The 72,089-nt window shown below is 36.8% G+C and overlaps 3 protein-coding genes across 5 annotated transcripts in view; 2 read left to right on the top strand and 1 right to left on the bottom strand.

The window, feature by feature from the left end:
* LOC111035440 (pro-neuregulin-3, membrane-bound isoform-like) overlaps nucleotides 1–17,301 on the top strand; it is a 68,661-nt gene extending 51,360 nt beyond the window's left edge. For both annotated transcript variants that reach the window (XM_022317056.1, XM_022317057.1), the window contains exons 3-7: nucleotides 8,539–8,710; nucleotides 13,200–13,261; nucleotides 15,060–15,204; nucleotides 15,355–15,451; nucleotides 16,418–17,301. In XM_022317056.1, the coding sequence (XP_022172748.1) occupies nucleotides 8,539–8,710; nucleotides 13,200–13,261; nucleotides 15,060–15,204; nucleotides 15,355–15,451; nucleotides 16,418–16,492 (551 nt within the window). In that variant the 3' untranslated portion in view covers nucleotides 16,493–17,301. The remainder of the gene's footprint in view (nucleotides 1–8,538; nucleotides 8,711–13,199; nucleotides 13,262–15,059; nucleotides 15,205–15,354; nucleotides 15,452–16,417) is intronic.
* A 19,053-nt stretch (nucleotides 17,302–36,354) lies between these two features.
* Nucleotides 36,355–44,380, top strand: LOC111035437. Of its 2 annotated transcripts, XM_022317050.1 has the most exons (7): nucleotides 36,355–36,465; nucleotides 36,687–36,762; nucleotides 36,875–37,034; nucleotides 41,265–41,483; nucleotides 42,976–43,070; nucleotides 43,485–43,596; nucleotides 43,812–43,867. In XM_022317050.1, the coding sequence occupies exons 2-7, from the start codon at nucleotides 36,703–36,705 to the stop codon at nucleotides 43,865–43,867; spliced, it is 702 nt and encodes a 233-aa protein (XP_022172742.1). In that variant the 5' UTR covers nucleotides 36,355–36,465; nucleotides 36,687–36,702. The 2 variants fall into 2 exon arrangements, with proteins under 2 accessions (XP_022172742.1, XP_022172743.1); XM_022317051.1 differs by lacking the exon at nucleotides 36,355–36,465 and having other exon boundaries at nucleotides 36,703–36,762; nucleotides 43,812–44,380.
* A 9-nt stretch (nucleotides 44,381–44,389) lies between these two features.
* LOC111035436 (epithelial chloride channel protein-like) lies at nucleotides 44,390–63,685 on the bottom strand. Its single transcript, XM_022317049.1, has 9 exons — nucleotides 63,521–63,685; nucleotides 48,390–48,823; nucleotides 48,098–48,295; nucleotides 47,893–48,001; nucleotides 47,592–47,825; nucleotides 46,938–47,504; nucleotides 46,540–46,816; nucleotides 46,278–46,445; nucleotides 44,390–46,198 (listed from the first exon to the last, which is right to left on the bottom strand). The coding sequence occupies exons 1-9, from the start codon at nucleotides 63,683–63,685 to the stop codon at nucleotides 44,811–44,813; spliced, it is 3,540 nt and encodes a 1,179-aa protein (XP_022172741.1). The 3' UTR covers nucleotides 44,390–44,810.
* Between the last annotated feature and the right edge of the window lie 8,404 nt (nucleotides 63,686–72,089).

The following is a 72,089-nucleotide window of genomic DNA, read 5'->3' as shown; positions in this document are numbered from 1 at the left end:
AATTTAATCGAATCCAATTGTTCGATCGTCAGCCGTTGACGTATAACACCGTTGTTCGGTATAAGCTCACGACCAGAATAGCTGCCAGTTCTGCCGGTGTTTTGACCGAATTACAACACAAACGACTGTTGGTTTGAGGCCTATACCGACTGCGGAGATTTCTAGGTCAAGCCTTTTCTTTCTTGGAAATAATAATATACGTTAACACTACGCGCGTACAATGTCGGTGTCTTAACGTCGCCGTTGCGTGTACGTGTGTAACTCGATATTTGTCGCCCCACTCTTCGCCATATTATACACTTAAGAGTTGTATTTTCGATGTTAAGTCCGCGGGGGGTTGCGGCCACTATAGAATATCGAGCTATACCGCCGCGTACCAACGAGTCGGAAAATGTTTTTGAACAAATAATAATATTATTTTCGTCCAAATTTATATCATAACATAGGTGTATGATGATTTGAAGGTACCAATACATTTTAACATTATACTGTCGGGCGAACGCAACATATTTATCTGACCTAACCATTATTAATAAGTAATTTATTAACAGTGGTTTGGTTATAAAAAAATTGTTTGTTCATTATATTATGCTGTATCTCCCCCGCATCTCGCACCATCACCACTCTCCCACTCTATCACGCTTTTTATAGCCCATGTAACAGGGAACTCTAAGTTTTGCAGTATATTTAGTACGGTATTGTGGATATGGGTTAGCAATCTAATCTGTGCGCCTAGAAAAGGTTTCCCGTCGGCCTATTATTTTATAGAAATTATGAGCTATATATATGGAGGTTAGGTTAGGCGTGTGGCAGTATTCGTGTTTTTTATGCGCGCTTCGTCTAAAATATTATTTTTATTTTGTCATGTAGGTATATATAACGTTATCTCGCATCGTATATATTATAATATAGTATAATGTATAGTGCGTTTTTCTTTCGACCGAAAGTAGTCTTTTACGTAATATGTTTCCAGACGACATAAAATAAAATTATTATACTTAACAATGTATAAAGTATCAACATAAACATATATATATATATTATATATATTATATATGTATACTATAAACATTATACACTGTTCAAAATGTTCTGTATTTTAGTTCTTAGAAACCATTATTATTATCGAACGGGAAAAATGATTTTTTTTTAATACATATAAACGTTAACATAAATATTATTTTTACGGTTAAATAAATGAAAATGAAAAAAGCATATAAAAAGCTATCGTAATAAATTGATATTCGACTACGATAATAAACGTATTTTGTTATTAAACCATTATACCGAATAACATAATAAATACTGTATACATGCAACAATATATTACACTATTTATTATCGAGTTTAAAAAACTCAATAAATAGTACGAAAAATACGTTGACCGCACATAATATTACAGCAACGGACACATTAGTAGTTTATCGATTTCTGAACATAATTAGTATATTATTATTTTAATGCTATATTTAAATAGTTGGGACTTATAATATTATAAACTCTCGCATGTTATTATTTTATCGTTTAATGGCATTCGAGTGCGTATAATGACCATAAAATTGTTTGATAAAAACGAAAAAAAATGATTAAACCGTATTTTAATACGATGTATTATAATATTTTTGGTTTTTTTAAATTTATTTTAAAGAATATTTACAATCTATATATTCTATATTGATAATAGCGCAATAGGTAAATTAGATGCATTATGAACAGAAACAAATAAACATAAAGAAACGTGGGAAGAAGGGGCAACCCATTAGTATGGCACCGTTGTGATTTTTAACAAAAATTTTTTCTTTGCTATCATTGTACTTTTTTTTCTTGAGAAAAAGTCACCTTCTTTTCAGCCTTTCTTTTTAGCCTTCTGGGGGGATTTTCCGGAATAATTTTAGAGAATAAGTATATTTTTAATTATAATCTTTAATCTATATTATATTATATTTCGCATACCTACGTGGTGCATGTTTTGTGAAAAAATACCGAAAATGCTACAGATTTTTTTATGAAATGCAAAAATGTACAATAGCTAACCATGTATTATAGACGATTTCAAAATGGATACTTTCAGGGTTAATTCAGAAAATATATTATTTAATATCACAACATTTCAATCATCGAACATTAAAAAAAATTCAAATAACGAGTAGTAACAAAAGTTTATTTATATTTTTTCAATTAAGAATGATAAATAGCATAATTAAATGTAGAAAATAATTTAAGATACCTAATACTTACAATCTTCAATACATTTATCTGTATTGTATAGCTTAGCAGAATATTGAAGTTTAAAATTGTTCAATTTTTATCGTTGAAAATGTCTATAAACTCATCAAAATGGTAATGTTTTACAAGTGTTTATCAATTTCAATAGGTAACAAATCTGTGAAATATAAAAAGAATTTTCAATGACAAATGCACATCGATACCATTAATACATAAACTCATGTGTGTAATGCCGTTCGATATGTCCCTATATTACACCGGTTTACTGTGGATGGGAAACGTTTTGGAGACGAGTGTCGGAGTGTGCAGTGTATGTACGTTTATCATATTATAACAGCGACCCCGAAGTCTTACGATATAATATTTTACTGGCGGTGGATTTGGTATATTTGTTATTTATTTCGAATTACCGGTGGAAATCGTCGTGCGACCGAAAGACAACAAACAACTTTATGATATAACCACATAATCTCTGGGGATCTAATCATTTCACATACACACACACACGCCGCTCGCGCGAGAGTTAATCACACGTTTGGGGGGTCGACTGCGGGTCGGATAATGAGTAATGACAACAAAAACACACTCGCACACGTGAAGTGGGTAGGCACTTGGCGTTGTTGGCGAGTCGTCACTCCGTCCGGAGCGGTCGGTATATGCACCTACCCGTCTAAATAGACGTCCGCGGTGCGTTTTCCCAGATTATTAACCGACGAAAGGAGCGATGAACGAGAAGACGAAAAACAATTTTCGATTTGTCCGTCCATTTGTGCCGCCGCAGCCGCCGAACGATCCTTATAAAAAAAAGCGCCGGCTCCGTGTAATTACAGAGCCCACTGCCGCCGCGTTTTCGGGAGGAGCTCAAAAGCGTCGTGTGTCTTTCTCTCTCTCTATATATATATATATATATATATATATATATATATTATAGGTAGGTAAGTACCTACTATATAGCCAGTAGATATAGGTTGGTAAGTAGGCAGGTTATATATATATACCTTCGCGTTTTGTGTCGCGGCGCGGTGTTTACTTTGGCGGCGGTGTTTTTCACGCTAATCACGCGATACGCGCGGCCCCGACGACGGCGACGGGGGAGGGGTTGGAAGTACGCGGCGCGGGGCAAGTAGAAATAAAGTAAAAAAAAAAAAACGCCAATGCACCGCCTCCCGACCGCCGCCGCCGCCGCCGTGTGGTAGGTCGTGGCCGAAAAGACGATATTGCGCTATTATTATTGCACTCGTTCGCGCACGGTGTATATATCCCGCTTAAGTGCACACCACACCGGTGCAGTCGTGTGCACACCGCGAACACTAAAATATGTACACGGTCGGCGGTAACCGGTATGTACCCGCGACTGCTGCCGTAGCTGGTTGCGATAGGTCTCTCTAATTATATTTATTGTTTTATCCCCGTAAATCTCGTCCGGCGGCCGTGGAATATAATATATAATATTATATAGAGTGCCGGCGTTTTCGTGCTGCCGTCGACGATGCGCTCTTCTCTCGCCGGTCGCCGCCGCCACAGCCACAGCCACCGCCCACTAATTACATTATTTGACCCGCACGCCATACGCCGCGCGCGTATATAAAAACACACACACACACACACACACACACAGGTAGGTTCGACTACCAGTGGCGGCGCGTGTTTTAGTGCACCACTCTACATTATACTCTGGGCGGTCCGATTTTTTCATTCGTGTTTGTATTTATTTTTTTTTGTTTTTTTTTTTTTTGCCAGCTTTTATTAGTATATTACGTTTTTATAAATAATAAGTAATAATGAGTAATAACGCATTACATTAGAGCGCGAATATAATAGTATCGTATACCTGTGCCGCGCACGTATATATATAACATAATATAATAAGTTTGTGTACGAAAAGAAAATCGACGTTTTTTTTTTAAACGGACACCGACAACGTAGTCGAGAGGACGACGACGCCGACAGGTGGTGGGGTGGTGGCGAGGAAGACAGACGAGAATCTTTATAATACATATAACTAGAAGACCTAACCACCGCCGACGGTCTGACTTTTACGACCACCGGCCGTCGTCTCCCTGCTCGTGACAACACAATTATTTTTATATCTTACCTGCCTACCCATCATAATATGGATGTGTAATATAATGTGTGCTGTGTGCGGCGTCGGGGGGGGGGGGAGGGGGTTGCCACGCGGAGAGGAGACCACCGCAATTTTCGCGGAGACCGTTTGTCGGCGGCACGTCTCTTCGGCCCGCGTGTGATGTGTGTATACTGTATACAGACAGCGTCGTCCCTTATATTGTTATTACAACATGCTTTTCCGCTCCATTTGCCCACGCGGCCCACACGTATGTAATATTATCGCAGTGTGATGTAGCCCTCCGGCACTGGTGCAGAGGCACCGGCGAGGGGTCACTACTATATATTACCTATAGTCACGCGCAGTTTACACGTCGTAATATTATTTCACGATTGTCTCCTCGTCGCATGCGATGTTGTCGTCCCCGACGCGAGCCCCCCCGTCTCGCGCGGCGGAATTTCGGTTTCGTCTGTACTTTGGATTTTTATTTTTCTCTACACACCCATTTCTGGAACTACGGATACTATATCAGCATTGAGTTATTATATTATTCATCTCTGTTCGCCCGTAATAATATGATAATAGTAATAATAATAACGATAAACAGGTGCTGTAACTCGAAAAATACCAAAACTCGGTTAATTGGCGGTTTCTGTGTGTACACGTACGAGCGTATGCCGAGGAGTTTCTATATTATGGTCGTAGGTATACGTATAATACGACGATATTTCCCATGGACGAGAGAAAAAAAACACCGTTCGACGTGGTACTATGTATAATATAATAATATAATGAATCCAGTTTTAAATAAATTACCGTATATTAATAATATTATAAGAAATTGATACGAACAAAAATGCGGATAAACACTTAACGACATATTTTCCCTACGAAAATTACTATTGCATGACACAATGTACATAACATACAGCATGTATCTAATCTATCTATGTATAAAAAGCGTATATACCTACGTATGTATATGTACGTAGAATTATGAACATTTATTATTTATATAGGTAGGTACCACTACGCGCGTTTTACCGACCGTCACCGCGTCCTCGTCGATTATACTTATTATAATGTACTACACGCACGCACGAACACACGCGTTTACCGTAATATATAGGGAAAAACACGGAACGTTATCCGTATTAAACCCAGGAGGTACCTACCTATTTTATTTTCCTCAAAACGACAATTTTTCAAACACCCTGCAGTATATAGGTACCTATACGCATATACGTTTAATACACCTTGTACACTTATTTTTGCGCATGTAGCGATATATATATATAATATATATAGGTATGTATTGCAGTACACCTGAGACTATCTCTATTCGTGATCGTGTCATAATATTAGTCGAGAGTCGGTATGCACCACCGACTTAATACTTGGTTACGGTTCGGTACGCCACTAGACAAGCAAAGGGTATGTGATGGGAACGCACGAGAATGTAGAATGTCGCTTTTCGATTACTCGTACGAACGGTAGTGATGGTTAGGTTGTAGCAGGGTATAAGACATATATTATAATAGATTATTGCACTTTTTCGTAAATATAGCGTACATCACTGCGGGACGTTGTTATACGTAATGCCATGTATTGTTACACTGCATAAGGTCTATTCTATACACTGAAGTGCACGACGGCAGTACCTACCGCTGTTTAAGACGCCAAGGTAGAGGTAGGTCTTGTCCATCAAAGCCAATGTGTATATCATAGGTCTTAAACCATGGTCGGATATCATGTTCTGGACGGTCGATTGGTACCCGCGAATATTGTTCGGCGTATATTATGCGTAGTATACTCGCGCGTTATTTATGTTTTTGATCATAATATGTATTATACCATTTACGTATTGTGTTACCGCGAGAGAGTCGTTATTATTACGTTTCGAAATTCGAACCGTTCGATGACGAATTAATACAATTATATGGTCAGTGACGATAAGTTCCGACGTAATTTCGTGTACGGTATTATCCGACGCTTGACTAATGTCTAGTTCATACCATCACGGCTTTCGGCTAATGCGACAACATTTCCGACTTCACCCAATCAAAATATTAAGCGTTGTCCGACGACACACTGTGGCTATAGTGATTAAATGCTGATAAAACGTATCAATATAATGTATATCATCTATATATATATTCAAAAAAAAATATTATTTCATGTAGAACACGACGATGCGATTAATGATAGGAGCTCGATACCTGTAGATACCTGGGCTCGTCGTGTAATTTAATCATTTTATCGCTACATCGTGAAAAACCGCTATCGATGAACGCATATTTTGTAGGTGCTTGTAACCTAACTGTCGTAATTTACGGTTCGTTATTTTGATTATCAAAATTGATACAAAAAGCTGATGTGTCAAGTATACTACATAGTTTGGAGAAGCGTTTCTAATACCGGCTGCAACATAAACTAGAAATGAAAACGACTTTTAAATAAATGTTTTGGGTACCCTGTCTGTGCAGACAGAGAACATGCCGATTCTGCGCATTCCCACGTGACACTCTGCCATCGAGACCACCGGGGTTCCACTGTGGCAGAGTATCACGTGGGGATGCGCAGAAGAACCCATTTTTGTCGTTCTCTCGTCGGACCGAGTATGTGTTTGTCATAAACCGACGTGATTTAAAAAACGTTATAGTATATAATATTATACTAAAAAATCATAAAACGTAAGTGTGACCTGAGCATTTAAAGAAGAAAACAATGTTAAGACCGCTGAGCAAATGTGCCAAGATAAAATACAACACTTTTTGCGATTGATTTGAAAGCTCTTAATAATATATATTATTCACATTTCGTCGGCGGGGTTCCGCTTAAAATTAAAGTAAAGACATTTAGCTTTATTATACATCGCATGATATCGCTTTCAACGCCTGCAGCAGAGACGAAAAGCTAGCGATCTCGTCGAGCGTATAAAAACACACACACACACACACACAAACACCCACCCACGCACACGCCTCAAGAGGTGCATATGGTATAAAGACATGATATTATATATCGAATCGAAAAACAAAAAAACGGCGCACGCGCACGCGTGTGTAGACGCGATGATCTCGAAATGAATACAAATCGTACATCCGTTTCGGGTCGCCCCGCGCGTTACAATATACGTATATATACATATATTTATATAAATATAATATCTTCGTCGTCGCCGGCGCGTCTCTCGATACCGGCAAAACCATTGTCTGTGAGCTCGCGCGCGTGTGCTTAAACCGCTGCACCGGGGCGGACGGGCGGAGTGCGCGACCCGTACGCGTATTACGCAACAACAGCGTACGACGCATGGCCGCCGCGACGTTGGCACGCCATTATACGTCGTCATAATGACGACACATTACAATGCAATGGTCCCTTCCGGCTCCGTTTTCGTACATGAGTGTACCATACATTATAAAGTGTGCGTGTACCGTTATCACGCGCCGAGCGCTCCGACAGATATCGGATGTCCGGGCTCGTCGCGCGGGAGGTCCCTTATTTTTTTTTATATAGGTAGGTGTGCTGTATGCGCTCGCTGCCATTGTTCTTGTATACGACTCGCGTGTACACGACATACGTACACACGTATATAGATAATAGATGTCGTCTTGTAGTATTCGTCACCATCGCACATGTTTTTTATAATATTATGGTTGTTACGACATTATGTGTATACCGTGTATAGATGACGGAGTGGATTTAAGGGCTGCACCTGCCCCGGGCCCCGCGTAATTTTTAGGGCCTCCTGCAGTTCTTATTAAAACACGGTATATACACTGTAATTTGGATCCCAGACTTTTGTTTAAGAAAAAAAAAAAATACTCGTGTTTTCGAATAAAAATGTCGATTTTAAATAATTACAATATGTATGTGTGTCACCGCAGGACGTGACTACGTATCGATTTTCGTGTACATGTATCAATAATTGCAGGCTGTGGATTGCGCTCAACTGCAGTCCTTAATTTGTGTATCTATATTTATAATAGGCGTTATGTATAGATTCTATAAAATTATCGCTGCAATTTTTCAATAATTTTAACCAGCCGATAGAATACGTTTGAAGTCTAGCACCGTATAATCTTTTTCGTCCTGAGACCCTTAAAGCTTAAACTCGGCCCTGGCTAGGTGGCACGTCGCTGGTGCACCTGCACAGCGCGATCTCGTATTTTACGTTTTGAAATTATAATCATTTACAGTATTGTTTCGGTTTTTGATTTTTTTTTTTCTTATTTGTGTTACAGACGCGTGTTCGAGTAGGTCGACGCCGAAACCGCGACCGCTGCAGCCGACGGAACGGCCGAACATCACCTTCCACACCAACCCCTGTCCAACCGTATACGCCAAATGGTATTGTCTCAACGAGGCCACGTGTTTCGCCATCCAAATAGGCGAATCTGTGCTGTACAACTGCGAGTGAGTATAATATTATAATTAATTAGTTGTACTCGTATTACACCTCTTGTGGGTATTATAATTCATCAGCGATTGCGCGTAAGACAAAAGTTAAGTACATTTCGTCGGAGCAACGTGCGTTCGATAGTAGGTACCCCTTTTCGAGTACCGTGTATTCGGTTGGTTGTTAGTTGTTACCAAGTTTATGGTGAGAGCGACATTGTACCGCGATTATTATTTTCCGTTGTAAACGTGACTATACTCCCAACGATATGCTTTTACGAACATTTATGGTATCGAACTAATAAAATAGTTCTCGTTTACCCAAATTAAATTTGATATGATTAATTTAAAATTGTATTCAATTGTATTCGACCATACAAAATACTGAAATGACGTCACTATTCACTGTACCATCAACGCACGCTTGTGTATGAAAACAAAAATGAAACTATCACGATTTTGTCGACACTGACCCATTTGATATTGTTTGAGAATTCCTTTACAGACAATATTTTTCTGACTAATGAAATAATAATATAGCTTGTATTGCTTAGCGTCCTTACATATGCATATAAAAGTAGCGATGATTGCACCTTGCGAATTATTTTTAAATATTATGTTTCGGTACCTTACTTACTTTATGTTCAAGATAAATCTATAATATATAATTGACTTTCTACCCCTATGTCATATAGGTGCATCTGTATAACATAACAACACAGTGGTGCACCCGAAGGAGTAGTCTTCGGGTTCGGACACTCTTGCCCTATCGGTGTGACGTGTAAAATGATCAAATTATTCGAAGTTTATCAGAAATCAACATTTTCTGATAAAGATTTGATGTGTATTACATGACATTTAATAGTAGGTAGGTACCTAAAATAAATTCTAAAGCAAGTAATTCTTTCGGCTGCAGTTGGGCCCCAAAATTAAAACTCCTATTCTAATTGGATCCCGGGTTATTTTACTTAAATATTAGACGAAAATGTTAAAAATCGATTTAAAAAATCTCTTTTGGGTTGATAAAAATGTATGAGGCCATTAATTTTCCGAAATCGAATCCACTAGTATCTTTTGAAGATTATACTTACTCGACTCAAAGTGAAAAATTTACTTCATAAACCAATAATTGAGGAAACGATTATAGATTCATTTTGAATTATACAAAAGTGGTATTTTTAAAAACGTTCGTAAAAGATGACAAAATATTTAAGTGACCGTTAAAACGATTTTCTAGCATTCCCCCTCCCCCTCCCCTTAAGAATTTCCCGGTCGTGCCACTGCAATGATACAATATATATATATATTACATCCAACTTCCAGCTACCCACATAATATTACACTTATTATATCTATGTGTACATAAGTGTATCGCGTTTTGTCGACCGCCGGCGCTACGCGAGCACACACACTCACACAAGCACACACACACACACACACAACCGCACACGTACCTAAGTATGCATTATGCACGTACCTTTGTCGCATATGAAAATATATGCGGACGAACGAGGTGTGGGGGGGGGGGCGGCGGACGGGTTATAATATATGTGAATAGGGCGGCGGGAGGACGAGGTGTACGCACTGAACTCACACACGCACACACACACACACACACACACATACACACACACACTGCACACTGTAGCATATACATAGGCGTTATTAAATGCGTATGTGTACACACATAATCCCCGGGCCGCATTGCGGGTCACGTATCTGTTTAATGCCCGAGCACGGATATCCTTCGGACCTCTTTCTCGCTCTGCCGCCACCGTGCGAGTCGCGCGCAGCAGTACACGCCGGGGTCGCAAATATTTCAAAAATTCCTACCGCACACCCGAAAACCCGCCCGCTGCAGCTGCGCGTCGCGGCCCCACCGACGACGCCTGCACGGAGGAAAACTCTGTATAGGCACCTACATAATAATAACGTAGGTATGTTCGACGATGATACATACATTATGCAGGTACGGTGCAGTAATATTGTGGAGCGGTATTTACCGCGGTCGCGGTTATATAACCCGCAGCCACGCTGCGGCCGGCCGATCCACATAGTGGACGTATGAGCGAATAGCAATAGCCATTGCTATTTTTCAGTTTTCCCTTCTCGAATAGTATACGAAATGTCACGTCGTACGGATGTCGGGTGGAACACCGCTGCAGGTCGGAAATCTCCGGATCGACAACCGCGTAATATGTTAAAGTGAATTGTTGTCGACTTAATGACGAGACCAATCATCGTTACTGCAACATCTTATTTCCGAAGAGCGTATATTTGCGTGCGACGATCGTTTTCGTCGTCGGACGTCGATCGAAAAACGTTTCGCGTGCTGTTCTGTTGGAAGGGAATATATTATTAGTGTTTATGCGTGCGTATACATGATATATACATAGGTATAACGTACGAGATTAAACTTTGGAGTGTAACGTTCCGAAACGGTCGATTCGGGCGAGATTAGATGTTAAAAATAAACGTGCGAAATACACAGCGTATTACACATATGCATACAGACATTATGTACACGTATAATATGTATGCGTTGGCCTTTTTTCCATTGTGATATTATGTTATAATAGTCGTTTTTCTCCATTCGTAAATTATAATTTTTTTTTTCTATCGGTCCATCCGCTTCCACTACAATGGTTATTAGCTTAAAGTATCTGTGATTAGTGTAGAGTATTTTCTTAAATATATTTCTAAATCAATTTATATAAATCCGATTTTTTCAAAAAAATTATTATTATGTTTATTTTTGCTCGGCGTCCTAAGATGTCGGAGAGGTGTTCTGGTAAATCGCATTTTTTTCTTGGTTTTAATATTTAAGAAAGTCTGTTAAAATATGTTTGATTGTAATTTGTGTTCCGCTTGTGGTATACTGTAATATTGTCGTGGACGATTTTGCAGTATTGAAACGTTTCATCAGATGTTTTGTCGTTTTTCGTGTATAAATCTCCGAATATAGTAATAATCGTGTGCACGTCATACGCTGTATATAATACCCATGGCGTGCAGTACCTATATATGCACCTATTTACGATTTTTTTTCCTCTTTTGGTTTCTAATTTAATTTCGAATATTAACGAAGAAATAAAACGAAACTTTCCACGGAGAAATCATTTGCTTATTAATTACGATGACGCTGAAAAAGGAAAAATCCATTTGAATTACTCATGCATAAACATAATTCAGTCGGAGAGTGGAATATACCGAATACACATGCATACACTCTACGCGTATATATATGGAACGTGGGTTTCTTGTGTGTTGGGAAACGATTTTATAGTGTATATACCGTAATATCATATATATGTATATATATATATATATATATATATATATACTTATGTATGTATATGTGTGTATATTTATAGAGAGAGAGAAGGAAACGGTTCCATAAATCTTCAGACAATGTTCGAAAATTGTACACGTTTACTTGGAAATCGTATTATATTACTATTATATATTTTATACGTTTAAAAAGAATCGGATTAACGAGACACGCACAAACGGCCTTTGAAACAGAAATTATTACACCCGCGGCCGTTACACAAACGAAGTGACTTGTTGTTGATAAAAATCAATTCGGAACAAGGTCGAGACACACACAGCAAATACTTACTGCTGCAACGGGCATCGTAATTTTCTAAGGAGTGCTTTTGGCGCAGAAAGCGAATTTAACTACACACACACACACACACAGGCATATATATATATATATATGTACATAATAATATGCTGTGCTGACTTGCAGTGTATTATAAACGTATAACAACACGATAAATACATTTTGTACATACTTTAATTCCGTAGTACTACTAGACGGAATTACAAATTTTATCGCGATAAGGTTGCTTTTTAATTGTTATACTCGATTTGTCCCGGTCGATTTGACTCCGAGCGCCGTGCCATAGAGACGCACGCAACACGGAGAACACCACACGACTATAATAATAACTAATAATAATTACTATTATTTCTGTAATGTCGCATTTATAATATTATTTTGATCATATATTATTGTACTCGGGCCGTGTCGTAATAACTCTATATTTATTTATTTGTTTTAACGGATCATAAGATCCAAACTCAATTTATATAATAGACTGCAATAGTGCAATTAATATGACGGTAATAAAGCTGATATTAATAATAATACGAATGATACAATAATATAAATACATTAAATACAACAGATTATATTCACATATAATTACATGTATTATGAATATAGTTACTAAAAGATTCCAAAGAAGTAAAGTTATAAATAATTAAATTTTTGTTTCGTTCGCTAATGACATCGTTGTATCGATGGGTGAAGCTAAAGCATAATTTGGTCTTTGTGAAAATACATTTAAAAAAAAATATAGTATTAAACCTAGTTCTACACCGAGGGACGTTAAATCGAGAAAACTTCGCAGTTCTGGACAATCGATACAAGTTTAAATAATAATGTAAAGTCGTTTATTTGTCTTCTATATATTATAATGTGTTTTTCGTGTTTCAGATGTACCGACGGTTTTATGGGACAGAGATGTGAGTTCAAAAATTTGGACGGATCTTACACGAGTAAGTAGCATAATACGTATGATATTACACGTATATTATAACGTATCTACCTTATACACACGAAGCTCGTCTATCATTATAATATTATTTTAATATGATACCGAGTTAAAAGTTTTTGATACCTACCGAAAACACTTTGGAGTGTCGGATATAAAAATTTAAACACACACACACACACACACATACGTATACAGAGCGGTTTGACAGACTAAACCCCCTCGCCATATTAAACTTATATATATATACATGATGTATGTGATACTTGCGAGTGGTTGATGGACGTCGTTATTTTTACGAACGGCATTTTTTTTCCTTCTAAAATAATTACTGTTGCTCAGTAGCGGCGGAGATGACAATAAAAATCTGTGTACGAGTAAATCAACACGCGAAGCCTACCGATTTACATTTTTTTTTTCTTTTTATTATTATACGAACGCGATTTTGGGCGCCGTCCAAGAAAGCGGAAGGTTTATTAAATCCGCCGAGCACACCACTCACACGGTGCACACAATCGTCTGCGCGCGCTATTTTCAAATTGTAAAACGAACGAACGAACGAGTAAAAAATATAGAAAAGAAAAAAAAACTGAAAACCAAAAACAATAAAAACGATGTCGTGTTACTTGGGTGGCCGAGGGGGGTGGGGACCCGAGCGCAGCGTATAATATGGCTTTTGACGAAATCGATTGATTGCCGTCCGCCGCGATCTCTTATTACCGCCGCCGCCGCAACATAAACGAAACAACAAATCCGTCGGCGGCGCGAAGGCGGTGGTGGAGGTGGTGGTGGAGGAGGATGATGAGGAGGAGGAGGTTACATTGTGTGAGTTATTTTTTTTAGTTTTTTTTTTTTTTGAAGGCGACCCGACCGTCGTCTCTCCGCGACCTCGTCGTCTGCGTCGCCGCCGTCGCAACCGCCCGCCGCCGCCGCCGCGCCGTTCGAGTTTGCCACATTTCGATTTGATTTAATATTATCATTACGATTACTATTACGACGTATTGCTCTGCTCGCGCGCCATCACGTCGAGACGATGACGAAAATTCACCGACCACGCGAAAGAGACCTGACCGCCGTCCGAACTGCATCGGACGCATGAATGGGCCGTGGGGACACACTCACACACACACACACACACACACACACACAAGCGCGATCGTAATAACAATGTAGGTTTATATGTGCGTGCATACATACCTGTGTGTGTGTGTGTGTGTGTGTGCTTATATAACGTCTTGTGTAGACTTATATGCGCGCACAGGTGTAGGGGGAGGCAAAGAAGAAACGAGACCGCATACCAAACCCGCGCTCGGTCCGGCATACTAATGATTTACCTACTATAGGTATGCGCCATCATCCCTCCTCCTCCTCCTCCTCCTCTTCCATCGCTGCGTTATTAAAATAATAATAATAAAAAGAAAACGACACCGCTCGATTATACTCTTACATACGTACACACACACACACACATACATATGATACGTAAATCGTATATACGATTTTTCTAGGTCCATTATGAAAATAACGATAAGATAATATATATATATATTAAAGCGTGTCTACAAAGTAAACGCTCGAATACTATTATTATAATAATAGCCAATAGGCATGACGTATATATACCCTATACACAACACACGAGACGGTAAAGTTTGACCCGAACTATTATGACGTGCTCTCTGTATATGTGTGTGCGTGTGTTAACACGTTGAAACGTACACGGACTAGTGGTCCTGTGTAATATCAATATTGTAGACGACGACTTTCGTATTTTGATCGTTTCGATTTTTGATTTTCCACAGCAGCCCGACGACAAGTGATGCTCGAGTCGGCCAGCATAGCGTCGGGGGTCAGCGTGGCGGTACTTTTGGTGTTCATAATCTGCACCACGTTTTACGTCAGGTCCAAGAGACAGCGGAAACTCAAGTTGAACGCAGCCGACGTCTCGTAAGTTACACGGCCGACCGCTGTGTTGTCGCGCTTATAATATTATAATATCTCAACAATTATTGACATGATATAATATATTGTTGTTGTATACGCACAACAGTATCGTCTGAATTCGTGCTTGATTTTTTTTTTTCATCTTGTTCACAGAATGGTAGACGGCAACTGGACGGACGCGGAAAAGCGGCCGTTCTCGTATCGTCCCAAGCACACGATCATCACAATTCCTCTGAAGACAGTAATCACAGTGAGTGTATATTGCATAAATATATATATTATTGTGGGGTATATAGGTACACCTCTAACTTCTAAGTATAATACTACGAGCCCGGTATTCTATTGGACGAAAACGGATTATTTTTTTTTACGAATATAAAACCCACGCGCTTATTTTATTTTCCGTTTTTCGGTTTTAATCATTTAGGTCGTCGTCGACGATTATTGTTGCTGCACACGTGAATACATAATAATATAAATGCCGCCGCCGCATCTCGTTTAATTAAAAAAAAAAAAAAAAGGAAACGCTAATAATAATGATAATAATAATAATAATAATAATAATAATACACTATGTGCGCCTTAAAGCCCAACATATAATAATAATAATAATATATACTCACACAACCACCACTGTATAGTTTGTCCAAATATGGTGCAGGCGGGTATGCTAAACAGCACAGGACACACACACACATGTTAAACGTATACATATATAGACGAGTCGGATGCGAATTTGATCTATACGTTAATATATAGTTTTTTACGATCTTTTTATATGCTCGTCGTCGGCGTTCTATTCTTTACGAAGAAAGAAAATATATGTACGGCGGCGGCGCGTATAAAACTATATACTCATTGAAACCTTTTTTTTTTTTATAACGTCGGGAGGGAAAGAAAACATCGTGTGCGTATACATTATCATTGTTATTATAACTATATTATATCCTCTACCGTGGTAATTTAAGTACAAATCGTGGGCGAAATCATTGTAATTGAGACGTGAGGTTGGTTATAATATATTATGTTAATGTCCGAGTTAAAAAAAAAAAAAAAAACACAGACGCGCGTTTATTATAAACTTACTACTACTATTACTACTACTACGACGACGACAGTATATAATATGGGAAACGATATTGTTAAAAAATGTTGTATAGGTACTTAAGATAAAAATAAAATACGATTTTTACGTTTGGTTTTTTTTCCCCCGCAGGAACAGTCGACGCGATCCTCCGGCGACGGCCGCCGCCCCGAAGAGAGTTCGCGACGAGAACCTTTGATCGTATGAGACGACTGCAGCTAATTCCAAAGTTATTATATGTTCAGCGCGGGTATCCTTGCGAGGACGACAAATGACGATTTTTTTTTCACGGGGAGATCAATAATATAATAATATTTTGGTGTCGAGCTGGACGCCGCACAACACGCCTCGGATACCACTATACACACACGGCGGCACAACAGTCGGTCAGCAGCAGCAGCAGCAGCAGCAGACACGCGAAATATGATCACGACACGAACACACACACGCCCACACACATGATAATGTCTCAACGTCACGTCCCGAGAGCCCAACGCCGAATATATTATACACACACACACACACGCGTGCGCGAAATAAAATTTGGAATTGAAAAAAATTTAATGATCAAAATCGAATGTAATAAAATTTCAAAAAAAAAATTGTTTTTAAACGGACCGATTCAATCATACAGTAGTTGTGTGTCGTGTGTATTATGTTGATAATATTATCGTGTAGTGAATATCGCCGTGGCATATTATATATATATATAATCGATGACGTTTACTGACACATATTTCGACTAGTTTTGATGTGAACGCACATCGATTTTGTGATTATTATTAATTTTTACCGTCGTCGTCGTCGATCCCTCCCCCGGCGTGTGCATGTGGTGTCACCGTCGCGTTTTTCTCAAATTTTGCCGCCCCCAAAATTATTATTAACGGAAATACGTGCCGCTATAATTGGAAACGCACTCGAAATTGATCATGTTATGGTGTTTTATATTGTATAAAATCGTAATTTTCGTGACATTTTTAACCTCAAACGTATATATTAATATATAAAAAAAAAAATCGTCTGAGCCAATATATATATATAATTATAGGTACATATATACATATATTATATATATAAATATATAATATGGTCGTTTGTGTTTCGTTTTCGATAACAACAAAACAGCAAAACGCGTCTGCTTTTGACGAGACTTTTCAACTAGTTATCTCATTAACGGCTTACACTCCCCCCTCCCCCCACTTAATATATGTATGTGTATGTATATATTTATACATATATATAAATAAATGTATATGTATACATATTTATATATATATATATAATTCTGCGTACCTATCTATGTGTGTGTATCTCCACCATAATATATATATATATTATTATTTTTTTATAATTTTTAGAATCATTGTTTTAAACTGTTTTGTTTTTTTTCCTCCTCCCGCCTCATTATTATTATTAATAGTGGGTTACCATTTTTTTCCCAATGCTTACTAATGCGTAAAAAAAAATTATAACTAAAAAAAACCGATTGTATTTTGAAAACGAGGAATTGTGAATATTTTTTTAAAAAAAACAAAATGTCTTTTCGATTTATATATAAAAGAAAATTGTGTAAAGTGGTAAATTTGAAATTTATGCGTTTTTATATTTTATATTATTATAGTTATTTATTTATTATTATTTTTAATGTAAATTATTGCTGTTATTCTCTGTTGAAAAAGTAGATTTGTATTATTGTTTCTTCGAGCGCACCTACTACCAGATTGTTGTTATCAAATTAAGCTTACTGCCCTGTGCCCCCTCCCTCATCCCTCCAGCCAGTGTGTAGTTGTATTTATGTGTATAATGAATTTTAGATACGCTAAAATAAAAATCCTTTTTTGCAGTATATTGTATGATATATATATATACATATATGAATATTATATTATTATAACTGTTGTAAAAAAAAAGATTTTACAAAAACAAAAAAAAAAAAACAGAGAAATCTACCAGTTCCTAATTTTTTTATTGTAATAATTTAATATTAATAATAACAATGGTAAAAAAATGCTATAGTAAATTTACGATATTTTTTAGTTATTGTAAATAAAAATAAACTCAAAATATATACCAAACACTTGTTGTTACTGAATACATAATATTCATGTTTATATTATAGTGTTTACATGTATTATTGTATAGATCCACCGAGGTGGGTGCCGGGTGGGCGTTTTCGATAACTTGTAATATGTGTAAGACTAATGATTTTTCGCAAGCTTTCCCGCGGCCGACGGACTGGCCGTTGTTCGTTTGACGTACTTTTTTCATAATATTTTCTCTCCTAGCCACGACTGGAAATCAGCAAAATTCAACGAGTTAAAAACGTATAACTCGGTATCGTCCGTCAGCGAGAGTTGCGTCAGTGCGAGAGTGTGCTTTTGCATCCCTCTCCGGTGCTGTTTATTTTTGTCGGCCGTTGACTCTTTTCTATCCAACAAAAATCTCTTGATGGTTTCGTACATTTTTAACGACGAGAGTAATAATTTTTTTAATTTTAATTCTTATTGGCTAATGTTCACTGAACATTTTAAGTGCGTACTTATAAATACTAACTGTCATCTTCTACATTTTATTTCGTTCAATCATTTTTAATTGAACAAACAATCATAACCATCTCTCCTCAGGTACCTTTATATTCCTGTTGTATATTCGTTGACATTAGTACTAACGATAAAATAACAACAAAAGATTTTTAGAAATTCGTAATGATAAAACATAATCATTTAGCTAGCGGCTGTGATCGTAGTAGGCTGTTGATAACATTTTTTGCACAAAGCCTCTATCGTCTGATTTACCCAGCGCTATGTAGCTGTTAATTGGAGCCGTCGTCAGAGAGTAAGAGCGTTATTGTATTTGCCCAAAATTCTTCAAAAACTACGAGTGGTATGAATCGTTATTTTGATTTGCTGTTGTGTTTCATCGTGTGATCAACAATATAATATAATGAATCAAAATATCATAAACCATGGTATCCAATCACTGAGATTTCCTATATTGTTGTCGTATGTCAGACAACCATAACCCAGGTATAATGACTATATTATAATGAAAATAACATGTAAGTGATGTATCCTCACTCGAGCGGCTAAGACAAAAATGAAATTATGCATATATACGTTAATAATTTGACACAATGTACAAAAAGTTTTGATTTTTTTAAATGTATTATAAATTATAATTATAATTAGCAATTAAAATACTTGAGTCCGAAACTGCCGTAAATCCTGTAAAAGGTAAGTAACATTATATTTCACTGTTAATGGGATCGCGTTTTGTTTTTTTGATGAAATCGTTGTGATAGCGTCACAGTTGTAATAATTTTCTTTTTCGTAATAAAATAAAACAATACCATAAAAATAATAACAGTGATTAAAATAAAACATTTATTAAATAAGTATACGTTTGAATTATAATAAAAATTTAATTATAACATATACCTATTTATTTCGACGCAATGTGTTTTGACAGCCAATTATTTTTATTTTGTACAAAGTCACGAGTCCTATACTTTTTTTTTTATCATAATATTCCAAGAATATTTGATTTGAATCGGATTTTGGTCGTTTCTAATAATATATAATAATTATGCGCACAACAAGCTAGCTATTCAATAGCAGTATTCAACTACACAAGAGAGACCAACGTTAGAATCGATGGATTGAAATGTTCCTTTTTTGTTTACGATGATGGAAAAAAAGTGGTTGAATCAAGGTGAATGATGAGCACGGAGATATCTGTGTTTTAGGTTTAGACAAGAAAATTAATTTCAAGCTTTAGCAGTAATATTAATTATCTCCGAGTTGCATCGTTACAACTTTATTGAACAGTCAGCTATAGATAGACCTATAGTATCTATATAGATACTGTTTAGCGTCATAATTGTTTGATATTAATTACTACGTTTTATGATAATGTGTAGTATATATTGCAGTAATAGGGAGTGGGGTATAATATGGTCGGGTAGAAAAGCGAAATTTATGTTTATCACCATATTTCATTACACGGATACTCTCACGCATTAAAAATCCGTTCTGTTCGGAAACATAAGAACTCTTAGTGGGCCTGTCTTAACTTTCATCTTTCAAACGGTAGGTACTGCTCACTTCTAAAAAAAAATTAAATTTCTACTTTTGATGGTCACATGGTATAATTTTATTAAATTTAAAAATAAAACTGCGAATAAGTCTATCGAAACAAGTATGTAATTACTAAAAACCCAATAAAAACTGATAACTCGCCTTGATAATATTTTTAAAAAAACATATTAAACGTCATATACACGCTATTAGCTCACAATAGCTCATATTTTCTCTAATTTACACATTTTATCAAATCGTTGGCAAACATAAATGTACCAAAAATACATAGTTTAATAATTTTTTTGAAATTTCTATTGAATGTGTTCATTAAAAAAAAATTCTGGGGCCCGGGATCATCCGGGGGCACCCTCCTGGCTCCCATGTATCTGCAGGTGCTGAATTCAGTAAACCTAAATACATCCATACACAGCTGGAATATGGAATGTGCTTCTAAATATTTTATTTGCAAAGTAAATTTCATTTTAAATTGACCCTTTTTTATTATTCCAGTCGGTTACTGTTGTTCCTGGCGTCCTGCATCAACCACATACACCTCTTGAATTCAACGCTGATAAGTGTGATCAAGGGCAAATTTTAGTCTGTTTTATAGGAGATATTTTCTCGAATGCGATAAAACTGAGGTTTCCACCATTGGATTTTTCGACAATAAGTCTAGTTGGACGGAGTCGTCTATATTCTCTTCTTCGTGGATTACACGTGAAAAAAACACATCGCATGCAATACCTCGTGTGACTTTAAATAGACATTAAATTTGTACGCTATTAAAGAGCTAAGGCGGTGAGGAAATGTGCAATACTTCAATACAATACGCTGATTATATACTGAATAACCTGTTAACCTCACCAAATATTCATGATTTTTCACTGGAAAACGAACATCAAACATCATCGTAATTAAGTCCGTATGGTTCCTATTATGTCGTCAAAATTAAAAAGAATATTATAATGCATTAATATGATATTTTAAGCGAGTAAAGTAACATACCGCTGATATAGTAGATATTCGTCATTCGTCCAGTAAACTATTTTACTCGCCCACTCAAAAACAATTTCAAGCCGTAAAAATCTCAAACGCACCTTTTCAAGTACGTAAGTTATGCTCCGAGTCACTTTTAACATTGTGCAGATGTCGAAATCCGAAGTATAACTATATGAGCACATGGATATAACTACAAAAGTGAAATATAAAAATCTTGAAACAATAGACATACCTATACATACCTATAGTTGGTCGTCATTATGGGTTTACCATTCGCCACATTAATTACCCACCTGTACCATTATATACTTTTCAAATGTATTCGGAATACGCATTACGGTGTCCTTTGTATTCGAAATACGTATCCGAATACTGTGATCCAAAACTATTCGAATATAAATACAAATACATTTTAAAAGTATTCGAAATATTCAATAAGTATTTTTTTTTCTCAGTATTTTCAAATGGTTTAACACAAACGTACACTTAATATTTAAATCAAACATTCAATCATTTCAGATGTTACCTGGGTACCTTTTATACTATTGTCGAGTTAAACTTCAGCGAGGTTATGAATATACATGCATTTTAGGTGTTGTGTCATTTAATGGAATGTCAACATTTTTTTGAATAGCGTCGTAAAATATTATTCTAATATTATGCGAAACAAAAGTTTTGTTCGTTGAGAAATGAGGGTGAAAAGAAAAAAAGTATTCTGGAATAAAATAAAAATAATTGAATAACAAGTATTGTTAAATACTATTGTTGTTGATTGTTATTTTTATTGACAATAATAATATAACTCGTCATTTCACACGCAAAGTGTGGGTGGGTTATAGACGTTTATTCGAATGGCAAATAGTCACACTATAAGATTTACTTTACTTGTCCATCGGATTTCAATGACGATATTTGTCAATACACCTATATACGAGTTGATCCAATTAATGCTAAATAATTATTTCGGAAAACACTGACGATTTTAAAAATATTTCTTTTACATAGTTTTAAATCGTAATACTGCAATATTTTCGGGGAAAAAATACAATTTTTTAAGTTTGGTTCCCTTTCAAACTGTACAAAGATTTTGAATCGCAATCTCCGAAGCAGAACATTATATTCGGACAGTGTTTCGATCTATACAAAAATCATATTCCTCTTATCTTAACTGATAACTGCAGTCATTAGTCATACAGGTAGTTGCATATTTCTTAGGAAGCTGCATATTCAAAATCTGATTGGTCACAAATTTGTTTCATGGTAAATATAATCTAAAATGGTCAAAATATCATATTTTTGCACATCTTCCAAAATTTGTATGATTTTTCAAAAAGCAGGGGAAAGCCTGTAGGAATTTTAAGCAAATCAACGAATTATTTATGTGGTCTAGAATCCTCCTGGCTACGCTACTGCTGCATACATTTGAGCTTTTTTTGTTTTATTTGCAAACGCATAATATGCACACACATATTTCATTGCAGTTTTTTAGCTCGCATGAAATTCCGCTCCTCATGACGAATATCCTTTTAAATTTTAGACGAGCGAAGCTCAGGATAAATAATTCTTCAAAAACATTAATGTCTCCTGAAAGTGATGTTGCGGCGTTATTCGCCCCTTATATACAGGGTGAACTACCCCCCCCCCCATATTGTGTTCTTCAACAATGCAGTTATTCAAAATATGATTTTTTTTTAAATTTTTAAATATACTTTAAGACCATATTTTCAAATTCTTGATATTTTTTGTACTACCTACTTGAGGAGTGTCCTGTGGAGGTACTAACTTCTGTTTATCAAATGAGAAGACCCTTATTCAATTATAAATTATACAGTTGATAATTTTTCTGAAATTTTTCAATTTTTGACGTATCAATACCAATATTTAGTACGAATAATGTACTTGTAGTTTATAAATTATTTAACTTTCCGAGGATAAGAGGTTATGAGTTTATAGGATTTATTGCCAAAGTATTAAAAATACTATATCAAATTTTACGTCTATTTTATACTTATGTATTACCAGTTTAAAGGACCATTTTCCTTTATACAAATATTTTTATAACTAAGAAACCACTGATTCGAATTTTTAGCGTTTCACATTAACATTTTCAAAAAAAAAAAACGTATCCACTAATTGATTTTGCAGTAAAATAGGCGGGGGGGGAGGGTTCCCATTTGAAAACACGGTCTACGAGTAAAATATGTTTAAAAATCCCAAAAATCAGAATTCGAATACGAATTCGTGATCGAAGGGAAAAATCGCAGGGGTCAGTGTGCTTGGCGAACCACCCTGTATATATATATAATATCGTATACTGCTGGCGACTATCAGAGGCTATCGACCGTCGTCTGTCACTCTGTCGTTTTTTATGTACCCACACGCCGTGTGCGTCTGCAGACACAATTGATATTACATGCGACCCGTGCGGCGGACTCGGACTCGTGATCTACCAGAACCGCGGTTGGCGCGCGCCAGTTCCGCCGTCAAAACGGTATCGCCGGTTATCGCGTGTTAACCTCCCGAGCGCGTGTTCGCGATAATAAATCGGCGCACGTACATGGGCAGGCACTATATAATAATAATAATAATATAAACTATATATACATATTATTTGTATAACCAACACTGGCGGGCAGGTACCTATGGTGTGTGTGTGTGTGTGTGTGTGTGTTGGGTGTACTAGGAACGATTTTTACGACTAAACGAAAGCGAACGGCCGGGCGGAAAACACGTGTAAAAAAGAAATAAACGACAAAAATATATATAAAACGCGAAAAACGTATGTCGGTGGGTACACGATATTTACGCGTGATATACGCACATGCGGCGATTATATATTTTTATATACTACCCATGTGTTCGGTCACGTTTTATCGGCTCGCGATTTCATTAATCCGCCACTGCAGCGGGGTACTATATATAGGTAATGAACATATATATATATATATATATGTATATCGTTTAATAGGTTAACTACCCGGCGTAATTATGTCGCCCCGTCAACGCGCCCAGGGTTGTTTCGATATGTATATATAAGCGCACTATATAGTTTACTGCCGGAGCGATTATAAAATCGTGTTCGTGCTGCAGAAAACACGAAATAAAAATACACCCGCGGTACACCATGCGATGTCATCGATTACACCTGCGATCGGGGGCGTACCCGTGCAAGAAGGGGGGGGCGATCTGGACTCCCCCGCGCACTGACAGAATTCAAAATGTATAATAAGGCGTAGAGCGCCACTGATCGCATGATATTTGTACACGTTAAAAAAATGTGGACCCAAAGTTTTTAAAAAATTCCTGGGTACCCCCCCGCCTGCCTATAATAATGTGTACTGCGAGAGCACGGATTTAACGTTACCCGCTCTGCTTGTTGTTTACTCGTTATGCAGCAAAACCTCTTTATAACGGACCCCCATTGTGGCCCCGCAAGACGGAAATCTCGTCACAGCAGAATATAACGACAGTCCCGTATTATGATATATATTATGTCGTTTATATTTTAGTCTCTCTACAACGGAAAATCCTCCGTATAACGGACAATCAGTTGGTGTACCTATATACCTACCGATTCCGTTATGAGGAGGTTTTACTGCACACGGGGTGATCCACCGGGCGTTTTTCCTTTGATAAGGTGGTTATTCAAAACCAAAAGGGGGTGTATACCCTAGACAGGGTTGTGACATTTTTTAGATGTTTTTCCGCTGCGGCCAGTCTGCAGCTCATATAAACAATGGCATGTGTACACCACTAGTATAATACTGTTGTATGTTATAGACAGCTGCCAGAATAATATTATTTAATATATGTGTCATAAAGGTGGGGATATTTTAAATTGTAAATTATTGAAGTAGGTCAGCCCCGGGAAACAAGATGTGCTGAGGCGACAATAATATTTTCTATATAACGTCGCCGTAAGCGCAGGCACGAGAGTCCGGTCGTCGCTGGGCGTCGTTCGGCGAGGACGCGGGTACGACGACCGTCCGTGTGGCGATCCGAATTTGCTAAGTGTTTTATTTATGTTCATTTTTAATAAAAAGTGTTTCCGACCCCTGAAAATTATTTGTTCTGTTTGAGTAGTCTCGCAATTCTACCGTACTCTTTATAAAATCCGATCTAGATTTTAAGGTTTAAACGGTGAAGGTAAATGGACTTGAAAAGTGCATATACGACAATACAGTCTCCCGTTTTTAAAATGAGAACCCTACCTCTTTCCTACTGTAAATTATTTACAGATAATTTTGCGGATAATTTTTCTGAAAATGTCGACGTACTAAGATGTGAAATCGAACAAGCGGTTTTCGAGTTTTTTAAGTTAGAAAAAAAGTTTCATGATAATGGGAAGTTGTGATGTATATTATAAATAACGGCGATCAGTCAATTTTAGTTACTAATATATATTCAAATTCATCAGTATATTTTATGACTTGTATAAAAATTATTCATGTATCACTTATGTCGAATATCACATATATTTTATATATTTTTTTTAAACCACCGTTAAGGACTTTTATCGTTAGTATAAACATGTGGAAAACCACTCTTTCGAATTTTGAATTAGGTAGGTTGTAGCCTTGTAGGTACATGTACATTTAAACAAAATATTATACACCAAATAATTTATAGAACGAAAGGGAGGTGCTCATTTGAAAACCAAAAGCCTGTACCACCACACGACACTCCTGTTAAAAATGTGAAAGAATAAAAACCTGAAGCGTTTTAAAATATGTATATTTTAAATTTCAACAGACAAGAACGAATTGGTATAGTGAATTCATGATAAAACGAAAAAATTGGAGTGAGCAACCTCTCTTGTTATAATCAAAATACCTCCATCACACTGGTATATTTGACATTTCGTACTTTGCACGAAGGACGGGTGGAGAGACTCGATGGTTATATCGGATTTGAGATTTTCGACGATTCGTCGTGGGCACACGCGACTAATAACTACTATATAGACCTAGAAAATGCCGTCACCGATTTCGTCGGTCGAAAACTCGTAAACGTTTCTTCGGCGATTTACCAGTTATAATATATTATAATATGCGAAGGAGTCACGAAATACCACGTGCAGGTACACCTAACCTAACCTCTCTACGTTATTTATAATAATTATGTGCGCTTATTGTAAATATTAGTTATTACTAATGTTCGGTATTGTTCCAGGTTTTTACCGCAACGTCGCGTCGTTTATCGTATGTCAACGTGAAAAATTAGCCTACCTATACACAATTATTTTACTGCACATATTATACCTATAGGTACATATTTTTTATGATTATAATAAATCGACCCGCAGTTAACTATACGTCGTGCGCTTTGCGTGTTTAAAAAAAAAAAAAAATGAACGGTTCATTTAAATATAATATAAAACGGCACGTCGTAATGACAATATATGTACCTATATATACACCAGCCACCACACTCGCATAAACGTACTTATGTATATATATATATATATATATATGTATGTATGTTTAATGTACAGGTACCTAATATGTGGTATATTAAACATTATATTATTGTACCTACGCCATGGTATTAGACCGCGACGGCTGTCGTTAAATTTCAAACAATTTGTTTCCGCCAGTCGTACGTCGTCGCAAATAATATGCTCACACACACACACACACACACACACACACACACACACACACACATACTTAAATACAATATTATTATTATGTGCGTATCGTACACACATTAAACGTACACGTACCTATATAATTGTCGTATAATAATAATAATAATAATAATAATAATAATAATATTCCGAGTCGTCGTCGTCGCTGGCGCGACGTAGGTATATTATACCTATACACGAACCGGGTATCTGGTATACGCAGCGACCGTTGCGGTAATAATATAAAGTGTATACCTACACGCGTTGTTTATTAATTTTTTTATGATCGCATATTGCACGTGCCCGACCTGTTCAGGTATACCTTGTACGGTACGCGTACATAATGCACGAGTAAATACAATATACGCGAGTTTAATGGGACGCGAAAGAAGAAAAAGTAAAAAACTACCTGTGATGATAATAAAAAAACAAATAATTAAAAAAAAAAAAATGGCACGTCGACTTTGGTACAACGCTGCAGGTACGACAATATTGCGGAAAAACTACGACACCAGAATATAAACGCATTGTACCTATGTATGCAGACCATATTTATTATGTTGTAGGTATACTCGACACTCTTATTATTGTAAAATGTATATAAATTATATTTCTGTATGAACCTCGTAATTAATACTATACAATTTCAGTGTAACGGTTTTGGATTTTTATCTCATTTTTTAGTATGCAATATGTACAATGTACATATACATATAGTACCGGTCATTGGCCAGAAAAAACATTTGAACCGTAAAATCGACACACTCTAAAATATTGAATTTTTCAGCACACACACACACACACACACACAGTTCGGTAGGTATCGGAATTTGTGTGCCCGTCTCCTTTTATCCGTATGAACGTTTTGTATGGGAAAAACTATTATTTCCTTTTGTTGTATATGATGAAAAGGTTAAGTATCGCTGCCTTTTATATTTCGTATTGCCCGACCTCGACCGGGAACATATTTTTATTGGAAACATTTTTTGATCTTATATTACTGGGCCCCGTCGCTGTTTTCGTATTTTCATATACTTACCTTAACTGCACCGTATCATGTAAATAATTTTGTTGTGTGACTCTACTCGGCATTACCCTGCCAATGAATGCTTCATTTTGATTTTTAAGTTTTGTTCGTATAAATAGGTAATTACTAAAATCTTATGTAATAAGTCACGAAATTAAAAATTGTGAACTCTCTGCTCCCACCACATGCGCCACTTAAACGGAGTAGTTATTGAACGATTCTTATTACATAATGATGTACACATTTAATTAATGTTTGTGTTGAAGTTGTTAAAGTTGTTTTTGATTTCAAATAAATAAATAAAATAGATACGCATACAGGGTGATTCACCAAGCGCGCTCATTGCTCACCCCCATTTTTTTCTTTAACAGTGAATTTATTCAAATTCAGATTTATGGAATTTTTTCGTACTACTTAAGAAGTGCCCTGTGGCGTCCTGTGGTGACACAAGTTCTGTTTTTCAAATGAGTACCCCCTACTTTTACTCTAAATTAATTAGTGAATAATTTTTTTGTATATTTACATCATAACACATTCAAAATTCGAATGGTTAGTTTCTTAGTTATCAAAATGTTTGTATTAAGGATAATACTGACAATAGTCCTTAAAACTGGTCTTACATAAATATTAAATAGACATAAAACTGGATCTAGTATTTATTATACTTGAGCCATTTTTACAAATTATTAATATCGATGGATTAATATTAATGACTACAATTTTCAAATCACCATAGCCCCAAAATCTTATAAACTCATCAGTCGTTACTATGGACTTTTTATGCCCAGAGCACAGGGTTAAATACCTCGAAAACTTCCATTTTGATTTTGATACGTCAACAATCTTGGAAAAACCATCTACCGTCGAATAGTGGTGTTCTATTTTGAAAAACTGAAGTTTATATCTCCACGGGACACTCATCCTCAAGTAATACAAAACATCTCGAGAATTCGAAAATATGATCTCAGAGTATGTCCAAAAATTAGAAAAATCAGATTATGAACAACTGCATTGTTGAAGAAAAAAGAGGGGGTGAACATATGCTTGGCGAATCACCCTGTATGTATCTGAATATTTCCTCTGTACTGCACATATGTATATTCAAAATAAAATCATGCGTATTAATACATATATATATATATATATATGTAGAAATATATAAGAACGTGTTCGACTGTAATATATATATATATATATATTATATGGGTATCTAATCTATTTCGTTTCAGAAACACGCCGTATGTTTCCCCACTTTTTATAGATAACTGTTATTGCGCGTACATCTATTGTACATTGTTACATATATATAGGTATACTTTATACACACAGGTATACGAACCTTCAACAACGATTTACGAACTACAACGTGTTATTATGTGCGGCGTGCACGTCCAAAGTTTGGAGCTCCTATCGATTAACGTTCTGAGAAGTAAATGTCTCTCGATTGACATGTGGTATCGGAACTGATTTCGTATCCGATATCGTATATGCACGTCACGTTATTACATAGGAAGTTACATAACAACAGTTGCATGCGATGTATATTATAATATGTATTATGTACGATTCAATATACCCAATAACGGTACTCCGTGTTGTGTGTGCGTTGCACGAAAGCTGTGCGATACGGACGCAGACGATAAGTACCGGACGACCGCGACGCACTTGACGCACGACGACATAGACTTATTTTGAAATATTTCGTCGAGGTGATATGCATGGGTATAGGTATATCATACTGCTACTTCCCACGTGCCATTCCGCACTCGGCCATCTTGCGTTACCGACGTTTCAAACACGTCAAACCGCAACGACAAGAATATTTTTCATTGTACAACTGTCATTGTTTTATCTAGTATTATCGATGTACTCGCAAGTAATAATCATTTTTTATCAACGACGATTACTTGTCTTCATTTTGGCGTACACGCTTTTTAGATGTATTATACGCGTATTTCGTTTCGTCAACTTACTGCGGAAAAACTAATGACTTATTTAACTTCTTTGTATGGTTACCGTAATATTATATTGTTGTTGAAAAAATAAAAATAAATCGTCCACAGAAGTCAACTTCATTTGGTATTCAAAAAAATATTTCTTGTACATTTTCATTAGCCGGGGAAATGTCTATACATTTTAGTGGACTGATTCAAACGAATAAAAAATGTATGAATTGAATGGTCATTAAACTGTTCAACTGTAAAACAATTATATAAAATAATTCTGCGGGTACTTGCTTAATGTTATTAAAAGAGAATAATAATACTTTTTAATGATTTTTTTTCACTTGCCACGTGCGACATGCATAGGGACAATATTGGGACATGTCGTAGTATCGTACTATTTTATTTGTATGAAATTAAATTTTTTTTACCCTAGTTCTAATGATACTATAACAATATATTATCTGTCGATAAATTAATCTATGTCTATTATGTATATTTTTAAATTTTCAATAGTACAATAATTATGGTGAAACGGCGTTACGGATAGGCTATTTGGGTACACACATGTCATAATGGGGAGTGAGTTCATGAGTTAGGCGAAAGAAGTAACTGACAAGTGTTTTGTAGCTCATAACGATCAAATGCAATTTTAGGCGACTGAAAAAGAAATAATCAGCTATGGTCTGAATTTTAAATGTCAGCATTGTAATTTTAATTACGATACTTAAAATGTAACCACTTATACATACTATTTGTACAAAACAAACTAATTTCTACCAAATTCTACTAGTTACCTATTTTAAATTGTAACCAAAGGCAGCTATATTTATAAACAAAAAAACAATTTTAGATTTTCATAGATAATCTCAAAATTCTTGCGTGGCTGTGCTGACGCCTCTTCGAATGGAGAATTTGAGAAAATCCTTACTCATTGTACCATTACGTCATAGTGGTACGAAGTTACCGGGCAAATTTCAAGCTTTTAACTAGTGCATAGCTCCACGTTGACCTGACAGTCAGGACACGTTCGATTGTTCATTAATTATTATGAACTATGATCCTAGACAATAGTCAAATCTTTCAAATTAATAGTATAACATAAAAGAGTATGAATAACTCTATCATTGCCGCATCTATGTCTCTAAGGAACCTGTGAATAAGTGCCGTAGATAAATTGGTTCATATTTAATAATGATTACATATTTCAAAAACTCCCGTAATATGTTCCTAGCTACGCCACTATAGTGGATATATAATACTATTTTTTTCATTCATATTGATGTCAATTATTTAAACAAGTGTTTTAAAAAAAAAGATTCTCAAATTGTATTTGTTATATGTCTTTTAAAGCCATTTTGTGGCCACGATAGGCGAAAATACAATTTCTTATTTGATATTTTGGGTAGGACTTAAGCCCCATTAACAATGGCACTGTCGTAAATAATGTGTAGGTCACATGGTGTGTACCTTACTTGGACGTGCCCTCAAGACAGGAGAAGCACATTTTCACTTGAATATCACCTACCCCGTTAGCATTGTTATTTTTAATTCGACAACAGGTGGTTACAACTCACAATATAATGGCTTTCATGACTTCCTAAACCTACCTAAACCTTATAGGTATGCACTTACTTATAATTAGACCTAGGATTTTGGTGACTTTTGCATTTTTTTTCTCTAAGTGTTAACCAAAAACTAAATTTGTTTCGTAATATAACAATTTAAAATATGTAATTTTTATTTTGCATTTTTAAGGCGATTTTTACGTAATATTACAAATATTACGTTTATTTTGTGTATTTAAACTAATTTTTGTTTATTTTAAGCTTTTTTAATATGTGTTGTAAAGGTAATCCCGATTAGTATCTATAGGCAATTACCTACTCCAGTCCATTGATATTGAAAAAGTCATATAATTAATTGTTGATTTATCCGATAAGATTAAATATCGAACGAACCCATAACTATTTAGGTATACAATAGGAGCTCTAGTAGTGAATTCGACACGTACCTATGTGGTTCTACCGATCTTAACTGTACAAAATGCCAACAATTAAGTCAACAGTAGGAAGCCGTTTACGTAGTTTTGAGAGCCGATTTGTGAGTTTAGTGCCTATATTTTTTCTACGGACGGCATGGTGCTTTTTTGTAAAGTTTGTAATGTTGCAGTTGTAAGAAATTTACAATTCAACAACACATCAGTCGAGATAAGCATGCTCGTGGAATTCAACGAAAACTGACTGAAGTGAAACAAAATAATCAAGTACTGTTATCTAATTTAACGAATAATAGTGATCAATCGTCATTTAATTTAGAGCTTTGTGAAACATATTATTGGCAGCTAATATTCCACTTGCTAAATTAAATAACACAAATTTTAGACATTTTTTAGAAAAATAAATAAAATTTAAAATCCCAGACGAGTCTACATTGCGTAAAAATTATGTTGAAAAATGCTATTTAAATACAATACGAAATATTAGACACTGTATGTAGACGATAAAAAAATTTGAGTTAGTGTAGATGAATCGACAGATGTTGAAGGCCGCTGTGGTAGTAAATATTATTATTATTTGTACCCTGGAAGCAGAAAATTCAGGAAAAATATTTTTGACATACTCTGATGTCTTGGAAAAAACAAGTCATTCGGCCATTGCAAAAGCGTCCGATAAAGCCATGTTAACATTATGGCCTGAAGAAATAAAACACTACAGTGTCCTCATTTTTGTATCCGATGCTGCCCCATATATGGTGAAAGCAGGAAGAGCCATTTGCACTCTGTATTAAAAAATTGTGCATGTTACCTGCAGTGTGGCGCATGCAATTCATAGAGTTGCGGATGAAATAAGATCAAAATATGTTCAAGATGTCAATAGACTTATAAGTTGAGTAAAAAAATATTTTTAAAATCACCATATCGTACACAAATGTTTAAGGCTTTTGCTCCGGGAATTCCATTGCCACCCGAACCCGTAATCACGCGATGGGGAACCTGGCTAAATGCTGTAAATTGCCATGATGGGAATTTTACTTAAAAGTTTTGCTTGAATTAAATCATGATGATTCGACTACTATGAAATAAGCTAAAGAACTTACGTCTAAATCAAGTTTAGAGGCTAATCTAATTTATATAAAATCTAATTTTGTTTTTATTCCTTCAGAAATAAAAAACCCGGCGGCTTCTGGAATCTTATTATCAGAATCTATTCATAAAATAAAACAAATCGAGACTACATTGTCCCTTGCTCCTAATGTAACCGGAAAAACAATATCAAACAAACTGAAAAATGTTTTGATGAAAAATAAGGGGTTCAAAGTTTTAAAAAATATATCTGCTATTCTGGACTGTGAAAATACAACAAGAAAAGATGGTATTCCAAAAGACCTAACTTTAAATGATATGATTCATTTCAAATATGCCCCTGTTACTTATATGACGTCGAACAAAGTTTTTCTTCACATGAAAATATTTTATCTGACCGCCGTTGCAGCTTCCTGTTTGAAAATCTTAAGAAAATGCAATAATATGTGTACAGGTGAAAAAAAAAATGATATATTTTTCATAAAATTATTTTAATTTATGCTTTTATTGATTTTTCAGAATAATTATATCAGGAAGCGGTTACATTCACAAGTCTATTATGTTCATAATTAATAGTTATCTAATAAAAATATTTATTTTTAAAATACACTTTTTTCGCTCATATAAATACATTTTTAGGTCATTTTTTGATTTCATTTTTTTAGAGTTTTTAGGTCATTTTTGCATTTTTTTTAGTGAATTTTTGTGTACTTTTTAGATCATTAAAATCCTAGCTCTACTTGTAATTATACTTGATTGCAAAAAGACTTTTCAGCGATCAACCGTCAACCCTACTCCAAAACTAACCTGACCTACGAGCACTGCTAAATAAAGTAATATTGTAATAATTATGAACTCTATTCTAATATTCCATTTTTAAAGCTTATTTGATTCATATGCACTTGCCACGTGCGTTCATTTTACGTGCAAATATTATACTCACCAAAACTGAGTCACAGCGTGAGGTGTTCCTATTCTATTATATCGTTAACGAAATTACCAGAAAAATTATTTACTATTCGAAATTTATTCACAGTTCATTGAAATTCCATTTATCATATATTGTTGCGGTTTTAGTTACTAATTAGTCATTACTATTGTAGTAAAACTGCACAATTACTTTTATTCTATAGATAGTATTATTACTGAGATGGAAAAAATACGATAAGTATCCATTATCCATGATTAAACATATTATATGTTAAATTCGTGATGATATCAAATTTCGAGACTTGCTTTGGTATACTTCAGCTTAACATTTTCGTAATCTCGACCTAAGTAAAATTCTTGTTATCGAAACATTTTTAGATATTTCATTATTGTGATGTTTAAAAAATAAACTATGCATTTTATTGGGTATCATAAACATTCAAAAATAATTAGTAAAATATTTATACAGGGCGATCCCCAAACATGCTCACGTCTTCTTTTCTAAAAACGATACAGTTATTATTCAAAATCTGATTGTTGGCATTTTTAAATCCATACACCAACAGACCATATTTTTATATTCTTGAGAATTTTTGTATTTAAGGAGTGTCTTGTGGAGATATTAACTTCTATTTTTCAAATGAAAACACCTTTTTCTACTGTAATTACGTGGTGGACAATTTTTCTGAAAATGTTAAAGTATCAAAATCAATATTTGATCTAGTAGTATTTGAAGTTATTTAACTTCGTGTATACCTACTAAGAATCAAATGTCCTTACTGTTGTTAGATTTATAATTATGGTTATTCAAACATTTTAGTAATTTATATTAACCCATCCACATTTATGATTTGTGAAAATGGTCAGAGCACAATCATTTTTTGTACAACCTTTTTTAAAGACTATTGTCATTTATCATCATTATAATGTGCATGTAAATAACTGAAAAACTACACGTTCATATTTTGAATTCGATATATCAACATTTTCAAAAAAAATAACAATTTTAATAATTTACTGTAGAAAAGCTAGGGGGTTCGTTTCAAAAATAGAAATTTATATGGCAACAATGCACTCCTTACGTAATATAAATAACTCAACATTTTAAAACATGATACCTACCTATTCAAGTAGGCATATTTTTGAAAATTCCATGAATCAGAATTCGAATAAATGCATTATTAAAGGAAAAAATGGGAGGGGGGTGGGGGGCGAGCATGCTTGGTGGATCACTCTGTACATACCTAGTATAGTTTTTTGGTTTACTTATCCTATGATTTTGTCGAGGACAACGTACTAAAAAAAAACTTTTTTTCGTGTATTTTTCATATATTTTTATTTCATATTTTACATATTACACATTCGTATATAAGTATAGAACACTTTTAAAATATTAGTCTTAACAGTAATGGAGCTTGTCAACAAAGAAAAATACAGACGATTTTTGCTATAATTAAAAAAAAAAAACATTAAGTTCATATTTTACTACAACAATAGTACACTTGTATATTATAAATTATGTACCTATTAAATACTTTAGTTCGGACCACTATCAAAACGCCGTAATAAATTTGATAGTAAATCATTATAGAAAGGCACATTGACGATCCCCTTCTGCTAAAACGACTCGGCTTCGTGTTTTGAATAAAACTAGGTTACAGGGTTCTTTTTATCCACCAATGTTTAGAACAAATTTTGTGAAAAATTCACTAATAGCTAGAATGATGTCCATACAACCAATAACAACTATATGAATTAATCAGTCCCACCTGTAAGATCACATCAAATCTTGTTTGCAGTTAATAATGTTATTATACTATTAGTCCGTTATTTTTGTGATTTTTGAAATTAATTCTTAATTTTTAATTATTTATGCTCTAGATTTAAGCTCACCATCCCCTACCACAAGCTACGCTTATATATTAATGATGGGTTGTGCGTTGTTATATTAATACAAATAAACAAATGATAATAATAATAATAATAATAATAATAATAATAATAATATCATATATAAAACAAATCCGAATGGCTGAAATTCATATAATAAAATAAAATAAAGAATTATTGCACTATTGACAATTTTCGTGACGTTGGCGCGAGTAAGTTGCATAATGTACCTAACGTATTTTGTAGAATGGTTGACAAAAATATCGACAGGCCAGCAAAATGACTTTATTATTGTCTATTAAGTTCGCTGCCATGTATTTCACTAGTTAGATGTCACAATAATAATTAATAGCCCAAAACTATACATATTACTATAGTATACTAATTTATTAATTTAATCATAAAAACCTATTACATAATGGCCTACTGTCCATATGCTGCATACCTACGCTGTTTGTGGTAACTGAACCGTTCAGCGTTTTCGCGTTGTAACTCAACAAAAAATATAACCAGTAGCCATTATACTTCGGAGCTAGCATAGTTGAAGGTATATTATGATATTATCGAATCGATGGATCTGAATCTACAAATGACCCAGGTATATATTATTGTTGTATCTGATTCTTTAAAAAAAAAAAATAATAACAACTATATAATAATAATAATAATAATAATAATAATAAAACAAACAAAACATACGTTATAAATTATTACTATTCCAAGGTTCGATTTTCCCCCCCAACACTATCATTAAAGTCGTAACACACCATTACTACACTGTTACTACTTATAGTAATAGTAATAATAATGTTATTTTAGAGTTAATTTAGCCACGATGACGAACACATTTCCATTGGTGTTGCTCTTTTTATTTGACGTCGTTTTTGGTAGCCAAGTAAGTATTTTTTTTTTTTTTTTTATATAATATGACGTTCTATTATGTTGTATTAGATTTTTTTATGAACTCTACTTACGAGAAATAAAACCAATAATTGACAATGTTGTAGACGGCCCCATGGGTGCTCAACAGAGCCGATCCTGGCAGTGGTGGCGTGTCGTTCTTCAACAACACTGTCACTGACTCGTACATGATGGTGAGGTGGACCTGGAGGGACTCGGCTAGCGGCTTCTGGGACACCAGGTTGAGGGTGACGCTCAACAAAGAAGGTGAGTGACTTATTATACGCAGCTCTAATATAATATTATTTAATATCAATACATTTTGTAAAATTAATGAATGGTCGTAGGAACTAAATTTGGATCATTTAACAACCACTTCCGACGTTTGTTTGATGATAATATTATAATATAAAGTTTATGATTTATTTACTTGGTTAATTTTTAGTCGGTTTGTATGACTTTAACAAGTCGCAGTCCCTCTACTTTTCTTTTCAAGCGAATATTACACAATATTATACATAGGTAATACATGTGTATTCAGTAATTATTATTATAACGACTTCCGTTCTGGGTATGATATTTTATATTTCATAAAGTTTGGGGTTAAAATTTACCGAGAATTATAATTCGTGTATAAATTAAGCTATTCACGAGTGTTTTTTTTTTTATTATTCACTGGAAATCTCCATATAATATATAATGCATATGCCATTGAACGTTTATATTAACCTTCAACTCGAAGTATCAGTGAAAAAAAATCTCTTCCGGTTTGATAAATAGATTAAAAATAGCATTAAAAAAATATATATATATATGTTATTTTATAAAATGTAAAACCTAATTTGATAAATTACAGTGATGACTAGACGGTGGTTATTTAGTAGTTGGTCATCTTGTCGATGTACATTTATTGTAGTATTCACATAATTATAGGTATTAGGAATTTTTTTTTTCTTTAAATTTGTTAACATAAAAACGTAATGAAAAAATAAATCAAAAGCAATATCATTTTGTATCTACCTTTACCCGATGGTTTGATGATGAACTTTGGATAAAATAATATTATTTTTGGCAAAACTAATAACGAAAATAAAAATATTATTTTATTTTATGAAAAGTAAATGATAAAAAAAAAAACGACCGTGTCCAGACAAGGGGCATTCAGTACAATCATTATTTGGGTACTTATGTATTTACCTAATTGTAACATTTTTTTAGGAAGGATAGTTTTATTTTTTTAAATGTTGGTACATTACAGGAACATTTTTGTTATTAAATTAATTATTTTATAGGTAGTGATAAACGGACAACTAACTGAGATTTTCTATAAGACGAATTAGATTACCTATGGCCAATAGGCAATAATATGTTAATATTATGTTAAATAAACATTTAGAGTGTCAATAAACAAATTAGTTTAGTTACACTACAATAGCACAATCAAGACGTAATCTAATGGCAATGAACTTAACATAATAATATTATTTATTAAGCAACATTCATCTATACGTGTGTAAAAACTAAAAACATATTGTTGTCATTAACAAATAAATAGATTTTTTATTGTACTTTTTGTTTAGATGTTCATTACAATAATGTGATTAATTAATGTTAAAATGAACAAAATACATTAAAATTATTTAGGTACGATTATATTATGATTTCACGATCAATTTTACGCAGCGAATTGTTTTACGATAATAATATATTTTATTATTTTTAAGGGCATGAACTAGGGCATCACTTGCCCTATGGTTATAATATTTATACAACTGTTATTGTTCAAATCAATACTATATACAAGCGAAGTTTTTTGGCAAAAATCAGTTTAACGTGCCATCGGTCTACTAATATTAAAAATAAAAATAAACTGCTAATAGACAATAGTAATATAAAATAATTGAAAATATTCATAGAAATAGAGGCTGATGCGACGTCTCCGCATAGATTCGTTTTCGTATGCAATGATTCATCAATTAGTGAAGGAAAACAAAATTACAGATGAATGATTCACGGAATGAAGAATCCTCCCACCGATCAAACTTGGACGTACAAAAATAGTATTTAAAATAACAATTGTTGTGAGGCGCTTTAACTGGTAATAGGTATTTATTTTGACTATCAGCGTGGTTTATTATTCTGCTGTTTGGTTATTATTTGTCGATACAGGCCAATGACTTGAAATAAATCAAACTTCTATATATTTGCATCCGTGTCAATACACTTTTAAAATTTTATATTTTCGCCCGACTATGATCAAATTTTTTTACCCACTTGCCCGTGCCACTTAACATGTATTTTACAAGTAAATATCTATTGTAAATGTGTTGTGATTTAATGCCTCCGAGTCTACGCCATAGACCTTATACAGTTGTACTAATATACAATATATTGAGTAATGAAGATTAATAATAAATTTGTCTTAAATTTTATTTATATTGTATTAAGTTGATTGTTTCAAAAATTTGTTCTGTTTTTACAGTGATTTTAAAATGTACAGATCTATAATAACACATAATACAATTAGCATAATATTATGGACGGTAGGTATGTGTCGGGTGCGATAGAGATTCTTTGAACTTTTTTCACTATTTATGAATGACTTAAAATTGATTGCATAATAGTTTTTGTATTTCCAGTATAGGTAGTAGGTACGTACTGTTATATGCATAATATTATTATTAACAGACGAAAAAATGAGAACAATCAACCTGGGTAGACTATATAATGGCCATAATACATTTCATAACAGAGAAGCTTCAAGGCCACAGAAAACAAGTATACATCGAGCAAAAAAAAAAAAAAATGTCGTTCTTTCGCCGATGCCAGATTATAAATTTGGTGATTTGGCATTTCAGTAGTTTCGTTTTAAATAATCATTTTCATAGTTTTCGGATGTACTGCAGTATATTTATTTCATTGGAAAATTATGATTTAAAAATCTAAAAAAGTGGAAAATGTTTTTTTTTTTTTTAATAATCATTTGTCACATTTGTCTACACGACTATGGCCAATAGGGAACGATGTCGATTGCGTGTTTATATCAAAGAAATATAATATTATGATCATTGTGTTATTAAGTTGTACATTAATGTTTTTTGTAGAAATATACTTTGGTTAACGTCCATTATTAAATGTACCTAAATACGCTTATAGTTTTCGGCGTTACTCGTTATAAGAAAATTATAAGGAAATTATCATTATTTATCTTTGATGCGTGTGTTAGTGACATTTCTTTGTTCATTCATTAAATTCTTATCAAAGTATTAATATCAAACAATAAACATCAATGGCGCCGTGGTGGTACGTAATAATGGGTGTGTGTGTGTGTGTGTGGCCGAGAAAAAAACATAATATACAATACTCATTTGTTGCAATCTTAATGGATGTTGACTCTGCAATACAAACAAAATCACATTAAGAAGCCGAAATATAATGTTGTCTGTCAACATAGTTATTATTATTATGACATTATGTTGTATCAAAAAAAAAAAAAATGAATTTTCGTGGCGAAATTTAAAATATCATGGACTAATCTTAAAATATTTTAATGGAATCGAAGTTGATTGAATTATAGTTAATTACTCATTGTTGATTTGTTATAAGTAACCAAAAATATTACCAGTCCTTGGTTTCAACGATTTCGTTTCATTTTCAGGAACTTAACGGAAAGTATAGTTCCTTTTCGTGTGAAGAAACATATTGAAATTTCGTTCAATTTTTTTGACGAACGGACTATTATATTTGGTACATTTTTTCGTTCATTTATATTCTTGTAAATAAAGAGAATTCTTAATTTAATTCTTAATGCAGAAGTATCACAATTTCTTTTTTTTAGAAATTAACACAATAAAATGAGATAGGTTTATAATTTTATAAATGAACCTAAGTATGACAATATCCTATAACGTTGCAATGTTTAGAACATTTCAAGTCAGTCACATTACTGCAGTCTCGTCGGTCTTAACTCGTGTGAAACGAATTAAAAATCTTAAAAACAAAACAACAACTCCCTTATATTAAACAACGTATTACTAAAAACTATATTAATACAATTTTAAAATTATCGAGGGACGAAAAATGTTCTTTGTTTAGAAATAAATGGAGGAACTACAGTTCCTTTGTTCAAGCCAGGGACGATAAATGATTTAGTTCGTTTTTAACAAGATAAACGTAAACGTGAACTGTCACCTTTTTTAAAGTGGTTACCCAAGCACCGAATGTATATTCTTATATCACTTAATATAAAATATATCGGTAGTATTATAATTTTGAGTATTCTCTCGTCTATTGAAAACAACGTTGTGCCAAAGATTTAACTTTCTGTTGGTCCACCGCATCGAATAAATAAACCTGTGTACGTCAAAAAAATGATATTTAAAATGTTAACAATCTGATAAAATTTAAAAACTACGCAGAACTTTCACTCGGGCATTTTACTTTATTTCGACCGTCAAAGTTGTAAATGAAAATATGTCATCTGTTAATTTTGCACAGAAATAATCGGCGGTGGATTTTCGTACACCGATCAGTATGAAAACGAACTGGCGTCGGTCAGGTGGTTCAGAACTAAAATGGATGGACCGATCAAATGGAAGTACACCGCATTCTCTTCACCTCCCGACAGCTGGTGGATGACTTCGGTGGTGCCGAATGGCAATATAACTTGGGGATTCAAAAATCAGATCATCGACGGATCGTGGGTGTTTAGAGTGGGTAAGTGTCGCAAGGTTATCTTTTTGAAAAATTGCTATTGTTTTTTATTTTTATTTTTTTCATTTAACTAGTGGAATAAAAAACGATTATCTGTTTTTTAAATCTGTAAGAATACTTATTATGAGCAAAAACGTTTTAAATGCAATGAACGATGCCTGTAGAACACCCTAAATGGTAACAGTTTTCTAAAGATACACAAATGTACATAAAGTTGTAATCACTTAGCCCCTTAAAAAATCACAATTGAGATTTACGATTTTTTTAAGATGTGAAATATCGAAAAACCTATACAGAATATAAAAACTATATTAATAATAATATTATAATCGCACAATAATTCAATATAATAATACATTTCAACACGTATTGGTAATTTTTTTAGAAATAAACAAGTGGTCTACTCCGAAGCATCACATTGTTGTATCAAACAGTTAAAAAATACATTATTAAATTCAACAAAATTCTTTCATAATTTTAATAACTATTGTGGTATGACCTTAATGGTCGTAGGTTTATGACATTTCATTACATACAAATTACAATGTGCACTCAAGTAATTAAATAAACAATTTTACTAAAAAGTAGTCAAAGTCAATGGTTATCAAGTTCATTCTTGTGATTACTGATTACATTCATTCGTCTATGATTATCGATAATATTACTATATTAGTATATTATTTGAACTTTTAAACAATTATTAGCGAAATAGGTATCGTTACTGTTGTTCTATAAGTGTTGTAGATAAATTGTGTGACATCTCCGCATCACATTTCGGCCGAGTGAATCATAATTAATTTGAGTTATAGATTCAAAACGATTGCGCTAATTTATCTCACATTTAACAGAAAATAAGAAGGTGAAAGTAGGTATGACCACACTGTTGTTCAGTATGACTCTATTGTGCCTCGCATTGAAATGGCATTGTTATTAATGTGTTAAATTTTAATTGAATGATAAGCATTATAATAATTATGTTTACTATATAATTAACATGATTAATGATTATGAACGAATATAGTCCAACTTTTTGGTAGAGTTAACAAACAATTATTATTTTAATAGTAATATTAAATTTTTACGAATGCTGGTAGTTTTTGTTTTGCTTTTTCTTCGATTGATTATTTTAAAAATCGCTGAGAATTTTCAATTTTGACCTTCCAAAAAAACCAACTAGATCCAATATGCTACCAAGAAACCTTAGTCGAAGTCAATAATCCTAAAAAAATTACTACTTTTAATTTTATATTGTTAATTCTGTACTATTACTTTTTTTTTAAATTAAAGTGTTTTGTTACTTACATGTAATACCCGTTAAATTGTAAATGAATAAATAATCAAAGCATTTTTCATACTTTAAAAAGTGTCTTCAGGAACAAAAATAAAAAAATCACACATCGATCATTGTAATCTCAATACATTTCCCGCTCAAAATCTAAAATTTAAAATTTAAATCTAAAACTTTACATTTTTCTGATATAAATTGTTATTAAAGGTAATGATACTCTTGAACCGAAAAATTATCAAACTGTCGATGGATGGTCGGAAGGGTCAGGAAATAGATGGAAGAGATCTTTGAAATCACACGAGGTAATGTGCATTGTGAACACTTATATTATATTTATACATTGGTAACCGCTTGTCCGCTTATCTATTTTAATAATCTTGCAATTTATTTTTTCAATCAACTTAAAATTGAATTTGTATCCCATCATAGCATAATATCATGTTCTGATTTCTGTTCTATTTAAGACTATACTTACCATATTTTAGAAATCCTACGCCAGTGATTAAGATATTAATACATAATTTTTAATATTGCGTTTCAATTTATAAAACTAAACTAGTAAATACAGTTATTATTATTTTTTTTTTTTAAGAATTCTGTTTCAAAAGTCGACCGGTCTATGTCCCTACTTACATTTAAATATTGATAGGTACATTTTGTTCAGAAATAATATCCAAGTGGTTTAGAAAATTATTAATTCATATATTATATTGTAGAATGGCGCAGACAACTTACAAATAAAACAAGAGCGTTTTAAAGAAATAAAACGAAGTGCCCCAGAATACGACTACGATGACGAGGAAGAAGATATATTTCAAAAAATTATTGGTATGTGGAACCTATAAACGGCTATACATACATTTAAGTGATTATTATAATAAACAACGTTGAAGTCTTATATTTTTTATGATTAGAATAATTACTTTGGACATTGTTTCAAAACTTTTATAATATATTACGCACACTTTTAAATGTATACAATTCAATACATAGTTTGTATTTCTTTGATTGTATTTTATTATTTCCTGCTAATACATTTACAGGATGTTTCATGGAGTTTTTCAAAACGTTAGAAGGAATTTTTCAGAATTCCGGCTGACATATGTCATATTATACCATAGAAATGAGCCATAAATCATTATTAACCATACTACTTTCCCAGAAAACAATGCTTGGGACTCATCATTATAATATATTTGTATTGAACACCACTTATATATTGCACTTATTTTTTTTAATAATATTTTATGTTGAAATGATAAAAAAAATTACCCAATTATTATTGTTTTAATATAATATGGTATGTATGTATAATTTTTACAAAATCATCAATATGAATGTACACAATGGCTTACTCGCTAAGTAGTCTACAACAAACTTAAGTTTAGGTACAAAAATATATCATTACATAAATATTTTGGACACAAAAAAAAATATTACTGTTGTCTAAAGTACAACTGATAGCTGGTCAATAGAGCTAGACATAATATTTTAATAATATGATATTTTTTGGTCACATATACAATACGTTTTACATTAATAATATAATATTTTTAAAAAAAAGGCACAAAACGGTGCATAACACTCGACTTATTAATATAATAATAATTGTCAGTTATTCTATTTAGGGATTTGAGGCAGTTTCATAATAATAAGGCTTATACAATGGTCCTTAACGAACGTAATAGTATAGTAGTAGTAGCAGTAAAATAATAATTACCATTATTATTAATTACCATCATTATACAAATACAAGAGGGGAAATTATTTTAATTTAATTACAAAAGTATTTTACAAGAAACAAGTGAGATCATAACAAAAAAACAAAATATAACTTGGTTGTACGTGTGGTGGTTTTTAGTCTACGACATTAGTGAATTTGACTAGAAACCGCAAAAAAAAAATTAACATCCAGTTAACAGACCGAATAGTGCACGTACACACGATTAGCATCAGAGAAGACCAAAGTCACACAAAATAAGTAGTCAGTCTTAATAACTTCAACGCTCCGTCGTCGTCGTCTTCTTTACTTTCTTGAGTAATTATACCATGGTTATGTTTCGCTTTTTCTTATCGCCGCTGCTAACCGAACTCAACGATCCCTGCAGACTTTGGTTGAACAGGATCATATTGTTCCGGTGATAGTTGTTGTACTGGCCTGGAGGTGGAAGTCCGTTTTGCTGCTGCTGCTGGAAATGGCCCGGAGCCGTTCCGTAAATATTTTCCGCATTGGCTTGCTGCTGCTGTTGCTGTTGGAGTTGTTGTTGCTGGTACGCTGGCAGAGGAGGTACTGGTGGCGGGTACTGGTTCTCGAAGTCACCGATCTGACCGTAAGGACTGGTCCTGCGCTCGTGTTCATGCAACAGCTGCGAAGCGGTCCACGATTGATACGGACTCAGCGGTTTCGGTGCACGGGTCAATGTTGCTCCAGCAATCACGCTCAGGTGACCATTACTCTGGTGATGGTAAGGATGGGGTTGTTGATGTGGTTGTTGGTGCTGTTGCTGATGCTGCTGCTGCTGCTGGAGATTGTAGTGATGGTCGTTGGTTGCGGCCGGTCCGTATTGTGCCACGCTGTACCGTTTTTTCGCGTCACCCGTGTCGATCAGACAAGGTTCAAAATGCGATTCTAGTTCCGTCTTGATGGCGTTCATGGGAGAAGATATGTTCAGTGCACCACCGTTGCCGTTGGGTATGACAGACACATTGAGCGATTTTTCCGGCTTGGGTGATTGTTTCTCAGGCTTCCGGTTGCGTTTTACGGCACAAAACACGCAGTACATAAGCAAGAGCAGAGCCAGAAGCATTAGGCCACCGGCAGCCGGTACCAAGACGTCGTAGTTCATCTCAAAGTCCCGGGCAATCCCGGGTATGACGTTCTGGTTGGCAGATGTCCAAGACGGGTCGGCTGACGACACTGATGAGTGAGTGGTGATCAACGATGGTGGAGGCGGTGGTGATGGCACTGACACCCTGACCCAGTTAGATACGGGCCCAGGAATGGAATCAGACTCGACGCGACCGTACGCTTTAACAGCCACGAACAGCGTTTGGTCTAAGAGCTCGGGCATCTTGTTCATGTCCATTGAAAACGCGGTCTCTGAGCCAGGAGCCAACGGCAATGGGGCTCCGTGAATCCAAATCGGTGCCGAATCGAAGTCGTTGAGCAATGAGCGAAGTGACTGTGAATACCGGATTTCATATCGGGCTACAGAGTTTCCGCCCATATCTGGCGACGTCCACGTAAGTCGGGCTTTCAACTCAGACTTGACAATCTCAGCTTTCAGGTCGCCTACTCTGCCTACATTCGCCGAAGATGACGACAGATCATCAGCGGTGTATGTGACGGATAGTGGGGTGATAATCCGTTGAAACGGATTAAGTTGTTCCACTGACGGTGATGTCATAAATGATCCGCAGCAGTTCGATTCTGTAAACACAATAATGTGACGTTAAGTTATGTCGTAAGAATTATTGATAACATAAAATTATTAAAATTGTATACTAACCGGAATTTACGGGATTTCGTTCGATGTTCCTGTGGGAGCTGTGTTGCCAAGTGTACGCATTGCTGCTGCTGTCCGAAACTGTGATTTCAAAAGTATAAACTCCAAGTCCACCAATCATCGGGTTGAAATATCGTGAATAAATTCCATCACCTTTCATGAGATCCGGATCTGTAAAAAAAAACAGCAAAATGTAAAAAAATGTTTTCTTTGAAAATGGACTACTGGTATTTCAGAAAACATAAATTATACAAATTGTACTGACCTCCACTTCCGGTATCCAAAAGATCAAACTTTTCACGATGAGCGTTCGAACCGTTTAAACCAGGTCGGATGACAGACACTTCAACCTTGGCGCCGAGCACTGGATAGTCACCTCGTTTGACTTCGGCATAAATCGTCAATGGATTGGTCGTTCCACTTGTCCAAGCCCTAGCTCTGACCACAGGAGAATTCTTCGATAGCGGTTTGGCCATTACTTGCACGTAATGCGGTTGCGGACTTCCCTGGAACCGTTCGATGTGGTATGTCCACGTTCCGGTCTGTAAAACGACAAATAAACATATGGTTAACGTTGAAATAAAACTTTAAAAAAACAACATCAATAAAAAACGTCATCATAACATATAATTTAATAATAAACATAAACATAATAATATTCACCTCGTTTATGGCGGCCGGCACGCTGAGCATTTTAAGTGATAACAGCGAATCGGATCGGGTTGAATAGACCCGTTGTGATGGGCTGGTCAGGGTGATGGCTCTGATCAGTGGATTTTCCGTATTGTGAGTGTAAACGGTGAACTTGGCTGGTTCACCCATATGATCCTCCAAAACGAAGCTCCCGGTTACCACGGTCCGTCCATCGTCGGTTAGTTCACGTCTGTGAATTTCTACTGGCAAATCGCCTTTGTTGCCCTGGTAGTACGTTTCCATAATATTGCGCATGACGTTTGTCAACTTGAAGTAAGTGGATAAGTACGACGTGGCCATGTTGTAACGGTTTTCCGTGACTGTGAACGAAACACCACCAGTCTTATCGGCCATCCAGTCTAATGATTTGAGCCTATTGAGCATCGGGTACGTGACGGTCGCCAAACGTATGTTTTTATCTTTGGCTTCTGACACTTGTTTAGCCAAGTCCGGCGTGTATGATGCCAAAGTTCCAGGGGCGATCACCACGATGACCGAACTGGCAGGACCACTATTGCTTGCTCGAGTTTCCAACATCTGTAAATATAAAAAATAACAAATAAATAAGTTTATTTTATTTTTGTGACTTCGTCCTGCGAAATTCGTGTTGACGTGATTAATCACCTGTATAGCTTCTTTCAACGCGCAGGCTAAACACGCTGGCTGCCTCGAGTCACCAGTAGAGTATGGGATGTTCGACGCCACTTGGTCTCTTGCTTCTGGCGTTTGTAATCTGCTCAGTCCGTGCAGGCGGTTGGCTGAAGAATCGTTGGCCGAAACTAGCCCGACTTCCGTGTTGGCTGGAAGATCGTGTACGGCCCATTTACGAATAGCCAATCTTAAAAAGCTCCAAGATTCCTGCACGATGAAAATGATAATTATTAATCCAGTATTAAAAAAACACAAACAGTTTCGTGGTACATACCCTTTCCATCATATCTTTCGTGTCTTCGATAACCACTACGTATCTGGTGAGCATTTCTTTCTTGAAGATGAACGTCGGTGTCAAATTTTGATTTCCCGATAAGTTCACACTAAATATGACAATAAAAATAAATTTAACAACTACAATAAAAAAAAAACACGCGTATTGAAATACGGCGCGGTGTACGCGCGCAACGATCACTTACCCTTTAGTGAAGTCCGGATGAGTATTTATGACCTCCATGATACTCCGCCTTCCGCAAAGAGCATTTTGTTTGGTCGGCGCGTAACGGTCGTGGCTGGAAGCGTCGCAGAACTTTGTCACTTGAGATGCTGTGGAAAACATGAGTGAAGTTTTTGCTTCCGGATGGACTAATGATGTTGTGTTGATGGAATCACAAGCTCTGTAAAAGAAAAACAAAAATTAGTCTTGTAAAAAAAAACAGTGTCTATCGCAGCTATATTGTATATAACTAACAATCACCGCTGCACACGCACCTGGTCTGGGAAATTGGTTTGTCAGAACATCCGTTGACCTCCGAAGGAGACGTTTCGGACGCGTAACATGACGGGTATACCGCGTCGCCGGCGTATCCGACTTCGTCGAACACGCCGTACCGGTATTTGGCCCACTGTTTGGTCAGCTCCTTACCCAGGTCTCGGGACTCTTGGAACAGCCTGTAACTGGAGTATATGGCGTCACCGGGACGGCCGCAACCTTGTGACTGTTGCGTCCACAGGGCGTCTCCGTGAACCGGGTGCGGAAGTCCGACGAGCATGTCTGGCGTCTCTCCCTGACTGCTGACGATCCCACGCAGATGACCGACACAGTGGTCCGGCCAGTTTTGCGGAAGCATCACGGTCACCGACCGGAAATAAGCCTTGCCGCTGAGCGCTTCGTGCAAAGATTTCGATCCACTAGTGAACGCCGCCTGTGACATAAGGAAAAAATCGTTTTAAATAACAGTTGTAGGTACCTATATATGATATATTATGTACACAAATAATGCATAGTTGTGCTCTCTCTCCGGGGGACGGACATATCGCGTATTATTTTTCACCGGTGTCACGTCAAACCTTACGTGTGCGCAACCGTTGCTGCCACATAGCTAGGGCTTCGTCATCAGTGCTATAACCCCCTCAAACTACCCCATCGGCGGCAAAACGCGTGACGGCGTGAAAACGACGACGTTGATAAAATGTGTATAATATTATTATTATAATGATGAACAAAAAAAAAACCGACTGCTATAATATAATATTATACGTCATGGCGAACAGCGAGAGGTATAGCGGTTGCGGCGGCGGCGAGGAACGTATTTATCACAAGCGCGTCTGCAGCTGTGAGCATGCGCGCCCTGGGCGAGAATTGATTGCCAGTCGAACCGGTCGTGATTTCGAACACGTTATAAATCACCCGGCAGCTAATTCGTCCGTCCGTCAGTGGTTTCGGCACCGAAACCAAAAATAAAAATGTAAAATAATAACGACGACGACGCGCCCGTTACCCACACTCTTTATGGATATATACATACAGACAATCCGAAGGAATCCCCTAGGCCTATTAGTCTCGGTCGGAATGTCCAAAAACCGAGAGAGAAAATAAAACGGCAGTTTATACCGACGTATAAACGAATGTAACACACACGTAATGTATGCAAATGTCTGCAACGTGTGCAGTATTATAATATTATGGTTGTAGTGGGTACGTATCGTATTACCCGGAGAAGACTCTGTGTGGGTAGGTACGAATATCGAGTCGATTACGGTGGTTATAATATTATTATACGGTATCGATTATGTTATAGGTATCGTTGCTCACGTTTGCGTCCGAAAAGTCATTTCCTATTGTTACGACGACGATCGGTCGATTATTGTAACGAAGAGTTTCTAAAAACGCAATCGCGCGCGGCGGGAAAGTGATAGGTCGCTGCAGTTGACTGTAGATAAGAATAACAACATAGGGATAGGATATATTAGGTTGTTAAGGTACTCTTCTTCTAATCTCAAACGTGTCTCGTCGTTAATCGTAGACGGTGTTCGGTATTAGCGTTTTTTTCCATAGTATATTCTTCCTAGTCTTCACACGAATCAATTAAAACCCAGTGGGTTACGCGCGCGGTGATCGAGCGGCGAAAATTTAACCGAAGATTTAGCGAGAAATCTATCGTACCGTGGCCGACCGGTTAATTGCTAACCACGGTACCTCATTATAACCGACGGTCGTGTGTGTATATACTACTTAAAATAATTCTCGTATATTATGTACGTAACACAGCCACCGCGCCGTGTGATTGATGCCGGGCAAGCGCGTAACGAGATTATGATTCGGAGATTTTCTCGACGGAAAAACGGAAGCAAAACACGCGGACACACCCGTTTGATTTATGAAATTAATCCCATTTTAAACGGTAAAATTTCCGACCGGGATTTCGTCTAATTATTGCCATAAGCCTAAAACCTAAAGCCGGTCGATTTCAAAGAGCGGCGGCGCAGAGACCAGTCCTGACTAGACTGGTTTTGTGTATGTATATGCGGCCGAAGAATTTTCATCGAAAATCCGCCGTGCCAGAAAGAGAGGAGAGAGTGTCCAACGCACGAGTTATTTGCATACGACAACGACGAACCCGACAACAATGGGTGTGAATGTAGAGCGCGCATCGGAAAAGAAAAACAAGAATCGGTTACGATAGAAACGACTATTGAAATCACCGCCCGCGACCCGACCGCCGTTTTTCGCGTACGTCACCTGGGCGGCTAAATATATGCAGCGTGTAAACACACATTATAATATCATATTATTTTGTGGAGAAATCTATCGCGAAAAAAAATTATCCATATACCCGCGAGTTTTACGAAATGCGAGCGATAAAAAATATAATCGTCGGGCGGCGGAGAAAGTGGCGGCGGCACAATATATATATTATTTTATACATAATATCTATACTATACGGTTATTATTATTTTTTCGGACATATAAAAATGTAATATGCTCGAACCGCACGCAACCGAAAACGATTTAATAATAATAAAAAAAAAAAACGGCAATTGGCGAGCGAGCGCGTGACACGTATCGAAATCAGAATATCGAAACGACGCGATTTCGACACCACTTAGGTCCAACCGCCAACCATACACGTGGCCGGATAAGTCGCCGAGTCGCAAGTCTGAGCTAGATTCTGCTATTTTTTTTTTCTGCTTATTTTCATCATCATTTTTCACTGGACACAGGTTCACTTCCGACGATGACGACGACAACGACTTATTATTTATTATTATTATTATTGTGTTTTTTTTCCTACACCATTCAGGAACGATAGAAATACGAGTTAGAAGCTCTTATACCCCACGACGACCGAATAGTCTCAGAACGTTTTTCTCACGAGGTCGGCCGAGGAATTCTCCGGGCCCATTACTGCATGCCCGGCGAGCCGATTACACACACACGCGCACCACGTGTGTATATATTTATATATGTATAATTCCAAGTCGTGGTATTGAAAACCCAACCGCGGTAATAGTATCTGTGTTCCGATAGTATGTGTATTCTTTATATTGTGCGACCAGTTTTAAGTTTAGAGCATAGCTCGCCCCGAGAAAATTCCACTGACAGAGATGTCGCGTACACGAAGCCGGCGGCGGACACCCCCTGCACTGTGCCGCTCCGTTACCCAGTTACCGACGATTTGTTTTGATGTTATTAACTTATTTTGCGGGGCAGAGTAGATTATTATTATTAATGAATATTGTACGCGGCGACGGTTCTTGGCGTACGCTATCGAGCGCATATTCGCCGTGTAACGTCCTGTATATAGTTGATGCGAGAGATTGGTTTTATTTTTTGTTCGCGTGAAAAAAATTCAAATTAATTCTCGGACAACGGCAAACCACGGCTACACAATAACAATATAAAAATGATACACGCATTTTTCCAATCATAAGACACGTCCCCGCGCGCGAGCTCGATCGGTGCCAAACCGGCGGCGGACAAACACGCGCTACAATTCGACGCGCGTTGACACCTCCGCCGCCGCCGATCCGATTTACATAAAAAAAAAACGCGAACCGTATCCACAAAATGACTATCACTGTTTTTTTCCCTCTCGTTATTATTTCTACTACTATTCTTATTCAATCTGCTCCGGGGAAAATTCTGTAAGCGACCGCATCGATCGGACACGGGTTACATATTATTATGAGCCGCTACTATGCGGACGAGAGTTTTTTTCGTATGGCTTCTCCTCCTCCACTTGTACAGTGCGTACCTACGTATCTCGTAACGATTTATTAATAGAGAAAACGTTATTCATAACACAATACCATTTTATAGTGTACGTTATTACTTATTATATTAGAAGTACTAGTACAACGATACACGACGTAGTTTATAATTTGACGTCTTACTACTACAACTGCCTCTGCCCATCACGCGGACGAGACGCAACATCCACCACCACCACCACCCTGTACTCAGAAACATCATCTCCCGTCGCGAGGACCCACAGGGGTTTGAAAATCAATTCGTGTCCGACGACGCTCGTGAATCGGGCCTTTTGTCGTTAAATATGCGTATATGATGGCGTAACGAGTACATACCACGCCTGGTTAATACCTGCAGCTACCTACACTACCCGTGTATAACTACATCATGTTCAATAATATAATATTATTAGCCGTGTCATAGTGATGTGGTATTCATGTGTGTGTGCGCCGCAGCTACGCGAAACACACAATACATCAACCGGTCGACGGTCTGTTGTCGTCCGATAATTAGCCTTCTGACGGCGGCCGACCTGTCCGGAACACAAAGCGGGCGCGCGTCCGTCGGATGATGAGTCGAACACGTCGAACTGCGGCGTCAAATACGCGTTAAGTTTAGAGGACCGCGGGACGACGTTGGCAAATTACCGACGGAGATGGAAAAACAACCTAATAACACTCGACCGTCTCTTCTGACCGTGTGGTGCTTGGCCATCAAAAATCTCCGTGCGAGACGTTTGCATCCGATTGTGCCGAGTCGGAAAAGTACAATAACCGACGGCTAATTAGCGTTCACCTCGCGTGATACAAAATGTACATGTATACATATTACATATATACATCGTATATAATAGATATAATAATAACCCGAAACTCATTGTTATTTGTCTCTTATACGCCGTCGCTACCAATAAAAACCGCCTAAAACAATATCTTGTGAGTTTTCAAACCTTTACCCATAGTTTCCACTTGTGCAAGTAAAAACGTGCGACGCTAATCCCTCTCACCCTGCCAGACGGAGTTTTTGTGTGTAGCTCGTCGCCCGGGCGGTGACGCCGAGTGCATTAAAAAAAGAATGATAAAAACGAAAAAAAAAAAAAATTGTAATCCTTCTATAAAGCGCGTACCGTCAACCGCAGGGTGTGTGTATGTGATTCGGTGGGGGGGGGGTCCATCACGTAGGATAATGGAAATGCTTATTACGGTCGCCCGTATACATAATGTCGTCCGAAGAAATATCTCATAATGCACTCTCTGTCTCTCTATGCCATAAGTACCGGTTATTATTATTATTATTATTATTATCGTATATATATAATATCTCCCCGTAGCGTTCTCTCCGTCTTTCTCGAAAACCCGATCCATTAACGGCCGACACGCCTCTTACCTGTTGGGCCGTGGAAACAAAAAAAAATATGTTATATATATATATAAACACGAGGAACGCGACGTCTTCGTATATATAGATATGCATATAATATACAATATTGAGTGTTCGAGTGTACGACGAGACGTGTACCGGCCACAAGTTCATAACACACGATAAACGTTGAAAATGGGATTTACCATCGCGTCTCGATCGGTCGGTCGGGTTTTGCGGTTTTTCGACTTGCTAGCCCACTGCACCGCAATCGATGATTTTCATCGATATTCACACTTTACACGTGTAAGCACATTATTATTACGCGTGTACGGTCGTGTGTGTGTGTGTGTGTGTGTGTGTGTGTGTATTTGAAGATTTTTTTCTCTACCAGCACACATTATACGTTATAATATTATTATTATATCTCCAAATTTTTCGATCAATATTTTACTTTCCAAAACAAAGCGACCGATGTCCAGATTTCTCGAAATTACCGACGAGATTCCAAAACGAAACATCAAATCAATTGTTGGAATTCATCTATGTATAAGCATGTTTGTAATGTGGACTAACAACGATAATATTCTACGATTCAAATGTAGTTAAAATTTAAATGCTTACTCTAACTAAACGCGATAATAATAATAATGAATATATACTATTTATATAATAATTGTACTTATTTATTCGATGTAAATGGACAAAATGTATATTATGTTAACTTCAAATAAAATAAAATATATAAATTGCATAATATGTACTTCTATGAATATTTCGAGGTTATACTGTAATGTTACATATTATTATACATTTATATTAAACGAAGATTGGGTTACCCTGGAGTCATAATGATTGTAACAAAGAATACGTAAAATTGTTTTCTCAACACCTGACATTATTATTTTATGTCAGCCCAAATAAGGTGATCACTGATCACCATGTATGCCTTTACTGTAAGCAACAACAATCTACAAAATTGTTCTAAAGTATGAAACCAATAAATTTAACGTTGTTGAATACATAATAGTTGATTTGAAAATCCATCATATTTTAGACTTTTAGTTGATAGGATAGCTCTTAGTGTTCTATTTTATACCTTAAACACAGTTACCTTTGGACTTTTGGAATGTTGGCACATAGTAATAGTGATCACTTATATCAGAAGCATAACGATCAACGTTATACCGGATAAGACCCAATTGAGCGTTACAAACTAGAGATGATGACCGGGTTTTAATGTATAAAAAAAATAATACTATCATAATCATCAATGGAGATAAATTACAAATCAAAGAATAAATCATAAAGTTAATCATTTTAGTAATAAGTATTTAAATTGAATAGGATCGTTTTTGCAATTACCTCAAATAGTTATACATTTTAAACATTTCAGCAATAAATAGCGTTCACCGCAATATTTCCTTTCATACGATTGGCCGACGATAATTGCGCTAGTTTGCCGTGTGATCGGTAAAAGTTCGTACTACATAATTTGCAAGCCGAAGTCTATATGAAATGTGTTTTTATAATTTTAATGCAGACTATTGAAAACATCATTAGATATTTAATAAAAACCAAGCAGTGAGTGTGTAATTTCTTAACGAGTCGGTTCGAACAATATGGGTATCAAATAATTAGGTAACAAACACCAAGTTTGACGGTCAAAGATAACGCTATTGGCGAAATTTAATTAAAAAAACATTGGAGATTCGCAACTGGTCTCATGGTTCGTGGACTTGTTGGTGTATACACTCACAAGAAATAAGTGTGTAAAAATACAATTTGCAAATTGTGCTCCAGTAAACGGAGTTGAAATCACTGGCAAATGTATTATTGTAATAGAGATTTATATTCGTTCACCGATCCCCCGCGCTTGCTGAACGTGCAATATAGTTTATTCGCATAGATGCAGCAGACAAAGTACATCACATCGAAGTCTACACGACTTGCACGCTGCACACGTCTACGACGAGGAGACTGCGGCGCGTTTTCACGATTTCCGCGAAGAGTTGAAAATAAAGCGGCCGGACGCGTAAGAATATAGCACGATACAATATAATTTATATAAGGGCTCTTTGTGTGTAAGTATTATTATTATTATTGTTGTGGCTCGCGTTCAATCGTTTTTTTTTGCGATTAGCACGTTTACCGAAGGCGCTCGCGCGAGATATTACGGCTCAACCGGTTCGCGTTACACTTATACACGTATAATATTATAATATATTGTAAAATATTCAGCCTGTTAAAATAAACTCGATCGTATACCACATACCATCTCACACTATACACAATTTATTATAATAAATAGTGTATACGCACAGGACGACGATACGTTACACTCCGGCCCGAGAGACGAAGTGTACCTATAACAATAATAATAATATTTAAAACGAAATCCGCCCACGACACATATTATACGCACACACACAGAAATAATATATATATATTATTCGCACGGGGATTTATGGGTTCTGCACATATTATATTATACTATATTATATACTCTGTATACTCGGCGTGCAATGTAGATGACGAGGTAGAGGGGAGAAAAAATCCGATCGGAGAGTGAGAGAGGAGAAAAACGTTCGAACACACACAATCGGCCGTCGATTATCCCCGTAGGATAAAATATTATACTGCGGTGTTGGTCACGACCGAGACGCGGACGCACGACACGGACGCCACGACAACGACGACGACCGTCATCGACCAAGTCTCCCAGTATAATAATATGTAATAATATATAAAGTCGACGACGGTCATCTGTCTGCCTCATTCTTTCTTTTTCTCTCTCTCTCTCTCTCTCTCTCTCTCTTGCGCTTCTGCAGTCTCTCTTGGACGAATAAAAATAAGAGTAACTCTGTGCACGACCGGTCGAAGGTATTTTTCTTATGACGTGTAGGTACAGGCTGCGTTCGCAATTTCGTCTCCTATACACACACTCACTCACATCATATTGTATATTTCGTCGGCACCGTTTGTAATAATGCTTAGGAGCAGCGATTACAGCACACGTGTCTCCCCACTAACACCCTTTTTACGTCGCTTCCTCACGGCTAGAAAACCGTTAAATATTCACACGGCGAGACCTGCTATATATACATAATATTTAATATTATAAATTATAATGCGTATATATCGTCCGGGCGTACGGTATTCACGAAAAAAAAAAACCGCGAGGTCTTATATAATTTAATAACGCGACGTCGGCGATAATAAGACGAGACGTAGAGAGAAAAAACGTCAATCGTATATACATCACGGTCGGTCGGTTTCGTTGTAAAAACCATTGCCGCCGCGCACAGTGATTACGGGCCGCCGCCGCAATAATAATTATTAATCGTATACGGCGGCGGCGGATAACACAATGGGATGTTCAAGAAACGGCGTAGGATTCGTTTCGGTCGTACAAGACGGCGACGGAGACGAGGGTTATTTTCCGTCGGACGTAATCCTTTTCCGGGGGAAAACATATGGTGCCGCCGCCACGACGACGATAATCGACGCGTTAACTTGTTCCTACTAATTGTATGATATAAATATCCGTATGCATTAGATAAATTACCTAGAAAATCGATACAGCCGCAATTCGTGGTTTTTGGGGTTTCTCGGGGGAAGTGCACGCGTCCAATTTCTAAACGCCGTGTAGCCATATGCCGTCTGATGGCCGGCGCCGCCAGACGACTTCCGCAGAAGTGTTTCGGGGCAAAAAACGAAATTTGGGATACGAAGACTTTAATAAACTCGCGTCACTTGAAGTGAAAGTCCGGCGTGTGCGTATAAAAATCATGTGCTGGGCACCGGAGAAGCCTGATCAGCCTTGCGCAGTGTACACGCACATCACAGTTCGACGTCTGCACTGGTGTAATCGGCTGTAAACGCGTTTAATGTATAGTATCGGGTGGACGTACGGTTACCGTAAACATGTTATGCTATTACGTATACGTGTGTGTGTACGCGCTTTTCAAGCGAAAGAGTGCCGCGACGCAAGACAAGAGCCGGACGACGGAGAGACACGACGAGTGCGTTAAATGATTCAACCCGAGTGGGCACACACGGCTGCTTCCATTATATATTGGGTTACGCGGGCTCTGAACAAGGATACTTATAAGTAGGCATATGTGTATGTACTCGCCGCCGACCAGCCAATACTATACAGCCTTAGAACATTTAATATATGTGTACATGCAGTGCGTTTCCTCCGCCGTGTAACGTTATCCGTTCACATATTATGCACAAACTATATTATATAGTGTGCATGAGAGACAAAAACTATATAGGTGTACACGCGTGCGTGTAATATAAAATTACTGGAGCTAGAGAAAAGCGTTGTTTTTTTGATTTTTTTCTTCGGCTTTAAACACTGTTAAACGTACTCTATATGTATTAAAATATAAATATACGCTACACCCCCTCCCCTCCTAAGTCCTAACCTATCCTGGTCGTAGTACGCCACTGTATTACAAATTGGTTTAATTCCACCGCACGTTACGTAATTATTTTAATTTCTTTGGTCGATACAAGGTACGATGATGCATTAAAATATATATTATATTAGACATAATATACATAATATACATTTTAATCGTTTTTAATAATATTCAAATTTTCTATTGCCGGACGTTCTGAAAACATTCTTTTTTTTACCGTATTGTTTTGTGTAGTAAAAAGTCGAGTTATTGTTTTTTTTTTCTGTGGTTCAGTGATTTTTCGAAACACTTGCAACAGCAGAAGTGCCTACCTATAATATGTTGCAGTCTACCTGCGTATAATAATTAGGCGTGTATAAAATGAAAAATAATTTAGCTGCTCCAACGTATTTAAAACGCACCACTCGACGTCATGTCGGTTTTGTTCTTGTTTCTTTAACCCGCGCACTTTAAACGTGTGTTCGTACATACAATGTCTTTTGTAGGTGCATCATAATACATGCGTGTACTTTCACTATTACGCGGTCATATGTTTATTACGTGTAAGTTATACTTAAGGTAGGTACAGTGTATCATTATAATATATTATTGTCTATATAGGCTACCAGTTTTCGGCGGCACCTCGAAGGATCCACACAAACTACGTCGACCTTGTTACTGCGAGGGAGGAGAGGAGCCGAGGATGATCTCCTGCCATAAACACCATCGCGAGCAATAATAATGATAATTCGAACAAGATTTCAATCGCGTTCGCCAGCAGCCCTTTTGCTCGTATTATTTATTCCGAGCGCGTCACACAAGACAACGGCGGCAGCGTCGGCGTCGAACAGACGAAGAATGCAGCGCCGTACCTGTACGATTCGATATAAGCCCGCCGTTTATCGGCGTGTGGCGCCGCGACCACCGACGACAGTTTTCCGCGAATCCGGCGTGTGCACGCGACTGCGTACATGTAGGAACGCATTCGTATTAGCTATATATAATATTATACCGTATAATATAAGTTTTTTATAGACTATTACATATTATTATATAATTGATGTATATTATATTACATACACATATACTATAGTAACCGGACCGGTATAAACGACGTACGTCGGAGGAAAATACAAAACAAAACGTTATGTACCATCATGCACTCTCGGTGCGCGCAACCTGCATACAATATTATATTATATACTCGGGGATAATTAACTGCATGTTACATAGCGTACGCTCAGCGATCGCGGTGGTTTAAGGTCGTCCGCGTGTCAAGTGCGTATGGTGCACCTCTCTCGTTATTAAACCGCGTCGTTGTGATGCGGTCATTTATCATTTTTAGAGTATATTATATACGAAAAAAGGCCGAGCGCGCTGTATTCAAAATATAATAACTATATACAACCACATATTATAGTGGAGATATAAACGCAAGTACTATCGTTATATCGTCATTGTCCGTGTGCGTTTCGTACTCGAACAGTGTTTGAAAGAAATCTGTCAGTTGCGAGCGAGCGCTTAAAGAACGAACGGAAAGAAGCAGGGCGACCGTGAGAGGACGCCGTTTGATTAATAATTATAAATACGTAGGTCCAGACGGCGTCGTCTTCGTCGATGCCTCTTCTCTCCGATTAATCGTTGAGTGTGCGACGGCGATTCGAGTGTCTAATGATGGATTCACGGGGTCCAGAGCGCGAGAGGAGAGACGAAGAGGACCGCTTAAATACGGTTTAAAAGTCCCAGCGCCGCGGACTCGGTAATTATATCGCATTAGTCGGCCGGTTAAGCTTTTTACGTTTCGTTTTTCCTGTAGGAAAGTGCACATCACAATTCTTTATATAAATGGCCCAAGGTCGCGAGCGCAGTCGTAACGGTCGGTCGAAGTCGACCGGGAGAAAATAATAATATTTTATGTGTATTTAGGAACTCGCCCGCCAAAGGATCGACACGAACAACTGAGGTCGTATCGTCATCGTCGTCGATCATTCGCGCCGACGTCCGCTCGACGTCAATTCATTTGGAAAGGAGGTGGCGGCCTTCGCGGCGTGACACTGCGCCCAGATGACGATCGATACATTATTATTATTATTATTAAAAGAGACACAGACGAGAGACTGCTGCAGCAAGAGCACTAGTACTGTTTAACCTCCGTCGGTCGATTGTTTTGAATAATTCCTGTTCGGAATGGATTTCCGCCGGTGATTGAGAACACACACAAAAATGTAAATGCGTCGAAATCCTAGCGCAGTAATGGGATAATGGTAATAATATAATAGTGACGACCTGCGCCCCACGACCGAGAAAATCGTCCGGCGGCGTATCGAACGAACGAATTCCACGGGCGGCGATCGTCGACGCGCCGGACCGGTTTTTTTCGTGGTCGTGTTTTTCGTCGCGGCGCTGCGCGAGGTGTCCGGCCAGCCGCGCGGCAACAACAATTAGCGCGGCGCGGGGCGGGACCCGGGCCGGCCGCAGCTACCGGTGTTCACCTCGGTGACAACGAGGGAACCGCCACCGCCACCCGTCCGCCATCTACTCCCCGTACGCGTATTATTATTGTAAAAATACATTATTATTGTTTATGGACAACGTACGATAATCAATCGCCTCGAATTCGATGATTCCGTAAATACGTACGTAGGTAGGCACTATTGCATTTTTTCACCAATTTCGGATTTTCTCTTCCATTCCTCGATTTGAATTTCTACCTCCGTTATTCGCGTGCCTATATAAACTCGGAGAAACGTAGTTTTTAGAGCATACCGTCGTCGGCGTCGGCCCGAAAACGACCAAATTAGAATATTTTATTTTTTGCCAGATTACGGCGGTGATGCGTCTAAAACATAACACAAAACTATGCAATTCGACAAATCAGAAATGACTTCGGAAATTGCTGATATATTATTGCGCCGTCCTCTGTATTGATAACTATATAACAAATTCCATTGACTGTATTCTGCGATATTCTCCTGTATATTTTTGCAGAATAAATTGGTCGATTATTCGAATATGTGACACACGCAAGACGGAATTTCAAACTTGTTCCTATGATACGAAGTGTCATCAAACTACTGCGAGGAAAATTAATGATGCGTTGGGAAATGTCGAAAATTCCCGTGAACTTACACTACTTGTTACTTGCGCTACGTACGAATATAATCAGAGGTATATATAATCATAATAGTGAAAAACGCGTATTTAACCCAGCCTTATAATATACGGTGGCGAGACTTTAGGAAATCCGTTATATTCCACGGGTCCGCTGTAACCTCATTGCTATCATCATCGGAAACCGGTTAACAGGTTCGGTCGATGATGTTTACAGTGATTACTGATTACACACCGCCAGCCAACGTTATAATATTATATTTTATATAGTATCCGATCGAACCAATTATATCCGTGATTATTTTATAAGCACGCTGTTTAATGGTCTCGGGTTCAAGTTCAATAAATAATCTTTAGCAGGTACATTATAAGCGTCTATAATTTTTTTTTGTTTCACTTTTTTTTTACGCACAGCGTTATTGATAATTACGGGTATCCGATTAGTCCTCGCGGTCATTCCGTTACGCGCGCTGCAAGGCGTTTAAATCAGTGTTTTCGATGACATCTACGCGCAATACATTCGCGGGTTTCGGCCAGTCCAGATTAAACTACTTAGTATTTATTATGGTCTTTAGTATTTACATTTAATCGATACGAACATTTGTATATATATTATATTTTATACTGCGTTCATAAAACCGTATTCAAAGTCGATTTTTTTTTGCACAGCACGCGCCGCCTCGGAATTCGGCGCTCTACATTGAATTATGATAATTTATTATACCGACCGGATTGACAATTATTAATCGACAATCGTATCATCGAATCGTGCGCGTGTGTGCACATTGCACAGTGTATGAAAAGTAAACGGGATCTCCTCATGTTTTGGCCGACCATCGCGTCGCACACGACGGCGATGAATTATATTCTATTCTATATTATACTCCTGCACCGGTGCAGCAGAGAGACTGCCCCGCTGTCTTAATTTCCACAGATTTCGGTCGGTAATATTTATAGCATAATGGTATGCCTATTTAAACCAGTTTCGACCGACGACCCGTATGATATACACGGGTTTTGACAAGACGACACGGCGCACAAACGAAATTATAGTAATAATAATAATGCGGAAAGGAAAAAACCGATCTCGCGCGCTATATTTCACCGGGCGCACGTAGCTTAATGACAATAATATAATATTATAAATAATGCGTGTACTTTTTTATAACGCGGCCGCTTATCTATACGGTATATATTGGTAGGTAACTGCGCGTGACTTGGTCGACCGGACTCGAATAAAAGTAAGTAAATTCCGAGGGCAAATAATATTATGATTTTTAACACGATTCGCGATTGTGTGCGATTGATGTAAATTTTACAGGCCGGTCCGCGGTTTGACCGACAATAAGATGTTTTCGCGGGCAACCGACGCAGTGCGCGACCGACGACGGTTGTGGCGTTCATGTCACCGCCGCGAAATAGTGAAAGCGAATGAAAATTCTCGGTTTTCGCGTTATTACCGCGTGTGAGGACGCACTACTGGCCGAGGCGACCGTGAAAACGTATCGCCGGCGAGATGAAGATAATATCCGATTTCGAAAACAATAATAATACCTTATATGATAATGATAATAACGAAACTCCACGTATTGTTATTAAAACTATTATTTATCTATTTAAAATGTACGTTTACAAACGAAAACGACCGTTCTCGACACGGTGGCGGTGCCTGCAAGTAGGTATACGCGGTCCGATTGTCGCGCAAACAACGCGTATAAATTATTATAATTTTCCGAGAGAGCCGGCACGGCCGCGTTTAACGTCGAAATCAGACCAAAACGGAAGGCCGGACCGCTGCCACCGGCGGAGGAGGTCGGTCGGTCAACCGGTGCACATAATAATAATAACGTATAATATTTATATCTATTTCATCGATATGTATATTATATATAGTGCGCCGTGGTCGTCGTCGACCTATTCATGGAGACGAGTTTGGTGGTTTGAAATATTAAACGAGTACCTACTACAGTTTTTTTTATTATTATTTTTATTAAAGGTCCGATTGATATTTTTCCTATTCGACGTTCTCTTCCTACGCATTGACGTATTATGCATTATAGTGCACGGCCGCCGACAACACAATAGACGATAAAAACGTGCGTATATTATAAGAAATTACCCGGGACCACGGTAAAGTGATTCGATAAATTGCTCGACGGAATCGCCGTAAACGGAAATAAATAATAATAATTGCACGTATGCCGCCCGAATCACGGGCGGCCGGTAAAATTATTTTTACGAGACTACCTATATATATCTTAATAAGATTATCGTATTGTGTACCTACGGAGTAAACACGAACAATTTTCTCCGTTTATTCTATTACGACGATAAAAAAACCTATCTATCACTACAATCACCATCGGAAAAAAAAACCATTTCTCATCGGTCTTTCGGAGAAAAACAAAACAAAAAAAACTTAAGCTATACGAAATTCGAACACTAGGTACATTATAATCGGAGGACTGTGCAGATCCGACACTTACCTCGACGTTGTTGACGATCTGCTTGCAGTTTGCCACCGGAACGGAATCCTTGATGGCGACCACCACGTTGTCGTAAGCTCCGGACTGGAAGACGGGCGAACCGCCGGCCAACGCGACCGCGGCGGTGCACGCGAGCACCGCCGCCAAAAACGCGCAAGCGGTCATCTTTCGGTTAGGCTAAATCACACCTGACCACACCGGTCGCAGTTGGATCGGGTCGCGGCGTCGGGCCTGACACTTGTGTGCACTCGCGGCGTTTCCGTTCAGAAGGCAGAAGACGACGTTGACGACGTCATGATCATCGGAAAAAAAAAGGCCGGGATGCCAACAGTAGTGACGACGACGAGAAATAATTTTATTACGAGTATCGATAAAATATAGTAATTTTACAAAAAAAAAAAAAATTATTATTAAAAAAAAAAACGTTTCGGTTTCCGGACGCACAGTATCGACGCGGAAAATTCGCTGGAAAAACTCGCACACCGTGTTGTCGTTCGAAACGAAAAACCAAAAAATTATCGCGTACGTGCGTTGCCGCGAGATAAATCTGGATAATATTATCCTCCGGGCGACGCGACTGCACGAACAGCGACTGACGAACAGACGATTCGAGTGTGAAAACTGAACTGACTATCGAGTGCGCCGCCGGGAGAACAGGTACCTGGCTCGCGTGCGGTTACGGTCGGCCGTCGCAGGGCAGCGCTGCAGTCGCGGAGCGTAGCGTATTTTGTATTTAATTTTATTATATTATTATTATTATTATTATTATCGGCGACGTGTGCAGTTGCCGTGTACGTGCGCGCCGGCTCTACACGGCGGGTCTGCGACGTGATTATTTTTTTATTTTACTTCCATTGTCGTTGTCGTTGTTGTTGTTGTTGTTGTTGTTGTTATTGTTGTCACGGCGACACTACGACAGCACACACCACCTCCGCCGTCCACTCCACCGGCACTACTTTTTTTCCTGAGCGAATTTATCCAAGTCCAACTTCATGTGCGACCGACTCCCGAAAAGTCGGTCTCGATTCCGAACGACAGTTATTCGACTCATCGTCATAAATTACATCGATTTTCGGTCAGAGAGATACCAGCCGCCGAGCTGAAGTATACTACTCATTAATATTGCACAACTAAGTAAACGAGGCTTAACCTGCGCCGGACGAACGATGATTACTGTTTTGCCTCGAGTTTTGGTCAACGAACTCGATTTTTACGTTTCCGTACACACCAATACGCCTTTTAATAACATATAATTATACATTAATAACAATAGTATGTAATAAGCTTCTATTGTGCTCACCCACCTAGTTTGTCGAAATATTTTAGTTTTGATTTTTTAATCGGTTTCGATCTGTATTGCTGTTTTAGTAGGTACGGGCAGTATTTCTCGGGAACCGCGATTTTCACTTTCTCGCGGTTTTTAATCTCCACGGTTTATCGCTTTGTATTATTATTTTCGATTTCCGGTAGTGGGTAGGTAGGTGCTGAATAGGTAGCCTGAATAGGTTAGGTTACCCATTCATTTGTCATTAAAACAACAAGTCGGTTTTTTTCAAGAAAATAGTACTGTCCATGTTCATTATTTTTCTTTTGTTCTTTTAAAAATGTAGATCACTAATTATTTTCGATTAAAGCGTTAACATTTTTTTAAATTTTTACAACACGCGTTCTATACATATGCTAGTAGTGAAAAATTCAGTTTACAGGTACAAATGTACATACCCCGTTACAACCTCACGTATATATAAATAAATAATACTGCCACATTTGCAGATGACACCTGTAAAAGTTATTTTGACCTAGATAGCTATAGATAAAACCATTTCCATTAATAATCTCCAAATTTATTTTAAAGAACAATAAGTCAGGTTGAACCTAATAAAAATAATTGTTTTGTTATTTTACTTGTAACTGTTGAACTGTAATAATTTTATATTCTTAAACTTAAAAAAAAATAAATTTAAATTAACCATTACTCAATACGTTGAAGCAATATGTCGCTGGACATCACGTCAAACAGCTCAAATAGGTTATTTTTTATTTCTTATGGAAACCTCAAGGGTACTGACTGTTTTCAATTTTACAGACTGTAAATTCTCTAATTTTATTCTGCTGTTAATTTGCTGAATGTTCGACCAAAATAGTTTTTAAATAGTTCCTTAACACATTTTTGACCTAACCTTTTTTTATTTATGCAATTGTTGTTTAGTATAAAAAATGGTACAATAAAATAAATTGATTCATATTTCCATACTATAATACTACAGGCACACTGCACAATGTATATAACTACCAACTACAAGGCGTAGTGATGATGCGTTGAATTAAAATCAATTTCTAATAATTAGTTTACACGGATTTTTTATGAATATTTAAAACACTTTAAGTTACGATATGATAATATGATCCATATACAACAATACGCGTTATTGGCGAAACCAACACATAACATAATACAGACTGCTGTAATTCGCAACTACGGTCCACCACGATAGACCTATTGGTATATTCGCAACGGGTGTGTTGAAAAAATAACGTAACGCGATTGCCGAATTAAATCGATTATTTTTCAAGCACGCCAATTACCGAAATGTATAACATTTCGTTGGGTGACTAATGAAGTAATGAACAAGCGTGTACATTACTACATGTAGAACAATATTGTGTATATTGTAATGAATGCGTCTATTGCAATGCAAACATACGCTAAAACGATTTAATAAGAGCTCGGCTAAACAAATAGTTTAAAATAAACTATTATGATAATAAATATTACACTTATACCACATATTTACTTTAAAAACCATCGTTGTGTGAAAATGGGTCAATCGACACTATTGGACGAACATCATAAATCATAATATTGTAATATTATGTTTATCGATTGTTTTTCTACTGTTTTCAATTCTTTCCATTCGTCTCTGAACCGATGGATTTTCTGTAAATGATATGATATCATAGCTGTTATACCTACATTATAAATTCTATACTGCGGTATTACAATAAAATAATACAGGATAGTGTGGGATGGGTGAGTTTCTTCGGTGGTTAGGTCGAATAAAGAATCTCCAAGACCTTTTATCGATTCCGAAATATTACAGCGTGACAGATATTTATACCAGATAATCGTGAATATTATGTACAGAGCGTTTTTATTGTCACATAGACAATCTGCGTATACCGTATTTTAATGGCGACGTCTCAAACAGACGCATATACAATATTATACAATATGTACATTTGGTGTACACAAAATATCATTTTTGTAAAAACATTTTTATCATTTATCATCATAAAATCAGAACGCATAACATATTTTTATTTTTTGTACATCATCGCAGTATAGTGTTAAAACAGTCGGAATTATTCATTAACGTGCGATAAGGTCATCACTGCCGCAGTCTGCTATTACATAAAAACGCACAAACAACATAATATTCTTCGAAATAAGTATAATAATATTATATTTACATGCGTATCTTCGTGTCCCGCGGTAATTCTACGTACCGTCGTGCGGGGGATATTAAACATTTAATTTGTTTCTTCAAAGAAATAAAGAATTCCACCGCGCTCTCGGAAGCGATAACAAGCCCGTTTTGTCGTATTGAAGTTTTACGGGGCAGAGCATTTAAAAATGCGCTAGAGTATTATAAGAATATGGTCCGACGAAATCGGCCTCATACATTTATACCTCTGGATTTTATTTTAAATACTAGAGTCCGTAGTTTGTAAATATTATATTTGCAAAAATAATTTTCAAGCCTTTGTATAAATGTCGCGCACTCTCGAAATAAAATAGTATTACAATATTCGAAGCCATGTACAACCCAGCGACCGGTTCAGCAAATGGAATTGTCGTCATCGCGAGTACGGTCATTAGCCGCACGGCGATCCTACTCGCCCGCGGAACACATCGCGCAATAAAAACGAACTTCCGGTCGACGAAAAAAAAACTCCCGAAAACGGAAACGGAAAAACGCTCGTTCGTAGCGCTCTGCGTGTCTGCGCATTGTTCTGCAGTTCGGTAGTAGCGTTTAACAAGAGCGACACTACACAATAAATTTCCAACACACGTTTCAATTTATTTGTGGGTGGGTGGGTGGGAGGGGGAGGAAACGTACGTGCAAATGTCTATACTTTGGTAGATACTTTTCACAAGCATTCACTGTAGATACAACATTTTATATTTTTGTATCTATTCTTTATTCGATTGAATTTTGCAAAATAGCATAATAACAAATGTACACATTTTAAATTTATACAAAATAAGCAATTGGTTGCGATGAAGGTGTTGAGTTCATAAAATAAATATTGATTAACAATGATACATTATTTATTGCATTATACTCGTATTACTCACTTCGGTAATTAGAGCTAAAAGTATACGCAGGCCCGAGATGTATAGACATATTGTACTAGTGTGACACCTTAAAATAATAGATATGTTAACAGATCAGTGATTAAATTATATCCTTGTGCCACGAAGAAATCAGTATCTACGGTTATTCGTTCTTAATATGAAAATCGATTTGGCCAAATACTGGTTTTGGGTTGAAATTCTCTCTTTTCCTTATTTCCTTTTTGTTTTTCCAATTATTATGAAATGTATTGTGCGTTTTTTACTTTTGACCAACTATATTCACTTTTCTACCACATAAGGTATTGAAATTGAAAATCAAAGCATTTTTCCTCTATCAAAACTCAAAAGTGAATCAGGCTCGAAAAAATAAACACACATCGTTGTAAAATCAATACATCCATAGCTTCTCTCAGATTCTAAAATTAAACGCTTGCCAACCAATCGTTGACATATTGTAATCAGAGCCATATGCACGGCAGCACGGTTGGATGTAAATATTACGTTATGTTTATGGACACCGTCTGCGATTTAACATTTGCTCTTGAGAGTTTCCCGTCTATATAACCACCGCCGCCGCCACCTTTAGGCATAGTATTTATATTTTATTCCAACTAAAACAAAAAAGTACCTAGGCAAACATGTACCACGCCCTTGTCACGCGTTTGCACACAAAAGTGTCGATGATTGTACATAGAAACATCCGACCAGTGCAGGTCACGATAATATTGTATACACGTAATTCGTTCATCGTCAATGACGTACAATGCGAGTCAAGATTATTTCGTAAAAAACGATTTTCAGTGCGATTTGCAGTCGTCGCGCGCCGGACGACACTATAGGTACCTAGGTATATAATGGCATATTGGCCTGTATCTATATATGTATATTATTTTATTTTAATTAAAACGCGTCGTCGCCGTTGTCACGGTACGTCCGCACCGGTCTCGACGACCCCAAAAATCGGGTTCGGAGCGTGTAAAATTTTGAACCGCCGCCGTGGTGGAACGCGAATTTTCCGATTTAAAACAAACAACACTCGTGGCGCGTTCGGAGATAAACGCGACGGAAAAAACGCGATGACCGTCCCGCGACGATTTCAGGCGACCTATACACATCAAGATACGTATATGTATACATATATCGAGGTGTATGCGCACGCAATAAACGCTTTCCACCATTAGATTTGTATATATATATATAAATAAGCGTATAAGTGGATGTTCACAAACGCGTATTATTTTATCGCTGTGTCGTGTCGCCGACTTGACCGATTTTCACGGTCGCGGCCAACTCGCGGTCGTCGTCGTGGTCATAGTCTGTTCAGCATATATAGTACATTATAATTCGCGAGCGAGTCCAAACACGAATCGTTCCGACTGTATATCATTATATTTAATACATACGTATACATATATATATACGTCTAAATGGACATGTACATATTATGTATATGCGATAGCTTGCAATACATTATTACGCGGTCGCTACATTTTGGCTAATTTTTTTTCGTTCCTCTTTCTCTCCAATTCCTCCGCCGTCAATCCTCTACTCCCGTTGTACCGAAACACATATTTTTTCAATATTTTTTTTTGATTTTTCTCTCTTGCACACGTTGACAGTTGTCGTGTAACGGTACAGATACTTGCCGGCCGCCTCGTATCGTCGTCGGGCGCGCGCGCGCACACGCCCCAACGCCAAATGAACTGAGACGACGCCGTCGCCGCCGCCGTAAAGTCACGCGTGCCTGCCACACACCCAATATTGTCGGCGTATATTGTCTATATTATTATAATGTACACACATTATTAGGCACAGACCATAAATATACACGACGACCGTTGGAATGGGTTTTCTCGCCATTTTCAGTGTATACGGGTCGTTTGGTTTTCCAGAAATTGTTCAACGGCTCATGTGATTTCTCCGAACTCGTAATTCGTTATCATTCACCATCGCATTATAATGATATAGATTATATTAAAGTCGCGGTGGGTGAGTATGGCCCATGGCCTTGGTTCGTATACGCGACAAACGCGGGGCACCGAACCCAACGTCCAGATGTTGGCAAGTCATCATCATTGACATTGATGATCCAACTCATCCAAGTTATAATATATTTGGGTAGATCGTCAGTTTATCCGCTGAATTCTCGTGTGAATATATACCATAGTGGCCTGCCTCCGTCTCTGCTCGAGGGTTCACTGTTAACTTACCAGCAGACATCGCTATAAGAGGCTGTTTCTATTAAATGACTCACAAATGTCGAAAAGAGTGCAGCGAACATTTCTAAGGTCAGCCTCTACCGTCATCAAAATGTACTACACTTGCTCGTCCGACATTAAATATTTTGTTTTCTCTTTCCGATAAGTCAATCCTCCTACATCGCTTTACTAAACTAACTTCAGATAAGGTTCCTCTCTCCAGTCTAGTCTCGTTTTAAAATCTCAGCTGTCCATTTTCCTCCTATATCTATTCCCCATAATGTTGTTTATGCCACTCACGCTTTCCTAAACATCATTATTTATTTTAGTTTTAAGTAATATAAACAAACAATATTGATCCAGAATCCTGGTACAGATGACACTTGGGATAGGAAAACACCAGTTATAATTCACGACAGAAAGACATTATATGGCCCAATAAGTGATAATGCCGTTAAATCGTATTTTTCTGGTAAATTTATTTTACACACGTACGTGTAACAAAACCTCGAGCCAGTGATAGTGGAGAAATGACTACGAATTGCTTACGTTAAACCATGTCTGCACCGTATACTCGTGTATATTACGATAACGATATTATAATATCATGTACTACACGCGGGTAATAAAATATTGCCCTAATAAAAATATCGCGTTATTTCGTTGGTAAAAAATCCGTTTCGACGTTGTATTAATGTACAACAATATAATATGATATTATGACGATGATGTTCGTGGCCGATCGTGGGTATGAGCGAAAAATCAGCTCTCATCAATGCTCTCTCTCTCGGCTCATTGTGTTATGCATAATATATTATTATTACATTCGCACGTACAACGGCGTATACAATATATAATATTAAAATATGTATACTTTATAGGTACGTATATACAAGTACTGTATACAATTGCCGCGTAAAAGTATTTGAATTTTTTCTAAAACTTTGTACGAGTCGCCTATATAATATTATGTATGTACGTAGCACGCGCAACAGTGTTCGGTCACGTTTTCAATTAAACGCTTTTTGTTCGGGTCCGGCGATGCGAATCGCCTGGCGGATTGTTCAGGTGCCGTAATTGGATTTAACGCGGTCGTCCGATATGTCTTCGTTCGCTGTGCGACCGGCTTACGACACACAAATATATTAGATATTCTTATATAAGCGATTTTTTTTTTCTCGTCGTGGGTATAAGTAAAGAAGTCGAAACGACGACCCCTGCGCATCTATAATGTCGGGGCCAGGTGACCCGGGCCAGTTTCGTGTTTAAATGTGTTTGTGTATACAGAAGACGAACCGTACACAGAAATTTAAGACTATAATTCTTATTTTTTAAGCAGGATGCACGGATTCTAAGAATAGTAATCCTGTTTCGTTGGTTTTATATACACCGTGTCACCCCGTTCCGATCGTATTTTTGTGTCTGTATCTACGTATACAATATATTTCTGTCCGAGTTTTTTTCTCTTACTTCGTAAAGGGTGATGGAGAAAAAAACAATAATATAAAAAAAAAATCAACTGTCGTGTGAAAAGACGTTTCTGTACACACACACACACACACACACACACACAAATGCAGCGGTGGCAGCACAATTGTTATTATTACTGTCGACGGGGGAAAATAACTATATTTCAACCACGGCCGTACACACAATGTGCATCGCCACCGGTGTATGTATATTATAATATAAAGCGCCGTAATCCGACACGCGAAGCTTTTTTCTTCTCTGGGTGTTTTTCGAAAACAACCAAGTATTCTATTTCCTCCATATTTTTCGTTTTCTAAAATAACTATTTTCTGCTACCGCGTGTGTTCGATTTTCGAAAATAACTCTACATTACCGCCGACAACGTGTACAAGCACTATACAACAACCCCCCGCGCAGGCCGCGACGAACATAAAAGCTTTTTCCGTATAATAAACGCCCTATATATATATTGTACATTATTTTATATTCGTGCGAGCTGAAATCAATCGACTCGGCGGCGGCGGCGGCTTCGGTGCACTTG

This window comes from Myzus persicae, unplaced genomic scaffold (assembly GCF_001856785.1).
Source record: "Myzus persicae strain clone G006 unplaced genomic scaffold, MPER_G0061.0, whole genome shotgun sequence".
Classification (NCBI taxonomy): domain Eukaryota; kingdom Metazoa; phylum Arthropoda; class Insecta; order Hemiptera; family Aphididae; genus Myzus; species Myzus persicae.
Note: the sequence above shows the minus strand (reverse complement) of the source record. Positions and strands in the feature narration are given on the sequence as shown.

What these genes read in the sequence shown, in the direction of transcription:
- LOC111035437 (XM_022317051.1), top strand. Translation starts at nt 36,703, where the DNA reads ATGACGAACACATTTCCATTGGTGTTGCTCTTTTTATTTGACGTCGTT. An exon ending in ACGTCGTTTTTGGTAGCCAA is followed by an intron (nt 36,763 to 36,874) that starts GTAAGTATTTTT and finishes ACAATGTTGTAG; the next exon opens with ACGGCCCCATGGGTGCTCAA. An exon ending in TATATTTCAAAAAATTATTG is followed by an intron (nt 43,597 to 43,811) that starts GTATGTGGAACC and finishes ATACATTTACAG; the next exon opens with GATGTTTCATGGAGTTTTTC.
- LOC111035436 (XM_022317049.1), bottom strand. Translation starts at nt 63,685, where the DNA reads ATGACCGCTTGCGCGTTTTTGGCGGCGGTGCTCGCGTGCACCGCCGCG. An exon ending in CATCCGGACTTCACTAAAGG is followed by an intron (nt 48,002 to 48,097) that starts GTAAGTGATCGT and finishes TGTCATATTTAG; the next exon opens with TGTGAACTTATCGGGAAATC. An exon ending in TGCCGGCCGCCATAAACGAG is followed by an intron (nt 46,817 to 46,937) that starts GTGAATATTATT and finishes GTCGTTTTACAG; the next exon opens with ACCGGAACGTGGACATACCA.